The sequence below is a fragment of the Oncorhynchus mykiss genome, chromosome 7 (assembly GCF_057628025.1).
Source record: "Oncorhynchus mykiss isolate SJ-2025 chromosome 7, ASM5762802v1, whole genome shotgun sequence".
Taxonomy (NCBI): Eukaryota; Metazoa; Chordata; class Actinopteri; order Salmoniformes; family Salmonidae; genus Oncorhynchus; species Oncorhynchus mykiss.
Genome location: NC_143028.1, coordinates 51,618,297 through 51,690,385, shown reverse-complemented (window position 1 = coordinate 51,690,385; position 72,089 = coordinate 51,618,297). Strand labels below are relative to the sequence as shown.

The 72,089-nt window shown below is 45.6% G+C and overlaps 1 protein-coding gene across 1 annotated transcript; it reads right to left on the bottom strand.

The window, feature by feature from the left end:
* Nucleotides 1-12,819: 12,819 nt before the first annotated feature.
* Nucleotides 12,820-40,895, bottom strand: wnt4 (wingless-type MMTV integration site family, member 4). The gene is given in 6 exon segments (NM_001281410.1): nucleotides 12,820-13,580; nucleotides 13,678-13,820; nucleotides 13,998-14,129; nucleotides 14,258-14,411; nucleotides 17,518-17,599; nucleotides 40,164-40,895. Coding segments are annotated over 6 exon segments (1,059 nt in total). The 5' UTR covers nucleotides 40,241-40,895; the 3' UTR covers nucleotides 12,820-13,109.
* Nucleotides 40,896-72,089: the final 31,194 nt, after the last annotated feature.

The following is a 72,089-nucleotide window of genomic DNA, read 5'->3' as shown; positions in this document are numbered from 1 at the left end:
CCAAACAACTCAGATCCCAGGTTATTCACTAGACTGCCATGCTGGAGTGGGCCAAACAGCTCAGAGCCCAGGTTAGTCACTAGACTGCCATGCTGGAGTGGACCCAACAACTCAGATCCCAGGTTAGTCACTAGAGTGCCATGCTGGAGTGGGACAAACAGCTCAGAGCCCTGGTTAGTCACCAGACTGCCATGCTGGAGTGGACCAAACAGCTCAGATACCTGGTTAGTCACTAGACTGCCATGCTGGAGTGGACCAAACAACTCAGATCCCAGGTTAGTCACTAGACTGCCATGCTGGAGTGGGCCAAACAGCTCAGAGCCCTGGTTAGTCACTATACTGCCATGCTGGAGTCGACCAAACAGCTCAGATCCCTGGTTAGTCACTAGACTGCCATGCTGGAGTGGACCAAACAACTCAGATCCCAGGTTAGTCACTAGACTGCCATGCTGGAGTGGGCCAAACATCTCAGAGCCCAGGTTAGTCACTAGACTGCCATGCTGGAGTTGGCCAAACAGCTCAGATCCCAGGTTAGTCACTAGACTGCCATGCTGGAGTGGGCCAAACATCTCAGAGCCCAGGTTAGTCACTAGACTGCCATGCTGGAGTGGGCCAAACAGCTCAGAGCCCAGGTTAGTCATTAGACTGCCATGCTGGAGTGGACCAAACAACTCAGATCCCAGGTTAGTTACTAGACTGCCATGCTGGAGTGGGCCAAACAGCTCAGAGCCCAGGTTAGTCACTAGACTGCCATGCTGGAGTGGACCAAACAACTCAGATCCCAGGTTAGTCACTAGACTGCCATGCTGGAGTGGGCCAAACAGCTCAGAGCCCAGGTTAGTCACTAGACTGCCATGCTGGAGTGGGCCAAACAGCTCAGAGCCCAGGTTAGTCACTAGACTGCCATGCTGGAGTGGACCAAACAGCTCAGATCCCAGGTTAGTCACTAGACTGCCATGCTGGAGTGGACCAAACAGCTCAGATACCTGGTTAGTCACTAGACTGCCATGCTGGAGTGGACCAAACAACTTAGATCACAGGTTAGTCACCTGACTGCCATGCTGGAGTGGGCCAAACAGCTCAGAGCCCAGGTTAGTCACTAGACTGCCATGCTGGAGTGGACCAAACAACTCAGATCCCAGGTTAGTCACTAGACTGCCATGCTGGAGTGGGCCAAACCGCTCAGAGCCCTGGTTAGTCACTAGACTGCCATGCTGGAGTGGACCAAACAGCTCAGAGCCCAGGTTAGTCACTAGACTGCCATGCTGGAGTGGACCAAACAGCTCAGAGCCCAGGTTAGTCATTAGACTGCCATGCTGGAGTGGACCAAACAACTCAGATCCCAGGTTAGTTACTAGACTGCCATGCTGGAGTGGGCCAAACAGCTCAGAGCCCAGGTTAGTCACTAGACTGCCATGCTGGAGTGGACCAAACAACTCAGATCCCAGGTTAGTCACTAGACTGCCATGCTGGAGTGGGCCAAACAGCTCAGAGCCCAGGTTAGTCACTAGACTGCCATGCTGGAGTGGGCCAAACAGCTCAGAGCCCAGGTTAGTCACTAGACTGCCATGCTGGAGTGGACCAAACAGCTCAGATCCCAGGTTAGTCACTAGACTGCCATGCTGGAGTGGACCAAACAGCTCAGATACCTGGTTAGTCACTAGACTGCCATGCTGGAGTGGACCAAACAACTTAGATCACAGGTTAGTCACCTGACTGCCATGCTGGAGTGGGCCAAACAGCTCAGAGCCCAGGTTAGTCACTAGACTGCCATGCTGGAGTGGACCAAACAACTCAGATCCCAGGTTAGTCACTAGACTGCCATGCTGGAGTGGGCCAAACCGCTCAGAGCCCTGGTTAGTCACTAGACTGCCATGCTGGAGTGGACCAAACAACTCAGATCCCAGGTTAGTCACCAGACTGCCATGCTGGAGTGGACCAAACAGCTCAGATACCTGGTTAGTCACTAGACTGCCATGCTGGAGTGGACCAAACAACTCAGACCCCAGGTTATTCACTAGACTGCCATGCTGGAGTGGGCCAAACAGCTCAGAGCCCAGGTTAGTCACTAGACTGCCATGCTGGAGTGGACCAAACAACTCAGATCCCAGGTTAGTCACTAGACTGCCATGCTGGAGTGGACCAAACAACTCAGATCCCAGGTTAGTCACTAGACTGCCATGCTGGAGTGGGCCAAACAGCTCAGAGCCCAGGTTAGTGACTAGAGTGCCATGCTGGAGTGGGACAAACAGCTCAGAGCCCTGGTTAGTCACTATACTGCCATGCTGGAGTGGGCCAAACAGCTCAGAGCCTAGGTTAGTCACTAGACTGCCATGCTGGAGTGGACCAAACAGCTCAGATACCTGGTTAGTCACTAGACTGCCATGCTGGAGTGGACCAAACAACTTAGATCACAGGTTAGTCACCTGACTGCCATGCTGGAGTGGGCCAAACAGCTCAGAGCCCAGGTTAGTCACTAGACTGCCATGCTGGAGTGGACCAAACAACTCAGATCCCAGGTTAGTCACTAGACTGCCATGCTGGAGTGGGCCAAACCGCTCAGAGCCCTGGTTAGTCACTAGACTGCCATGCTGGAGTGGACCAAACAGCTCAGAGCCCAGGTTAGTCACTAGACTGCCATGCTGGAGTGGACCAAACAGCTCAGAGCCCAGGTTAGTCATTAGACTGCCATGCTGGAGTGGACCAAACAACTCAGATCCCAGGTTAGTTACTAGACTGCCATGCTGGAGTGGGCCAAACAGCTCAGAGCCCAGGTTAGTCACTAGACTGCCATGCTGGAGTGGACCAAACAACTCAGATCCCAGGTTAGTCACTAGACTGCCATGCTGGAGTGGGCCAAACAGCTCAGAGCCCAGGTTAGTCACTAGACTGCCATGCTGGAGTGGGCCAAACAGCTCAGAGCCCAGGTTAGTCACTAGACTGCCATGCTGGAGTGGACCAAACAGCTCAGATCCCAGGTTAGTCACTAGACTGCCATGCTGGAGTGGACCAAACAGCTCAGATACCTGGTTAGTCACTAGACTGCCATGCTGGAGTGGACCAAACAACTTAGATCACAGGTTAGTCACCTGACTGCCATGCTGGAGTGGGCCAAACAGCTCAGAGCCCAGGTTAGTCACTAGACTGCCATGCTGGAGTGGACCAAACAACTCAGATCCCAGGTTAGTCACTAGACTGCCATGCTGGAGTGGGCCAAACCGCTCAGAGCCCTGGTTAGTCACTAGACTGCCATGCTGGAGTGGACCAAACAACTCAGATCCCAGGTTAGTCACCAGACTGCCATGCTGGAGTGGACCAAACAGCTCAGATACCTGGTTAGTCACTAGACTGCCATGCTGGAGTGGACCAAACAACTCAGACCCCAGGTTATTCACTAGACTGCCATGCTGGAGTGGGCCAAACAGCTCAGAGCCCAGGTTAGTCACTAGACTGCCATGCTGGAGTGGACCAAACAACTCAGATCCCAGGTTAGTCACTAGACTGCCATGCTGGAGTGGACCAAACAACTCAGATCCCAGGTTAGTCACTAGACTGCCATGCTGGAGTGGGCCAAACAGCTCAGAGCCCAGGTTAGTCACTAGAGTGCCATGCTGGAGTGGGACAAACAGCTCAGAGCCCTGGTTAGTCACTATACTGCCATGCTGGAGTGGGCCAAACAGCTCAGAGCCTAGGTTAGTCACCAGACTGCCATGCTGGAGTGGACCAAACAGCTCAGAGCCCTGGTTAGTCACTATACTGCCATGCTGGAGTGGGCCAAACAGCTCAGAGCCCTGGTTAGTCACCAGACTGCCATGCTGGAGTGGACCAAACAGCTCAGATACCTGGTTAGTCACTAGACTGCCATGCTGGAGTGGACCAAACAGCTCAGATACCTGGTTAGTCACTAGACTGCCATGCTGGAGTGGACCAAACAACTCAGATCCCAGGTTATTCACTAGACTGCCATGCTGGAGTGGGCCAAACAGCTCAGAGCCCAGGTTAGTCACTAGACTGCCATGCTGGAGTGGACCCAACAACTCAGATCCCAGGTTAGTCACTAGAGTGCCATGCTGGAGTGGGACAAACAGCTCAGAGCCCTGGTTAGTCACCAGACTGCCATGCTGGAGTGGACCAAACAGCTCAGATACCTGGTTAGTCACTAGACTGCCATGCTGGAGTGGACCAAACAACTCAGATCCCAGGTTAGTCACTAGACTGCCATGCTGGAGTGGGCCAAACAGCTCAGAGCCCTGGTTAGTCACTATACTGCCATGCTGGAGTCGACCAAACAGCTCAGATCCCTGGTTAGTCACTAGACTGCCATGCTGGAGTGGACCAAACAACTCAGATCCCAGGTTAGTCACTAGACTGCCATGCTGGAGTGGGCCAAACATCTCAGAGCCCAGGTTAGTCACTAGACTGCCATGCTGGAGTTGGCCAAACAGCTCAGATCCCAGGTTAGTCACTAGACTGCCATGCTGGAGTGGGCCAAACATCTCAGAGCCCAGGTTAGTCACTAGACTGCCATGCTGGAGTGGGCCAAACAGCTCAGAGCCCAGGTTAGTCATTAGACTGCCATGCTGGAGTGGACCAAACAACTCAGATCCCAGGTTAGTTACTAGACTGCCATGCTGGAGTGGGCCAAACAGCTCAGAGCCCAGGTTAGTCACTAGACTGCCATGCTGGAGTGGACCAAACAACTCAGATCCCAGGTTAGTCACTAGACTGCCATGCTGGAGTGGGCCAAACAGCTCAGAGCCCAGGTTAGTCACTAGACTGCCATGCTGGAGTGGGCCAAACAGCTCAGAGCCCAGGTTAGTCACTAGACTGCCATGCTGGAGTGGACCAAACAGCTCAGATCCCAGGTTAGTCACTAGACTGCCATGCTGGAGTGGACCAAACAGCTCAGATACCTGGTTAGTCACTAGACTGCCATGCTGGAGTGGACCAAACAACTTAGATCACAGGTTAGTCACCTGACTGCCATGCTGGAGTGGGCCAAACAGCTCAGAGCCCAGGTTAGTCACTAGACTGCCATGCTGGAGTGGACCAAACAACTCAGATCCCAGGTTAGTCACTAGACTGCCATGCTGGAGTGGGCCAAACCGCTCAGAGCCCTGGTTAGTCACTAGACTGCCATGCTGGAGTGGACCAAACAGCTCAGAGCCCAGGTTAGTCACTAGACTGCCATGCTGGAGTGGACCAAACAGCTCAGAGCCCAGGTTAGTCATTAGACTGCCATGCTGGAGTGGACCAAACAACTCAGATCCCAGGTTAGTTACTAGACTGCCATGCTGGAGTGGGCCAAACAGCTCAGAGCCCAGGTTAGTCACTAGACTGCCATGCTGGAGTGGACCAAACAACTCAGATCCCAGGTTAGTCACTAGACTGCCATGCTGGAGTGGGCCAAACAGCTCAGAGCCCAGGTTAGTCACTAGACTGCCATGCTGGAGTGGGCCAAACAGCTCAGAGCCCAGGTTAGTCACTAGACTGCCATGCTGGAGTGGACCAAACAGCTCAGATCCCAGGTTAGTCACTAGACTGCCATGCTGGAGTGGACCAAACAGCTCAGATACCTGGTTAGTCACTAGACTGCCATGCTGGAGTGGACCAAACAACTTAGATCACAGGTTAGTCACCTGACTGCCATGCTGGAGTGGGCCAAACAGCTCAGAGCCCAGGTTAGTCACTAAACTGCCATGCTGGAGTGGACCAAACAACTCAGATCCCAGGTTAGTCACTAGACTGCCATGCTGGAGTGGGCCAAACCGCTCAGAGCCCTGGTTAGTCACTAGACTGCCATGCTGGAGTGGACCAAACAACTCAGATCCCAGGTTAGTCACCAGACTGCCATGCTGGAGTGGACCAAACAGCTCAGATACCTGGTTAGTCACTAGACTGCCATGCTGGAGTGGACCAAACAACTCAGACCCCAGGTTATTCACTAGACTTCCATGCTGGAGTGGGCCAAACAGCTCAGAGCCCAGGTTAGTCACTAGACTGCCATGCTGGAGTGGACCAAACAACTCAGATCCCAGGTTAGTCACTAGACTGCCATGCTGGAGTGGACCAAACAACTCAGATCCCAGGTTAGTCACTAGACTGCCATGCTGGAGTGGGCCAAACAGCTCAGAGCCCAGGTTAGTGACTAGAGTGCCATGCTGGAGTGGGACAAACAGCTCAGAGCCCTGGTTAGTCACTATACTGCCATGCTGGAGTGGGCCAAACAGCTCAGAGCCTAGGTTAGTCACTAGACTGCCATGCTGGAGTGGACCAAACAGCTCAGATACCTGGTTAGTCACTAGACTGCCATGCTGGAGTGGACCAAACAACTTAGATCACAGGTTAGTCACCTGACTGCCATGCTGGAGTGGGCCAAACAGCTCAGAGCCCAGGTTAGTCACTAGACTGCCATGCTGGAGTGGACCAAACAACTCAGATCCCAGGTTAGTCACTAGACTGCCATGCTGGAGTGGGCCAAACCGCTCAGAGCCCTGGTTAGTCACTAGACTGCCATGCTGGAGTGGACCAAACAGCTCAGAGCCCAGGTTAGTCACTAGACTGCCATGCTGGAGTGGACCAAACAGCTCAGAGCCCAGGTTAGTCATTAGACTGCCATGCTGGAGTGGACCAAACAACTCAGATCCCAGGTTAGTTACTAGACTGCCATGCTGGAGTGGGCCAAACAGCTCAGAGCCCAGGTTAGTCACTAGACTGCCATGCTGGAGTGGACCAAACAACTCAGATCCCAGGTTAGTCACTAGACTGCCATGCTGGAGTGGGCCAAACAGCTCAGAGCCCAGGTTAGTCACTAGACTGCCATGCTGGAGTGGGCCAAACAGCTCAGAGCCCAGGTTAGTCACTAGACTGCCATGCTGGAGTGGACCAAACAGCTCAGATCCCAGGTTAGTCACTAGACTGCCATGCTGGAGTGGACCAAACAGCTCAGATACCTGGTTAGTCACTAGACTGCCATGCTGGAGTGGACCAAACAACTTAGATCACAGGTTAGTCACCTGACTGCCATGCTGGAGTGGGCCAAACAGCTCAGAGCCCAGGTTAGTCACTAGACTGCCATGCTGGAGTGGACCAAACAACTCAGATCCCAGGTTAGTCACTAGACTGCCATGCTGGAGTGGGCCAAACCGCTCAGAGCCCTGGTTAGTCACTAGACTGCCATGCTGGAGTGGACCAAACAACTCAGATCCCAGGTTAGTCACCAGACTGCCATGCTGGAGTGGACCAAACAGCTCAGATACCTGGTTAGTCACTAGACTGCCATGCTGGAGTGGACCAAACAACTCAGACCCCAGGTTATTCACTAGACTGCCATGCTGGAGTGGGCCAAACAGCTCAGAGCCCAGGTTAGTCACTAGACTGCCATGCTGGAGTGGACCAAACAACTCAGATCCCAGGTTAGTCACTAGACTGCCATGCTGGAGTGGACCAAACAACTCAGATCCCAGGTTAGTCACTAGACTGCCATGCTGGAGTGGGCCAAACAGCTCAGAGCCCAGGTTAGTCACTAGAGTGCCATGCTGGAGTGGGACAAACAGCTCAGAGCCCTGGTTAGTCACTATACTGCCATGCTGGAGTGGGCCAAACAGCTCAGAGCCTAGGTTAGTCACCAGACTGCCATGCTGAAGTGGGCTAAACAGCTCAGAGCCCGGGTTAGTCACTAGACTGCCATGCTGGAGAGGACCAGGTGCCCAGGGCTTGCCGGCCGCCATATTAAGCCCAGCTGAAAGCCGGAACCTCCTACCTGTAAACTCAGAGCCCTCTCACTGGCATGGGGTCCATGTTTATGTTATTTCCCAGAGAAGCCTGTCAAAATGTGAAATTGCAGGCTAGTATTTTCATGAAATCTAATTTATTTGTCACATACACATGGTTAGCAGATGTTAATGCGAGTGTAGTGAAATGCTTGTGCTTCTAGTTCCGACAATGCAGTAATAACCAACGAGTAATCTAACCTAACAATTCCAAAACTACTACCTTATACACACAAGTGTAAAGGGATAAAGAATATGTACATAAAAATATATGAATGAGTGATGGTACAGAACGGCATAGGCAAGATGCAGTAGATGGTATCGAGTACAGTATATACATATGAGATGAGTAATGTAGGGTATGTAAACATTATATTAAGTAGCATTGTTTAAAGTGGCTAGTGATATATTTTACATCAATTTCCATCAATTCCCATTATTGGCTGGAGTTGAGTCAGTGTGTTGGCAGCAGCCACTCAATGTTAGTGGTGGCTGTTTAACAGTCTGATGCCCTTGAGATAGAAGCTGTTTTTCAGTCTCTCGATCCCTGCTTTGATGCACCTGTACTGACCTCACCTTCTGGATGATAGCGGGGTGAACAGGCAGTGGCTCAGGTGGTTGTTGTCCTTGATGATCTTTATGGCCTTCCTGTGACATTGGGTGGTGTAGGTGTCCTGGAGGGCAGGTAGTTTGCCCCCGGTGATGCGTTGTTCAGACCTCACTACCCTCTGGAGAGCCTTACGGTTGTGGGTGGAGCAGTTGCCGTACCAGGCGGTGATACAGCCCGACAGGATGCTCTCGATTGTGCATCTGTAGAAGTTTGTGAATGCTTTTGGTGACAAGCGGAATTTCTTCAGCCTCCTGAGGTTGAAGAGGCGCTGCTGCGCCTTCTTCACGACGCTGTCTGTGTGGGTGGACCAATTCAGTTTGTCTGTGATGTGTACGCCGAGGAACTTAAAACTTTGTCTGCAAACTGTCGTCTGCAAACTTGATGATTGAGTTGGAGGCGTGCATGGCCACGCAGTCGTGGGTGAACAGGGAGTACAGGAGAGGGCTCAGAATACACCCTTGTGGGGCCCCAGTGTTGAGGATCAGCGGGGTGGAGATGTTGTTACCTACGCTCACCACCTGGGGGCGGCCCGTCGGAAGTCCAGTACCCAGTTGCACAGGGTGGGGTCGAGACCCGGTCTCGAGCTTGATGACGTGTTTGGAGGGTACCATGGTGCTAAATGCTGAGCTGTAGTCGATGAACAGCATTCTCACATAGGTATTCCTCTTGTCCAGATGGGTTAGGGCAGTGTGCAGTGTGGTTGAGATTGTGTCGTCTGTGGACCTATTTGGGCGGTAAGCAAATTGGAGTGGGTCTATTGTGTCAGGTAGGGTGGAGGTGATATGGTCCCTGACTAGTCTCTCAAAGCACTTCATGATGACGGAAGTGAGTGCTACGGGGCGGTAGTCGTTTAGCTCAGTTACCTTAGCTTTCTTGGGAACAGGGACAATGGTGGGCCTCTTGAAGCATGTGGGAATAGCAGACTGGGATAAGGATTGATTGAATATGTCCGTAAACACACCAGCCAGCTGGTCTGAGCATGCTCTGAGGACGCGGCTGGGGATGCCGTCTGGGCCTGCAGCCTTGCGAGGGAAGCAACACTTTTAAATGTTTTACTCACGTCGGCTGCAGTGAAGGAGAGTCCGCAGGTTTGGGTTGCGGGCCGTGTCAGTGGCACTGTATTGTCCTCAAAGCGGGCAAAAAAGTAATTTAGTCTGCCTGGGAGCAAGACATCCTGGTCCGTGACGGGGCTGGTTTTCTTTTTGTAATCCGTGATTGACTGTAGACCCTGCCACATACCTGTTGTGTCTGAGCCGTTGAATTGTGACTCTACTTTGTCTCTATACTGACGCTTAGCTTGTTTGATTGCCTTGTGGAGGGAATAGCTACACTGTTTGTATTCGGTCATGTTTCCGGTCACCTTGCCCTGGTTAAAAGCAGTGGTTCGGGCTTTCAGTTTCACACGAATGCTGCCATCAATCCACGGTTTTTGGTTTGGGAATGTTTTAATCGTTGCTATGGGAACGACATTGTCAATGCACTTTCTAATGAACTCGCTCACCGAATCAGCATATTCGTCAATGTTGTTGTTGGAAACAATGCGGAACATATCCCAGTCCACGTGATCGAAGCAGTTTTGAAGCGTGTAATCAGATTGGTCGGACCAGCGTTGAACAGACCTGAGGGCGGGAGCTTCTTGTTTTAGTTTCTGTCTGTAGGCAGGGAGCAACAAAATGGAGTCGTGGTCAGCTTTTCCGAAAGGAGGGCAGGGGAGGGCCTTATATGCGTCGCGGAATTTAGAATAGCAATGATCCAAGGTTTTACCAGCCCTGGTTGGTAGGCGGTGACAGGGAAGCACAGGGAAACATTTGTCCCTAGAAACATTGTAGGAACGCTGTGGGAACACCAACCCACTCAACTTGCAACACCGGAATATTTTCACACCTCAGATGGTTCTCAGATGTGACCAGGGTGCCTCCTGAACCCTCACACAGAGTCACACAGGTATGCCGAGGAAGTACTACTAGAACCAGCCAAGTCCTAAACTGTTTCTCTCTTCACCATTGCTCTGCTCCTCCACACACAATACATACACGCACAAACGCCCTAGTGAACACAGCACTAAAGCTCTTAGGCCTCAATATCTCTGCCTCCGCAAACACAGGAAGGAGAGGTTTTACTGATACCCCTCTCCTCCCCTCTCTTCCCCCTTTTTTCCCTAGCTGACTGTGTACGGACAGGAGCCCTAAGAAATGCCCAGTTTCAATATGAGGAATATGATCAGCCAATCACTGTAGCGACCCACTCCCCTCTCTCCACATCATCTGGGACATCAGAGGGCCTTATTGGAGGCAGACAGAAGAAAGATATCAGTGATACCATGTGGTCTGCATCCCTGCTCCCTGGTATACTGGCCTTCTTACCGTCTGATTTGAGAAGAATCCCAAACCCACTGTGACTGCTCCCATGGCCAGGGGATATGTGTCCTGATATCTGGAGTGATAGATGTGTTGATCTATGGCACATACATGTGATTATATGTGTCAGTGGTGGAGGGAAGACCCTGGGGGTGTAATGTACCTAACACACACACACACGGACCGTTTCCATAGAAACGTGTGTCCTGTAGTGACGTGTGTGTATGTTGTATGTGGGTGGAGGGTGAGGGGTGTCAGACTGCAGGGAGGGTCCCGTTGTTAAGGCTTGTCTTTGGATTTCCAGTGACAGTAAAGACAAAAACTCATTGTATAGATTAGATTAGTACTAGCCTTCTCTTCTCTACACTTGTAGGTTTAATGTATCTGTTCTGTTCCATGTATACTATATCTCTGTATTTCTCACAAACCGATAAGGTAAAGTCTCCATATACATTTTACTTAGCGTTTACTCCATACCTGTACTTTCTTTCCTCTTTAGTACTGCTAGTCTATGTATTTGACAACGTGGAAATCAACACAGAGAAGCTCTCCCAGACTGTGGCAGGACTCTGTAGGCCTCCCTGGTGAACGAACCGTCTACACATGTGGGCAGCCAGCCCCTGGTCCCTGGTCCATGTCATTCGTCCTGCCTGCCTGCCACTACTAAACACATACCTGGAAGGAATCAGGCCTGGGTTTGGCTTCAGGGCACAACTAAATGGACTCAGGATAATGACAGGATATTGTTTTTTAATGATGTTGGTACCAAGTCAGGTGCAATGTTTGTTATTTTAATGAATGATATTAAGCCAACGAATACTCTCCGTCTCTTGCACCCCCCCCCCCCCCCCACACACACACACACCTCTTAACAGAGTTATTTTCTTTTGTCCAAAATAAATATGACAAACAAGAGTATAATCTTTGACACAGCATATATTTCATTTTAATATACATTCATACTCAGAATAGTCTTCTTCAGTGTATAAGTCTTTACAGATCTATGTTTCTATAATGAATAGCATGTTACTATAGAAAAGCTTGGGTTTATGTGGTTGTACATGATAGCCATACATAGGTCAGTCCCTGTGCCCTAGCAATAGCGTATGGTATGATGTGTGTGGAATATGGTGTTGTGTGTGTGTGGCTAGTGTGTGTTGTACGTTATCTATTTTGTGTGTGTTGGCGTCTTTATGTTTGGTAAGGTGTATTGTCGGTGATGTGTGTGGTAATTGCGTTTTGTGTAATAAGCTGTAGGGATCGTTGTGTGTGTAGACTTCGTTGTATGTGGTAAGCTGTAGGGACGGTGGTTTGTGGTGTGGTATGTGCGGTCGGAGAGAAAAGTGTCTGTCCGTCCGTCCGTTCAAACTCCCCCTTGGTCTGACACAGACTAATGATGGGATTCAATCCAATCTCTGATTGAGCCGACATATGCAGCGTTTACCATGAATTGGTTCTTTGTGAACATGGGAACATTGCCTTTAATAAAAGCCGCAATGCCTATGGAATCCCGTCCTGTGAGTGATTCTGTGAGACCTGAGTAATTATTTGACTCGGTGAGTAATCCTGTAAATCTGTGACTAATTTGATGAGTGGAGCAGTATCAGGGCTGTACAGGGACAAATGGCCACACAACTTTACCCCAACACAACACGGTCATGTACACCTGGACCGCAAATAATAATGTCTGTCTGTCGGTCAGCGTTCCTCCTCTGGGCGGTTCTCTCAGACCGACAGACAGGCGTGTCTCTCCCTTTACATCCAGCACTCTAGATGAGTCGCTAAAGCAGCAGCAAAGACAGAGGGCAAACTCAGCCCCCCCCCCCTCCTAAACTCCACCCCCCCCCCCCCCTTTCCCCACTACGCCATCCCACTTTCCCCGGGTCCAATATACCCCACCCTCAGTCCCCCTTTCCCATGCAGTCCACTCTCCCCTCACCGAATCCACCCCGAATCGCTCACAACAATGTCAAATAAGTTAAAAAAGAAAATGAAAAGAAAATGAATAAAAGATATAACAAAAGCAACCAAAACAATGTGAATCAACCGAGTGTGAGACAAGATGAAGAGAGGGAAAATACTCTGTTGGGATATATATATTTTTAGTTCTATACATCCCGTGCATGTGTATCATTTTCCTTTAACATTGTATGAACTGACTGGGAATGCCCATGTCCTCGTTCCACCTCTGTCTGTCTGTTCCCGGGGTCTATTGTAAAAGGAATAGGGATGGTTTTGAAATGGGGAAAAGGTAAACCACAAACACCATCCCCCTCTCCCTCCCTCCCATCCTTCTGTGCAGGTGAGAAAGGAGAGAGTGGGGTGTGATGGGGCATTTGTTTGGGTCTCCATTGGGGATTTCCATGGTGATCACCGGCAGGTGTGCATCTCCACCATCTTGCGGCACTGTTTGCACTTGACGTAGCAGCACCAGTGGAACTTACAGCTGCACCTGTCCACCACCTCCACCTCCTCTGTCTGGAAGCCCCGGCCGCAGCACATCAGCTCACAGCCGTCGATGGCCTTCGACGTCCGGTTACACTGCCGCCCCGCCGTACCCAGCATGCCTGGTGTGCGCGGGTCGTGGTCACAGAAGTCGGGGCTGGGCTCCAGGTAGACCAGGTCTTCGTCTGTGTGAGGTTTGAACTGGGAGTTCCGTGGCACCAGGACCTTGGTGGTGCCCACCTTGCGCTGCTCCACCTCTGTGGCGCCGTCAAATTTCTCCTTGATGGCGTTGCCCACCTTGCGGAATGGTGGCATGGCCTTCCAGCAGGTCTTCACCTCACAGGAACCTGACACGCCATGACACTTACACTCCACACGCATGTGGCTCAGAATGGCCTGCAGGGAGACAGAAATAATGCATGTTTTTATCTCCTGTCTATTTCTTTGCTGTTGACTTTGCTATGACAGAGTTGTTGGTTGTGGTATATCATACCTTCCTACCGGCCTCATTGTTGTGTAGGTTCATGAGTGCTCTGCTGGGGGACTGTCCTTTACTCCTCTCCCTCACATCAACAAAGGATTGAGAGAAGGCCACTCCATAAGCAATGTTATCACTACAGCCTGACCACTGGAACCCTGGGAGGGAGTGAGGGAGGATGAGAGAGAGAGAGAGAGAGTTAGCAGTCAAACAGTGTGTGTGTGTGTGTGTGTGTGTGTGTGTGTGTGTGTGTGTGTGTGTGTGTGTGTGTGTGTGTGTGTGTGTGTGTGTGTGTGTGTGTGTGTGTGTGTGTGTGTGTGTGTGTGTGTGTGTACCTTCTGGACTGACTCCGTGGACGTTGTGGTCGCAGCCACATTTCTCCAGCTCTCCGCTGCTGCAGGCCCGGGTCACAGCGAACGCCACACTGGCTGCTGAGATGGCATAAACAAAGGCTGCCTCCCGAGTGCCTGTCAAGAACACACGCACGCACAGGCCAGCGTTAAACACACACCTACAACTGAAATGCCAATGTTTTTATCCTGAGAAGTTCATAAGTATATTTATTGTAAGATAGGTTGTTGATACCGAGGCGTACCCTGTGTGACGACCTTGCCGAAGACGGGCATGGTGTCCAGTGTGGAACAGTTCCATCGGCGGTTCCGGAACTGAAACTGACACTCGTCTATGGCTAGCTGAGCCCCGTGCCGAACAGCATCCATCACCTCCACACTGCGCTTACAGATCTGCACCTAGTTAGAATAACGATCATTATTACAGATCTGTATCTGGTTAGAATAATGATCATAACATTACAGATCTGTATCTGGTTAGAATACTGATCATAACATTACAGATCTGTATCTGGTTAGAATACTGATCATAACATTACAGATCTGTATCTGGTTAGAATAATGATCATAACATTACAGATCTGTATCTGGTTAGAATACTGATCATAACATTACAGATCTGTATCTGGTTAGAATAATGATCATTATTACAGATCTGTATCTGGTTAGAATAATGATCAGTATTACAGATCTGCACCTGGTTAGAATACTGATCATAACATTACAGATCTGTCTCTGGTTAGAATAATGATCATTATTACAGATCTGCATCTGGTTAGAATAATGATCATTATTACAGATCTGCACCTGGTTAGAATAATGATCATTATTACATATCTTTATCTGGTTAGAATAATGATCATAACATTACAGAGCTGTATTTGGTTATAATAATGATCATAACATTACAGATCTGTATCTGGTTAGAATAATGATCATTATTACAGATCTGCATCTGGTTAGAATAATGATCATTATTACAGATCTGCACCTGGTTAGAATAATGCTCATTATTACAGATCTGTATTTGGTTATAATAATGATCATAACATTACAGATATGTATCTGGTTAGAATAATGATCGTAACATTACAGATCTGTATCTGGTTAGAATAATGATCATAACATTACAGATCTGTATCTGGTTAGAATAATGATCATGACATTACAGATCTGTATCTGGTTAGAATACTGATCATTATTACAGATCTGTATCTGGTTAGAATAATGATCATGACATTACAGATCTGTATCTGGTTAGAATAATGATCATTACATTACAAATCTGTATCTGGTTAGAATAATGATCATAACATTACAGATCTGTATCTGGTTAGAATAATGATCATGACATTACAGATCTGTATCTGGTTAGAATAATGATCATTACATTACAGATCTGTATCTGGTTAGAATAATGATCATTACATTACAGATCTGTATCTGGTTAGAATAATGATCATAACATTACAGATCTGTATCTGGTTAGAATAATGATCATGACATTACAGATCTGTATCTGGTTAGAATACTGATCATTATTACAGATCTGTATCTGGTTAGAATAATGATCCTAACATTACAGATCTGTATCTGGTTAGAAAAATGATCATTATTACAGATCTGTATCTGGTTAGAATAATGATCATGACATTACAGATCTGTATCTGGTTAGAATAATGATCATAACATTACAGATCTGCACCTGGTTAGAATAATGATCATAACATTACAGATCTGTATCTGGTTAGAAAAATGATCATTATCACAGATCTGTATCTGGTTAGAATAATGATCATGACATTACAGATCTGTATCTGGTTAGAATAATAATCATTATTACAGATCTGTATCTGGTTAGAATAATGATCATAACATTACAGATCTGTATCTGGTTAGAATAATGATCATTATTACAGATCTGTATCTGGTTGGAATAATGATCATAACATTACAGATCTGTATCTGGTTATAATAATGATCATAGATTACAGATCTGCACCTGGTTATAATAATGATCATAACATTACAGATCTGCACCTGGTTAGAATAATGATCATTATTACAGATCTGTATTTGGTTATAATAAAGATCATAACATTACAGATATTTATCTGGTTAGAATAATGATCATTTTTACAGATCTGTATCTGGTTGGAATAATGATCATAACATTACAGATCTGTATCTGGTTATAATAATGATCATAGATTACAGATCTGCACCTGGTTATAATAATGATCATAACATTACAGATCTGTATCTGGTTATAATAATGATCATAGATTACAGATCTGCACCTGGTTATAATAATGATCATTATCACAGATCTGTATATGGTTAGAATAATGATCATGACATTACAGATCTGTATCTGGTTAGAATAATAATCATAGATTACAGATCTGCACCTGGTTATAATAATGATCATAACATTACAGATAGTTATCTGGTTATAATAATGATCATAGATTACAGATCTGCACCTGGTTCAAATTCAATTACTATGGCTTGTATCTTGAATTTAAAGACTTGGACATACACTACCATTCAAAAGTTTGGGGTCACTTAGAAATGTCCTTGTTTTTGTCAATTAAACGTCAACGTCAAAAAGTCAAGTACATTAGAGTGTCTAGTTTAAGAAACAGACGCCTCACAAGTTCTCAACTGGCAGCTTCATTAAATAGTACCCGCAAAACACCAGTCTCAACGTCAACAGTGAAGAGGTGACTCAGGTATACTGGCCTTCTAGGCAGAGTTCCTCTGTCCAGTGTCTGTTATTTTGCCCATCTTAATATTTTATTTTTATTGGCCAGTCTGAGATATGGCTTTTTCTTTGCATCTCTGCCTAGAAGGCCAGCATCCCGGAGTCGCCTCTTCACTGTTGATGTTGAGACTGGTGTTTTGCGGGTACTATTTAATGAAGCTGCCAGTTGAGAACTTGTGAGGTGTCTGTTTCTTAAACTAGACACTCTAATGTACTTGTCCTCTTGCTCAGTTTTGCACCGGGGCCTCCCACTCCTCTTTCTATTCTGGTTAGAGACAGTTTGCGCTGTTCTATGAAGGGAGTAGTACACAGCGTTGTACGAGATCTTCAGTTTCTTGGCAATTTCTCGTATGGAATAGCCTTCATTTCTCAGAACAAGAATAGACTGACGAGTTTCAGGTCTTTGTTTCTGGACATTTTGAGCCTGTAATCGAACCCATAAATGATGAGGATCCAGATACTCAACTAGTCTAAAGAAGGCCAGTTTTATTGCTTCTTTAATCAGAACAACAGTTTTCAGCTGTTATAACATAATTGCAAAAGGGATTTCTAATGATCAATTAGTCTTTTAAAATGATAAACTTGGATGAGCTTTTCTTTCAAAAACAAGGACATTTCTAAGTGACTCCAAACTTTTGAACGGTAGTGTAACTTTTATAACATATGTACCATCCTGTCATACCCTGCCAACCTTGAAACCTGAAAATATTGCCACTGTTTGTCATGGTAGATGTGTACCTGTTTATGGATGAGTCCTCGCAGACGTTCACACGTCTCCTCATCATTGATACTGCCCACCGACGACAGTTTAGCCAGGTACCTGACAGAGACACAAAGAAGGGAGGGGGAATATTAAATATGCAACTAGACAAATAACAACACAATGACCCCTCCAATAACAATGATGAGACGAAAGTGACAGACACAGATGCCTCAGTATGAGCTCGGTGCAGATTTAGTTCTACATCATGTTGAGAAGAGGGAAATAGTTGTATCATCTAAACCACCTCCAGGGCACACAGGTCACTCCTCACCCCTTCAGTCCCATATCTCTTTGGCTAAAAGCACCTTACAGAAATAGACCCATCTCATACGCTCATCACAGACATACTCTACACCAGAACTTTCGACAGAGGGTCTGTCTGGGCCTTGTCTGTGGCCCTCCCTCACCTCTCTCTCCTTCCATCTATCCCTTCCTCTCTCTCTCTCTCTATCTGTCCCTCACCTCACTCTCCCCCCCCTCTCTCTCTCTCCCTCTGTCAGTCTCCCTGTACTTCTCTCTCTCCGATGTTGACAGGGTATCATTAGGTAAGGTTGATTGGGGTCTCTCCCAGGGCTGATAGTCCACACACCTCCTTCTAGCCTTCTGCCCTCACCACCTTTCCTCTATAGCCCAGATAATCTCTCTCTCTCTCTCTCTCTCTCTCTCACACAGTCACCTCCTCTTCTCCATGCAGATAACACCCTCTCTCCCTTTCTCTCTCAACACAGACACACACACATACACACACACACACACACACACACACACACACACACACACACACACTCACTCTCTCTCTCTCTCCCCATCTCCTTCTCTCTCATGGTCATCTCCTCTCCACTCAATAGTCAGATAACCTCGACCATGACCACTCGACCACATCCTCCCTCCGACAGTCTTGTCTATACAGCAGGGGACCTCACTATCAGAGCACTGCTGCCTTCCTCCCTCAGCCTGTCTGAATGCTTGTCTGACAACAACAATCAATAACTTTTTATGAATGAAATGGTACAGGCTCAGTTCATAACCAACTGTCTTCACCAACAGATAAAATGGTAAATACTGAACATATACTGTATAATCTGAACATATACTGTATAATCTAAACGTATACTGTATTATCTGAATATATACTGTATAATCTGAATATATACTGTATAATCTGAACATATACTGTATAATCTAAACGTATACTGTATTATCTGAATATATACTGTATAATCTAAACGTATACTGTATAATCTGAACATATACTGTATAATCTGAACATATACTGTATAATCTGAATATATACTGTATAATCTGAATATATACTATATAATCTAAACGTATACTGTATAATCTGAACATATACTGTATAATCTGAACATATACTGTATAATCTAAACATATACTGTATAATCTGAATATATACTGTATAATCTGAATATATACTGTATAATCTGAACATATACTATATAATCTAAACGTATACTGTATAATCTGAACATATACTGTATAATCTGAACATATACTGTATAATCTAAACGTATACTGTATTATCTGAACATATACTGTATAATCTAAACGTATACTGTATAATCTGAATATATACTGTATAATCTGAATATATACTGTATAATCTGAATATATACTGTATAATCTGAACATATACTATATAATCTAAACGTATACTGTATAATCTGAACATATACTGTATAATCTGAACATATACTGTATAATCTAAACGTATACTGTATTATCTGAACATATACTGTATAATCTAAACGTATACTGTATAATCTGAACAGATACTGTATTAACTTGTTTCTTTTTACTGTTTTTTCATGCACCTCAGAATCATGGATGCATTATTCTCTTCATTTTAAAGTTGATAGATTTGCAGTTAAATAATTATCCTTCCTCAATTTGTACATACGCATCTTCCCCTCAATAAAATACATTGAAGTTCAAGTACAGCTATACAAGAAAAAGACCTACGACCTCGAGATGTGTGTTCTGTCTGTTTGGGTACACAGTCTCCACACATCCAGCTATGATAGTGCGATGAAGTCACCTTGAGACCTCTGAACACTGGAGAACCACTGTCTGTCTGCACTGCAGCTGGTGAGGCTCAGCATCTCTCCTATCACATAAACCTGTCCCCCTCAGCATTCAGTACCCCCACACACGCACACGCACACACATGCGCACACGGACGCACACACTAACACACACACAGAGATGAAAGTACTCATAAAGCACCAGTTGCTGTTGCTGGCATGCCACTGGCCCAGCCCTGACCCTGGAAACATTTAATAAACATTGGATAAAGCACATGGGAAGGACAGATAAGCTCTCCGCAGGTGTAGTTATGTCTATGTGTTTGTGAAACCCTACTGCATGGGAAAAGACTAGCCCAGACATTTGGGGAGTGTGTGTATGTTGGTGTGTGTTAGTGTGTGTGTTTGTGTGTTCAGTGCTTCCATCTTTATCTCTTTATTGTACCCTCTGTTTCCACTCTTTCCCCTGCTCTCATTCTTCTTCCTTTCTCTCCCACTCACATCATCTCTCTCACTCTCTCTCTCTCTGGGAGGTATAGTCAGACGGTTCGTGGTCGCATTCCACCTGGAGTGTGGTTTGTTCGCCGGCTACTGTGTGTTTGTGTTGCATTACACAACGCAGCCCTGACAACACTGCTGGCTCCAACAAGCTTAGCCCAGCGCAATTTAGCACGCAACCACTCCACTACAGCCTTACTGCAGAAACAGAAACAGAGACAGACAGTTACCACTGCAGCTCTACATTGAGAGAGAGCGGGAGCGAGAGAGAGAGAGAGAGAGAGAGAGAGAGAGAGAGAGAGAAAGGGCATCTGGGCTGTAGAGGAAGGGTGGTGAGGGTGGAGTGGAGACTGAGAGAAAGGAGAAGAGATAGATAGGTGAGAGAAACCCCCCCTGGCTAAAACAAGTGTGTTGCTCTAAAGATGCCATGCTGTACACCATATCTGTGGTAGATAGGTCTGTATCTGAGCTCTGGCTATATCAACTACCCCTTCCTCTGAGGACAGATCAACCCCCAGATGAATCTCTACTAACACAGAGGATGTCACAGAGACCAGCCCTCACAAACTCTTCCAGACACCTCTCTCTGTCTCTGTCTCTCCCAGGGTATTTATATCAGTTGATTAAACTAGCACTGCTTACCTTTCCTCTGCTGAGTACACAGGAGAGGTAAACAGGTGGAGGTATATATAGGTTTAGGAAGCTCCTCACAGCAAACAATACACAGTAATAGATACTGTTTATCTGTGTTCACTGCAATATTCAGCTGTAGTTTTATCCTATAGTAAGTTATCATTGCTTCACTGTGCATGAAATGTAAGTAAAAATGTTGTTGTTTTTTGACCACACAGCTAGTGGAGGACAAAGTTTAGCCAGCCAACAGGACAACCACAGACATTCTGGAAGCATGATTGGGAAAGTAAGTGGAAAGGTTTGTGGCAAGGCACACGCGCAGATACTCAAACACACACAAATAGCAGTGAGGGGTCTGTAGAGATTACCCGTTCTAAATTGCAATCTTTGGATTCCTGCATACTGTGGTATGCCCCAGCACATTGACGAACCCCTCACCTAGATATATGGGCACATAAAATATAGCAAATCGTTGTACCTACGGTACTGCACCGCGGCTGACACTGGCTGGCTACCAACCTCTCTCTCTGTGTTTGTGTGTGTGCGTGCGTGTGTGTGCGTGCGTGTGTGCGCGTGCGTGTGTGTGTTTCTCATGGGGTTGGGTTAAAAGCAAAATATGCATTTCCAAGAAAACTAACCATTCATGATTATTCTTAGAGAAACTCCAGGCCCATGTATATACCAGCAGCATGGATGACTCTGTACCACCACTTTCTGAGCTAGTGTGATATGATGACCTGGGATAACCTCTGCTGGACTGGAGTCAGATCAGCAGACACACTTGCAGAACCCAGTCTGGCCTGCAGAGGGCAGCCTGATCTCAGTCTCCTCTCAGGAGTCTCCCCTGAGGCACAGAGGCAGCACAGCCCAAGGCCCAGACCATCAACAGCCAGACAGAAAAAGTTTATCCTTCAGGTTTCAACCAAGAAGCTTAGGCTGCTCTGAGACGTAGACAACATAACATCATTTCTTGGCATCCATATTAGTGCCTTTCAGGCAATGTTCATAAAGGACTGACTCTGACAAAAACAAACTCATGGTCTGCACCCGACAGCAAATGTGTTTCATCAGAAAACTATGTTAACATTTTACGGAAAGTGGCAAGGATACATTTGATAAGCAATTATTTTGAGCCTGATTGTCAGTAGAGAAAATGGGTGCATCTCAATAATGTAGTGGTTTTCTCTCCTCGTCTTCTTTCTTCAGTTTGCAGTGAAATTAAAGAACTGGTTCAGGTTGGCTTCTTTCATGACGGCTTAACTTTTCTTATGTTATCAGACTATTGTGACTATTGAGATGTACTCCATAGGAGTCTATGGGAATCTGTGCAGCTGTTGTGGCTACAGTATATTACAGTACTGTACAAATGAAATATACAGCAAGGACATATTTCAATAGTAATTGAAATGACCATCATAACAATCTCAGCAATATGATGCAGATGAGGAGGAAAAGGTCAAGGAAAGGAAAGAAAAGAGGAGGAGGAGGAGATAGGAGTGTGACACTGTTTACTGTTTTCTGTTTTGCAGTTATATATTCATTTTGAAGGGGGATTGCCCATTCTTGCTTTGAGATTGACTATTTGTCTTGAACTGTTCTTGGATTGGATTTTGACTTCCTTATTAACATTGGACATTGAGACTTTGGTTAGGATTATATATGAACTTCATTTTGGGACTATCATTGAAAGAAGGTGAATTGTTTATTTTGATTTAAATATAATTGGTTACAATTTACTCATCTTTGCTCACGTCATATCAATGTGTCTGCTATGCTTTGGTTGCTCTCATATTGACACAGTATTTATTTGAACTTTCAGATGGTATCTTAGTTTGTGATCCAAGCTGATTGTTGCAGGAGGATGCATAAAGAAGAGCTGGTTGTTACAGGAGGAGGGCATAAAGAAGAGCTGGTTGTTGCAGGAGGAATGTATAAAGAAGAGCTGGTTGTTGCAGGAGGAAGGTATAAAGAAGAGCTGGTTGTTGCATGAGGAGGGCATAAAGAAGAGCTGGTTGTTGCATGAGGAGGGCATAAATAAGAGCTGGTTGTTGCAGGAGGAGGGCATAAAGAAGAGCTGGTTGTTGCAGGAGGAGGGCATAAAGAAGAGCTGGTTGTTGTTGCAGGACGAGGGCTTAAAGAAGAGCTGGTTGTTGCAAGATGGGGGCATAAAGAAGAGCTGGTTGTTGCATGAGGAAGGCAATAAAGAAGAGCTGGTTGTTGCATGAGGAGGGCATAAAGAAGAGCTGGTTGTTGCAGGAGGAGGGCATAAAGAAGAGCTGGTTGTTGCATGAGGAGGGCATAAAGAAGAGCTGGTTGTTGCAGGAGGAGGGCATAAAGAAGGGCTGGTTGTTGCAGGAGGAGGGCATAAAGAAGCGCTGGTTGTTGCAGGAGGAGGGCATAAAGAAGAGCTGGTTGTTGCAGGGGGAAGGTATAAAGAAGAGCTGGTTGTTGCAGGGGAAGGTATAAAGAAGAGCTGGTTGTTGCAGAAGGAGGGCATAAAGAAGATCTGGTTGTTGCAGGAGGAAAGTATAAAGAAGAGCTGGTTGTTGCATGAAGAGGGCATAAAGAAGAGCTGGTTGTTGCATGAGGAGGGCATAAAGAAGAGCTGGTTGTTGCATGAGGAGGGCATAAAGAAGAGCTGGTTGTTGCAGGAGGAGGGCATAAAGAAGAGCTGGTTGTTGCAGGATGGGGGCATAAAGAAGATATGGTTGTTGCAGGGGGAAGGTATAAGGAAGAGCTGGTTGTTGCAGGAGGAGGGTATAAAGAAGAGCTGGTTGTTGCAGGAGGAGGGCATAAAGAAGAGCTGGTTGTTGCAGGAGGAAGGTATAAAGAAGAGCTGGTTGTTGCAGGAGGAGGGCATAAAGAAGAGCTGGTTGTTGCAGGAGGAGGGTATAAAGAAGAGCTGGTTGTTGCAGGAGGAGGGCATAAAGAAGAGCTGGTTGTTGCAGGAGGAGGGTATAAAGAAGAGCTGGTTGTTGCAGGAGGAAAGTATAAAGAAGAGCTGGTTGTTGCAGGAGGAGGGCATAAAGAAGAGCTGGTTGTTGCAGGAGGAAGGTATAAAGAAGAGCTGGTTGTTGCAGGAGGGGGGCATAAAGAAGAGCTGGTTGTTGCAGGAGGAGGGCATAAAGAAGAGCTGGTTGTTGCAGAAGGAAGGTATAAAGAAGAGCTGGTTGTTGCAGGAGGAGGGCATAAAGAAGAGCTGGTTGTTGCAGGAGGAAGGTATAAAGAAGGGCTGGTTGTTGCAGGAGGAGGGCATAAAGAAGAGCTGGTTGTTGCAGGAGGAAGGTATAAAGAAGAGCTGGTTGTTGCAGGAGGAGGGCATAAAGAAGAGCTGGTTGTTGCAGGAGGAAGGTATAAATAAGAGCTGGTTGTTGCAGGAGGAGGGCATAAAGAAGAGCTGGTTGTTGCAGGCGGAAGGTATAAAGAAGAGCTGGTTGTTGCAGGTGGAGGGCATAAAGAAGAGCTGGTTGTTGCAGGAGGAGAGCATAAAGAAGGGCTGGTTGTTGTTGCAGGAGGAGGGTATAAAACAGAGATGGTTGTTGTAGGGGGAAGGTATAAAGAAGCGCTGGTTGTTGCATGGGGAAGGTATAAAGAAGATCTGGTTGTTGCAGGGGGAAGGTATAAAGAAGATCTGGTTGTTGCATGGGGAAGGTATAAAGAAGAGCTGGTTGTTGCAGGGGGATGGTATAAAGAAGATCTGGTTGTTGCAGGGGGAAGGTATAAAGAAGAGCTGGTTGTTGCAGGGGGAGGGTATAAAGAAGAGCTGGTTGTTGCAGGGGGAGGGTATAAAGAAGAGCTGGTTGTTGCAGGAGGAGGGCAGAAAGAAGAGCTGGTTGTTGCAGGGGGAGGGTATAAAGAAGAGCTGGTTGTTGCAGGGGGAGGGCATAAAGAAGATCTGGTTGTTGTTGCAGGGGGATGGTATAAAGAAGTGCTGGCTGCTGCAGGAGGGGGGCATAAAGAAGAGCTGGTTGTTGCAGGAGGAGGGCATAAAGAAGAGCTGGTTGTTGCAGGGGGAGAGCATAAATAAGACCTGGTTGTTGTTGCAGGAGGAGGGTATAAAGAAGAGCTGGTTGTTGTAGGGGGAAGGTATAAAGAAGAGCTGGTTGTTGCAGGAGGAGGGCATAAAGAAAAGCTGGTTGTTGCAGGGGGAGGGTATAAAGAAGAGCTGGTTGTTGCAGGAGGAGGGCATAAAGAAAAGCTGGTTGTTGCAGGGGGAGGGTATAAAGAAGAGCTGGTTGTTGCAGGAGGAGGGCATAAAGAAAAGCTGGTTGTTGCAGGGGGAGGGTATAAAGAAGAGCTGGTTGTTGCAGGAGGGGGGCATAAAGAAGATCTGGTTGTTGCAGGGGGAAGGTATAAAGAAGAGCTGGTTGATGCAGGGGGAAGGTATAAAGAAGAGCTGGTTGTTGCAGGAGGAGGGCATAAAGAAAAGCTGGTTGTTGCAGGGGGAAGGTATAAAGAAGATCTGGTTGTTGCAGGGGAAGGGTATAAAGAAGATCTGGTTGTTGCAGGGGGAGGGTATAAAGAAGAGCTGGTTCTTCTTTAGGAGGGTATAAAGAATATGGAAAAGGAAGAGGAAGAGGGAGACAAGGTGGATGAGGAGATTATTAGAGGGAGGAAAGTAAAAGGAGGAGGGATGGAAAAGAGGAAGGAATCGAGGGAGAGGAGATAGTTGGATAGATGCAGAAGAGATGGGCTAAGCTGAGGAGAGGAGATAAGGAAGAGGAAAAAAGAGAGGTGAGAGGAGGTGGGGGAATGAGGAGTGAAACAGAGGAGGAGAGAGAGGAAAGAGGAAGTTCTTCCAGTCAGAACATAAACTCTCTCAGCCTAGTAGTCGGGTCAAACCAACAAACAACAGCAACACTCACTCAGACTGACCCTACAAGTGAACTCTAACCTTAACACATGAACCCCGGCCTTCACTCTCAGCTGCTGACAGTCTGACTTAAGCTAAACCCAGAACCCATTATGACTCCTGTTAAGCAGGGAAATTTTGGACAGTGGGGTCCGGAATTATTGACACCCTTGATAAAGATGAGCAAAAATGACTGAATGACTGTATAAAATAAATAATTCAAATGCTGAGGTATATTATATATAAAAAAAATTGGGGAATTATAGTATTTTCTACTACTACAATTGCTCAGAGAATTATATTTTGTTTAAACACATACTTTTTTTTCATCAAATTATTGACGTTTCTTTCCAATACCTTTTAATACCTAATCCTGTGACTAAAACGACACTGAGCCATTTCTAAAATGTTTTACGAATTGGGGAACACATTGGGAGGGATCTTAGACCATTCCTCCCTACAGAATCCTTGATATATTTAATGGGTTTCAAGTCTGGAGACTGAGACGGTCATTGCAAAATGTTGATTTTGTGGCCAATGAACCATTTCTTTGTGGATTTTGACATGTGTTTGGGTTATTGTCTTGTGGCCAAGTTTCAGCGTCCTGGCACAGGCATGTACTGACCAGAGAACACGTGTCTTTACTAACATTTTCAACCTCTCCCTGACCCAGTCTGAATTACCTGCACGTTTCAAGCAAACCAGCATAGTCCCTGTGTCCAAGAACACCAAGGGAACCTGTCTAAATGGTTACCGCCCAGTAGCACTTATATCTCTAGCAATGAAGTGCTTTTGAAAGACTGGTAATGGCTGACATCAACACCATCATCACAGAAACCCTGGATCAACCCAAATTTGCATACCGCCCCAAAAGATCCACAGATGATGCAATCTCTATTGCACTCCATACTGCCCTTTCCCTCCTGGACAAAAGGAACACCTACGTGAGGATGCTGTTCATTGACTACTGCTCAGCATTCAACACCATAGCGCCCTCCAAGCTCACCACTAAGCTAAGAACCCTGGGACTGAACACCTCCCTCAGCAACTGGATCCTGGACTTGAAGGGCCCCTCAGGGGTGCATGCTCAGTCGTGCATGCTCAGTCGTGCATGCTCAGTCGTGCATGCTCAGTCGTGCGTGGCCGCACACGACTCCAACACCATCATTAAGTTTGCCGACGACACGATGGTGGTAGGCCTGAACACCAACGATGATGAAACAGCCTATAGGGAGAAGGTCAGAGACCTGGCAGTGTGGTGCCAGGACGACAACCTCGCCTTCAACGTCAACAAAACGAAGGAGCTGATCGTGGACTACAGGAAACGGAGGGCCGAACATTCATGGTCCAAACACACCAAGACAGTCGAGAAGAGGGCACGAGCACGTCTCTTCCCCCTCAGGGGGCTGAAAAGATTTGGCATGGGCCCTCAGATCCTCAAAAGGTTCTACAGCTGCACCATTGAGAGCATCTTGACTGGCTGCATCACTGCTTGGTACTGTACGGCTACTGCTCGTCACCCGACCGCAAGGTGCTACAGAGGGTAGTCCGTACGGCCCAGTACATCACTGGGGTGGAACTCCCTGCTATCCAGGACCTCTATACCAGGAGGTGTCAGAGGAAGCGCTAAAAATTGTCAAGGACTCCAGCCACTCAAGTCATAGACTGTTCTCTCTGCTATCGCAACTACCTCAACTACCTTGTAACCCTGTGCCTCGTTATAGTTATTTTATTGTTTTACTATTTCCTTTTTCATTCAGCAAATATTTTTCTTACATTTTAAAGTGGCATTACAGTGCCTTTGTAAAGCATTCAGACCACTTGACTTTTTCCACATGCTATTACGTTACAGCCTTATTCAAAAATGTATTAAATTGAAAGGGTAAACAGTTTTTTATTTACATAAGTATTCAGACTCTTTGCGTTGAAACTCAATATTGAGCTCAGGTGCATCCTTTTTCCATTGATCTTCTTTGAGGTGTTTCTACAACTTGATTGGAGTCCTCCTGTGCTAAATTCAATTGATTGGACATGATTTGGAAAGGCACACACGTGTCTATACAAAGTTCCACAGTTGACAGTGCATGTCAGAGCAAAAACCAAGACATGAGGTCGAAGGAATTGTCCGTAGAGCTCCGAGACAGGATTGTGTCGAGGCACAGATCTGGGGAAGGGTACAAAAAACATTTCTGCAGCATTGAAAGTCCCCAAGAACACAGTGGCCTCCATTATTCTTAAATGGAAGAAGTTTGCAACCACCAAGGCTCTTCCTAGAGCTGGCTGCCCGGCCAAACTGAGCAATCGGGGGAGAAGGGCCTTGGTCAGGGAGGTGACCAAGAACCCAATAGTCACTCTGACCGAGCTTAAGAGTTCCTCTGTGGAGATGGGAGCAACTTCCAGAAGGACAACCATCTCTGCAGCACTCCAACAAGTGGCCAGATGGAAGCCACTAAAGGCACATGACAGTCTGCTTGGAGTTTGCCAAAAGGCACCTGGTGCCTTTGGTGGTGGATCTTTGGGAATCATCCCAATGTGTTCTCCAATTCATAAAATATTTTAGAAAAGGGCTCAGTGCCTGTTAGCCTCGCAAGGTGGAGCATTCAATATAGCTCAGTATTTTGAATTATTTATTTTATATAGTCCTTTTTGCTCATCTTTATCAAGGGTGTCAATCATTTTGGACCCCACTGTACATGCACAGAGACACTGGATTGGATCTAAAGGAAATGCTTTTGCAACATGACAGAGGGTGCCTGTACACCATTTAAATAAATGCATAATGTGATGCCAGAACATGAGTTTAGTCTGTCCAGATATAACTTACTGGTCTGTTTGCAAAAACAAGTCCATCCTGTTTCAAACATCATCTGAAATATGGTCAACATACAGTACATTCAGAAAGTATTCATACCCCTTGACTTATTCCACATTTTGTTGTGTTACAGCCTGAAAGCAAAATGGATTAAATATGTATTTTTTCTCACCCATCCACAAACAATACCCCATAATGATGAAGTGAAAACATGTTTTAGAAATGTTTGCAAATTTATTGAAAATGAAATTCAGAAATATCTCATTTCCAAAAGTATTCACACCTCTGAGTCAATAATTTGTAGATGCACCTTTGGCAGCGATTACAGCTGTGAGTCTTTCTGCGCAAGTTTCTAAGAGTTTTCCACACCATTATTATTTTCAAAACTCTTCAAGCTATGTCAAATTGGTTGTTGAACATTGCTAGACATCCATTTTCGGGTCTTGACAAAGATTTTCAAGTAGATTTAAGTCAAAACTGTAACTCGGCCACTCAGGAACATTCACTGTCTTCTTGGTTACCAACTCCAGTGTATATTTGGCCTTGTGTTTTAGGTTATTGTCCTGTTAAAAGGGGAATTAATCTCCCAATGTCTGTTGGAAAGCAGACTGAACCAGGTTTTCCTCTATAATTTTTGACTATACTTAGCTCCATTCCGTTTCTTTTTAACCTGAAAAAATCCACAGTCCTTAATGATGACAAGCACACCCATAACATGATATAATGGATTTGTCCCAAGCATAACACTTTGTATTCAGGACAAAAAGTGAATTGCTATGCCACATTTTTTGCAGTATTACTTTAGTGCCATGTTGCAAACAGGATGCATGTTTTGGAATATTTTGTATTATGTACAGGCTTCCTTCTTTTCACTCTGTCAATTAGGTTAGTATTGTGGAGTTACTGCAATGTTGATGTTGATCCATCCTCAGTTTTCACCTATCACAGCTATTAAACTCTGAGTTAAGAAGGAAGCCTGTATTTTTGTAGTGACTGGGTGTATTGATACACCATCCAAAGTGTAATTAATAACTTCCCCATGCTCAAAGAGATATTCAATGTCTGCTTTTCATTTTGTTTTACCTATCTATCAATAGGTGCCCTTTTTTTGCGAAGGATTGGAAAACATCCCTGGTCTTTGTGGTTGAATCTGTGTTTGAAATTCACTGCTCGACTGAGGGACCTTACAGACAACTGTATGTGTGGGGTACAGAGATGAGGTAGTGAAGTTATTTATAATAAGGGTTACATGGAGAAAATCGGACCTCTCTGAAATGAAAATGGATGGCCCTCCCTTCAGCAAAATAAATTTGACCTAAATTCTCCCTGAATGCTTAAAAAAGTGACCCTTCCCTATACCTAAAATAATAGACCAGAGCCTTAGATATGCAGTTTAGTTATAGTTATTTGTCCTGTAAGCATTACATGTCAACACGGGAATTTTGATAGTGCACAGGGCTGTGGGCCAGAAGGCTGTGGGTTCGCAGACCACCATGGACAAGAGTAGGCTTGGCAAGATCGCTTTTATAGTAAAATCATTGCATGAATCTAGTATCATATTTGCAGGTCCGAGAAAAAATTGCCTGAATATTTTTTTTAATACCACACAAATTACCGAAATTACAGACTAAGAATGGACAGAGAGATAGGCCTGTGTTCATGTTATCATATTTTTCCAATGGCAAGTCAGTGTGTCTTGTTTGCAATGAAACTGTCCCAAATAATTTAATTTGAGATGCCATTAGGAATCTGAGCATGGTATTTTCAAAAGTTAGGCCTACCTTTCCACTCCAGACAGAGTAGGCTTACCTTTCCACTCCAGACAGAGTAGGCTTACCTTTCCACTCCAGACAGAGTAGGCTTACCTTTCCACTCCAGACAGAGTAGGCTTACCTTTCCACTCCAGACAGAGTAGGCATACCTTTCCACTCCAGACAGAGTAGGCCTACCTTTCCACTCCAGACAGAGTAGGCTTACCTTTCCACTCCAGACAGAGTAGGCTTACCTTTCCACTCCAGACAGAGTAGGCTTACCTTTCCACTCCAGACAGAGTAGGCATACCTTTCCACTCCAGACAGAGTAGGCCTACCTTTCCACTCCAGACAGAGTAGGCTTACCTTTCCACTCCAGACAGAGTAGGCATACCTTTCTACTCCAGACAGAGTAGGCATACCTTTCCACTCCAGACAGAGTAGGCCTACCTTTCCACTCCAGACAGAGTAGGCATACCTTTCCACTCCAGACAGAGTAGGCATACCTTTCCACTCCAGACAGAGTAGGCATACCTTTCCACTCCAGACAGAGTAGGCTTACCTTTCCACTCCAGACAGAGTAGGCCTACCTTTCCACTCCAGAGTAGGCCTACCTTTCCACACCAGACAGAGTAGTAGGCCACTCCATAGTAGGCCTACCTTTCCACTCAAGACAGAGTAGGCCTACCTTTCCACTCCAGAGTGGTCACGGACCAAAGCGCTGTTTTGGGCTAGACCACTTTACATAATGGGATCCGTTTTATTTTCATCAAAATCTTAAGATAATATGGGGTAGGTCTGTATTTTTTTGCCATTTTCCCTAATTAAAGTTAGGCCTATGGTATACCCTCTCATACCCCCTCAATTTGAGTCTTGGTTTTAAAGGAAAACTCCACCCGTAAACTATCTTTTGGTGTTTGTTTCATTAGTCCATTGTTGACCTAGTCCCAAAATGTTTTGCAAGTTATCAATCAAGGTTTCAAGATATGCAACTTTCCAAAAACAGAAATTTGGCCCATATGATGCATTTTACATCATATGATATTGTGTTTTGCATCATAAAATACGGGCCAGATTTCCTGAAAACTTAAATGCTGACATGTAGGCTATTTAAATAATGCATGGTGGCTGCAGGAATCTATGGACATAGCATCCTATAGCCTAATTTCCAGGTAAGCCTACCTCTGGCTTCTTAAATAGGAAGAAACCTTTGATTCTCCTCCTGAAATGCCACTGTAGCTCTACACAGCACAACCATTGGTTAAGCAGCACACAAAAACGGTTTTGATCAGTAAGAGCAGAGCAGGCCGAGGCTCCGGGTTGGAATATCAATTGCAGTGTGTAATGTAATCTAGTTGTATTTACACCATCCTAGCAGCTATCTTAGAAATATAACTTTTCTCTGTGCTTCTCTGAGCATGCACTTTGTAGCCTATCACCTATATATCTGTGATGCATGATATCACCTTTAGGCTATGGATAAAATAGTTTGAGACCACACTAAGTAGACTATAGGCGCAATTAATATTGAGCGCCCAGCGGAGTATCAGAGATGAGGGATGGCATCAGGCACACATCGATATATAGCCTAATAAGTAACGAATACTAAAACAATGAGAAATATTGAAATTTAATCAATTACAAATTACACGACCCTCCCTTGGACTACATAAAAAAATACTAAACCCTCCCCTTGATTGAAATTGAAAAAGCTCCTCCAGGTAACGATTCTGTACATTTTTATCCGGCCCTAATTACTGCATTATTTGACGTTTGTCCAAATTGGGTTTTATCTTTGACAGAATCGTTGATTTATGACTAAGGAGTCATTTGTTCTATTCTATTCTTCTCCCTGGCAGGAACAGAACTCTATTCTAGTGCAGCATTGGATGAATGGTGAGATCCATGATCCTCTTACTGAAACCATACAGAGCGAGCAGGAGGGAGGCGACAGTCTATTGTTTAAGTCCCTATCTAAATTTGTGACGAATAACGCTCAAAATAGCTCTCATGCCTTTAACCACACACACCACGTTCCAAGCTAGCCCCTTATTGCAAAACTCTATGATGCCGACAAGCACACACACACACACACACACACACACACACACACACACACACACACACACACACACACACACACACACACACACACACACACACACACAGAGAGACAAAGAAAGAAAGCATGCTAAAGAGGGTAGGAATGACCCTAATTGCTAATGAGGGCTGGGGTTCGGTGGTCTAATGTGCAGCCAGGTCACCCATGATACAAGTCCGTATTCGACAATAATCAATGTCTGAGCACGTTGTGAGATGACATGGAAACTGGCCACTAGGGGCAACAGTGAGTGCTGTTACCTTCAAGTAGGTTTCGGTTCTGCTAGGGCATTGTGGATGGAAATGGCCGAGGGGCGTAAGTATCTGCCTCTGATTCCAAAGGTTACAAGTCCAAATCCAGTGATAGTTTTAAGCTTATCCCAAACCTTAACGCTTACCTTAACTATTCGGGGGTCAATGCCTAACCATAACAATCTGGAGTTAATGCCTAAACTAATGCCTAAACTTAAAACACTTTTAAATTTGAAATTTGGAAAAACTTCCCAATTTTATGTTTGAGAAACATGGATCAAGGTCTAATTCTGACATGAGACTGTGAGAGCTAGTTTCTAATGTATGCGCATTATGCCTGTGCTTGTGTGTGTGTGTGTGTGTGTGTGTGTGTGTGTGTGTGTGTGTGTGTGTGTGTGTGTGTGTGTGTGTGTGTGTGTGTGTGCGTGCGTGTTAGCGATGGGGTCATGGTGTTAGGGTGAAATGTGCTCTAATGGAGACAGCAGCAGAGTAGGCACCAGATAACACAAAAATACACTCACAAACTCAATACACTCACAAACACGCATATTGACACAAACACACTTAGAGAGAGAGAGAGAGAGAGAGAGAGAGAGAGAGAGAGAGAGAGCGAGAGAGAGAGAGAGAGAGAGAGAGAGAGAGAGAGAGAGAGAGAGAGAGAGAGAGAGAGAGAGAGGCAATACAAGCCACCTCCAACCTGGTGTGTTAATCCTCTGGCATCAACAGGTCAAGACCACTTTGTGTGTGTGTGTATGTGTGTGTGTGTGTGTGTGTGTGTGTGTGTGTGTGTGTGTGTGTGTGTGTGTGTGTGTGTGTGTGTGTGTGTGTGTGTGTGTGTGTGTGTGTGTGTGTGTGTGTATGTGTTTCATCAGACATCCACCTTCTGCCATTTCCCTTTCTATTCTTTTCTCTCCTCATCTCGCTCACAAATGTTCTCCTCTCTCTCTCTCACTCTCCTTCTCCTCCCTCCTCCCTCCTTTGTTTTTTAGTCAATGCAGTTGTGCTTTTCCTCTGGTATCTATGTTGGCCTGTGTTAGCCGTAGTGTATTAGTGTGAGCAGGAGGGGGTCTGGGGACAGGACGCTGACAGGAGAACATGAATGTGACAACCTACAGCTTCATCACCACTTCGTCACTGCTGGTATTTGTGTTTGCAGTGTGTGTGTGGTGTGTGTATGTGTGTGTTTGCAGTGTGTGTGTGTTTGCAGTGCAAGGCGCCACAGTGTAGCGCAACGCCAAGGTCCCTGCTTTCTCTGGTTACTCATCAGCTGCCATCTCTTTATCGCCTGCCTGACACACTGACCATGCCTATAGTCTATTTAATACACACACACCACTGCTGCTCCAAGCTTCGAAACCCTCGGCAGACATGCTAGAGCATCCTGAACAGTTTTATCATTTTACAGAGTGAATATTGGTGGTGCAAAGTAAAATATATATTGTTTTTATCATAACAGACGAAGTTCAATATTTATTTGTCTTTGAATGTATAAGTGCGTATCAATATATTAGCTTTAACAGACAGTATATTCTCATTTGTTTTTATGACAGCACATAACTTCAAATACATTTGTAAAAATTAGCAGGTTCATGGTCCACATGGTTCAATAATCACTGACATTTTCAGACAAGATAGAACGGCCAAAAGGGGCGGTGATGCAATCTACTGCAGAGATGACCTGCAGAGTGCTGTCCTACTATCCAGGTCTATACCCAAACAATTTGAACTTCTGCTTTTAAAAATCCACCTCTCTAAAAACAAGTCTCTCACTGTTGCCGCCTGCTATAGACCACCCTCTGCCCCCAGCTGTGCTCTGGACACCATATGTGAACTGATTACCCCCCATCTATCTTCAGAGCTCGTGCTGCTAGGCGACCTAAACTGGAACATGCTTAACACCTCAGCCATCCTACAATGTAAGCTTGATCACCATCTTAAATAAGTATCTTAAATAAGCATGTCCCATTCAAGAAATGTAGAACCAGGAACAGATATAGCCCTTGGTTCTCTCCAGGTCTAACTGCCCTTAACCAACACAAAAACATCCTATGGCATTCTGCATTAGCATCGAACAGCCCCTGTGATATGCAACTTTTTAGGGAAGCTAGAAACCAATATACACAGGCAGTTAGAAAAGCCAAGGCTATCTTTTTCAAGCAGAAATTTGCTTCCTGCAACACAAAAAGTTCTGGGACACTGTAAAGTCCATGGAGAATAAGAACACCTCCTCCCACACTGTCACCACCAATAAATCCACTATAATTGAGAATTTCAATAAGCATTTTTCTACGGCTGGCCATGCTTTCCACCTGGCTACCCCTACCCCGGTCAACAGCACTGCACCCCCCACAGCAACTCACCCAAGCCTTCCCCATTTCTCCTTCTCCCAAATCCAGTCAGCTGATGTTCTGAAAGAGCTGCAGAATTTGGACCCCTACAAATCAGCCGGGCTAGACAATCTGGACCCTTTCTTTCTAAAATTATCTTCCGAAATGGTTGCCACCCCTATTACTAGCCTGTTCAACCTCTCTTTCGTGTCGTCTGAGATTCCCAAAGATTGGAAAGCAGCTGCGGTCATCCCCATCTTCAAAGGGGGGGACAGTCTTGACCCAAACTGCTACAGACCTATATCTATCCTACCCTGCCTTTCTAAGGTCTTTGAAAGCCAAGTCAACAAACAAATTACCGACCATTTCGAATCCCACCATACCTTCTCCGCTATGCAATCTGGTCATGGGTGCACCTCAGCCACGTGCAAGGTCCTAACCAATATCTTAACCGCCATCGATAAGAAAAAATACTGTGCAGCCGTATTCATCAACTCTGTCAATCACCACATCCTCATCGGCAGACTTGATAGCCTTGGTTTCTCAAATGATTGCCTCGCCTGGTTCACCAACTACTTCTCTGATAGAGTTCAGTGTGTCAAATCGGAGGGCCTGTTGTCCGGGCCTCTGGCAGTCTCTATGGGGGTGCCACAGGGTTCAATTCTTGGACTGACTCTCTTCTCTGTATACATCAATGATGTCGCTCTTGCGGCTGGTGAGTCTCTGATCCACCTCTACGCAGACGACACCATTCTGTATACTTCTGGCCCTTCTTTGGACACTGTGTTAACAACCCTCCAGGCGAGCTTCAATGCCATACAACTCTCCTTCCGTGTCCTCCAATTGCTCATAAATACAAGTAAAACTAAATGCATGCTCTTCAACCGATCGTTGCCTGCACCTGCCCGCCTGTCCAACATCACTACTCTGGACGGTTCTGACTTAGAATATGTGGACAACTACCAATACCTAGGTGTCTGGTTAGACTGTAAACTCTCCTTCCAGACTCACATCAAACATCTCCAATCCAAAGTTAAATCTAGAATTGACTTCCTATTTCAAAACAAAGCATCCTTTACTCATGCTGCCAAACATACCCTTGTAAAACTGACCATCCTACCGATCCTCGCCTTTGGCGATGTCATTTACAAAATAGCCTCCAATACCCTACTCAATAAATTGGATGCAGTCTATCACAGTGCCATCCGTTTTGTCACCAAAGCCCCATATACTACCCATCACTGCGACCTGTACGCTCTCGTTGGCTGGCCCTCGCTTCATACTCGTCGCCAAACCCACTGGCTCCAGGTCATCTACAAGACCCTGCTAGGTAAAGTTCCCCCTTATCTCAGCTCGCTGGTCACCATAGCAGCACCCACCTGTAGCACGCGCTCCAGCAGGTATATCTCTCTGACCACCCCCAAAAACAATTCTTCCTTTGGCCGCCTCTCCTTCCAGTTCTCTGCTGCCAATGACTGGAACTAACTACAAAAATCTCTGAAACTGGAAACACTTATCTCCCTCACTAGCTTTAAGCACCAGCTGTCAGAGCAGCTCACAGATCACTACACCTGTACATAGCCCATCTATAATTTAGCCCAAACAACTACCTCTCCCCCTACTGTATTTATTTATTTGGATCATTTGCACCCCATTATTTATATCTCTACCTTGCACATTCTTCCACTGCAAATCTACCATTCCAGTGTTTTACTTGCTATATTGTATTTACTTCGCCACCATGGCCTTTTTTTTGCCTTTACCTCCCTAATCTCACCTCATTTGCTCACATTGTATATAGACTTATTTTTCTACTGTATTATAGGCTGTATGTTTGTTTTAGTCCATGTGTAACTCTGTGTGGTTGTATGTGTTGAACTGCTTTGCTTTATCTTGGCCAGGTGGCAATTGTAAATGAGAACTTGTTCTCAACTTGCCTACCTGGTTAAATAAAGCTGAAAAGAAATAAATCATGTTTTTTTTAAACATTGGTCCTCAAAGGCTAATGCGCTTTACTCAGTTAATGTGTAGCTAGGCCTATTCCTTAAAAGTATGGGATCCTGTCAAGCAATTGTCTATGAAAACACTGTATGGGTGTTAAAAAAAACAATCATAAAATGGTGCTCTCATTAGGTTGGTAAGCAGTTTATAATAGCAATAAGGCACCTCCGGGGTTTGTGGTATATGGGGTTTGTGGTATATGGCCAGTATACCACGGCTAAGGGCTGTATCCTTGCATTGCGTTGTGCATAAGAACAGCCTTTAGCCGTTGAATATAGGCCATATACCACACATCCTCCTGCCTTATTGCTTAATTATTAAACGGGCTTGACGTTTCAAATTCAATGAGCAATCTAAAACAAATAGGCGAGGATTATGATATTCTCCCCAGGGCCAATTCACGGGGGTTTATGTTGAGTAAATAAATTAAACTGAAGCAACAAACATGTAGGCCGAACCCCTGCATTCCCTTTGACAAACGCCACAATTGTGTCAATTAGGCTATATGATGACGCCCCCCTTCACGCAGGTGCAACAGGGAAATCGCTCGCGCCATAGGATAGGAGAAAGTGAACGAGACGAGGGCGAAAAGGAGGCGTTGACCGACAAAATAATGAACAGTAGTGGTCTACTGCAGGCCCGTCAGCCCCGATTCTAGAGACATTAGGAGTATGACTCAGCGCTCAGTAGCCGATGAGTGGTTTAGAGAGGGAGATTGACATTCACACGGGATATTAGGCAATAAGAAAATTAGTCAGGGTACAAACAAATAGTTCACTCAACAGTGTTCCCGTCGAACTAGGAATTGCATCATCGCTTATCCAAAATTATATCGCTCATTTTAAACATTCATGAGATTTGGCAGGCGTATTATAGCCTAAACAAATTGTATACTAAATTGTAATTAGCCCCCCATTTTTTTCATGGTGTAATGTTGTTTTAAAGAACCAAAAAGGAAAAAGCATGCAATAAGGGTATAGGCTACCTATTCAAAAATAGTGTTCATTAGATGTTCAATAGAATGACAATGTTAGAATAGCCTATATTGCAAATAATTGGCTGACAGATGTCAGCATAGCTAAACACAGAAACACTTTGATATATCTGGAAATCATGATGACATCAGACCATTAGGCATTTTGCCGTAGCACTACACAGCTGATTCCAAAAATAAACTAATCATCGAGTTTTGATCATTTGAATCAGCTGTGTAGTGTTAGGGCAAAAATCAAAACGTGCACCCCTTGGGGTCCCGAGGACCGAGTTTAGTAAACGCTGCATTAGACCATTCTATGATCTATCGCCTGTAATTGACTACAGGCCTTTTCGATTTCAGCAAAGAACAAGACGAGTATGTAAAAGATCATTCAAATCACCATGAGAAAAATGCTCTGCGTTAGCAGACACAATTTGGAGATAAATAGGCCTATGCGGTGAGCCATAACAAGTTGAACATGTTTCAGAAAAAAAACTAAATGAAACTGGAAGTCTACTACAAAATTTGGTAACATAATCTAAATCGACCATTTTATCGAAAACATCTGTTTTTCGTTAAATAATGGCTAAATACGATGTTCTTATTCAACGAACCTGCATGCAGACATTGATACGAATATAACTTATTGGAAAATAATGATTCCAGCATTATGCTCAGTTGCTCAATATAATCTATAGATCATATTCGATTCATTCATTAGATGTGACTAGTTTTGTGTGAATACAGATCCATAAAATTATATTCCCATCATATTGATGCCATTGATGACTATTACCTTCGAATTGAAAAACTCTAATAAAATATATAGATTAATGAACATATACTTTCAAAATCTACTTGACCTATCAAATATTTGCAATATAGGCTAGGCCTATAAACTTGCTTTTTAAAAACATTTATCTTCAGTGAATTTTTACATGATCTGACCTACAGAGAATTTTCCTCTGCAGTATTTGTTCTGAGCCCTGTTTCCCCTCTCCTTTACTTGTGCTGCTCCCAGCTGACAGGTCTCCTACACCGGTGCCGGGAGAATGGAGAGGGGGGTTGAGGCTGCTTGGTTCAGGGCTGAGGGGGAGAAGTGCACATCCCCCTGGTCGATCCCGCAGACAGAATAATCATATTTAGCAGACTAGCAGAGAGGGTTTTCACTGCGCGTGGAACATGTCTGCACACGCCCGTTCTGCTCTCTCGCCACACCTTGAGTCCAAAAAACGAGCTGCCATCAAACCCTATAGCACAATTAATAATCAACTATCTATGTTTAACATAATAATATAGGTTCAATGTATGTATAATTTGATGACATTGTAATGCATGTGGCTACTAAATGCACTCATCAATGTATTAGCAATTTATCAATGCATAATGCAAGATTGAATGGTGGCTTATGCTATATAAACTCTAATAATCATAATTATTTGATAAGGCTATCCTCATGCCCACAGAGCCCATTTCTGTCAACATATACGATATTATATTCACCAGTTATGCGATACAAACACTAATCATTGAAATAAAAATGCTAGTCAGAAGTATCATAAAAAGAAGGACAGTAAAACCCAGAGCTGTTGCTTAGCTCTCTCTCTCTCTCTCTCTCTCTCTCTCTCCGTCTCCCCTGAGGTATGCAGACCCACCTAACCACCTCCCACCTCTGAGAGCAAGCACGCACTTGTGACCGAACAGCGAGGCTCGTGCAGCGGGGAGAAATGGGCAATAATGTGCAATGTGCTCATAGTGTAGTTAGTCTGGCCCTAGTCACTTACTCAGTGTAGGCTACCCTGCACATTGCAGGTCCCAGGGGACAACGGAGACTGACAACTAATGGTGTTTTACCTTGACAAATAGTCTATAACGGAATTGGGCCTTGCACACTCAGATGCACTGACACTGGCAGCTTCATCGAGGTAACAGGCAAGGTGAGATATTATTCTTATTTGACTGACAGGTGCAGAATACCTATTATAAAATTGTTAGCCTATAGCCTAACAGTCGAGTGGATGAGTGGAGTGGTTGGGTTAACAACGACAGGGCACTGAGCTGTGACACTACGGACACACAGAGATCACAGAGACAGGGACAGGCAGAGAAAGGGACAGACACAGGGACAGCGTCAGACACAGGGACAGCGTCGTGATAATGACAGGAACAGGGGAAATGTGAGGTTTGGGATGGTTTGAAGAGAGACGGAGGAAGATATTTTGGGAAGAGTGGAGAGAGTAGTGAAAGTGCAGACTGGCCAGGTTTCGGGATGGGGTGTGGAGGCGAGGGAGAGTAGGTGGGCAGAGAGTGGAGGGAGGCAGAGAGGGGAAGATGCAGAGAGGTGAGAGAGGAGTTTTAGTCCGTAAACTTCACTTACAGCCAGTTACTGGCGTTGGCCGAGAGCAGCGCGAGGAAGAGCATCAGCAGGGACCGTAAAACATATTCCGCGGTCATCGCGAGTGCTACCAGGAGAGAAAAATCCCAAAGAGAGTTTAAGTAATCCACAGAAAGTATGGCAGGGATCTCTGCCACGCGCTCCCAGGGGGAGGGACGAGAGCTGGCGGCGGTGGTCTAGTGAAGTACCGGAGATACTTGGGACCCCGTTAAATACAGTTAATCCATCATCACACATCCACATAGATCACCCGGAGAGGCGTGAGACTCGCAGCTGTGTCACCCGGTCCGTTCGTCTCCTGCTCTCTCTCCACACAGAGAGAGAGAAAAAGATGGGAGGATAGGGAAAAGAGAGGATGCTAAAAATACACAGAAATGATTTTTTTCTGTGTCACTGCGCCAAACTCGGGAAGGCTGGGACTGAATTGGAACCTTCTTATTTCACGTGTTTACTCTCGTTCCTGTTTTCGCGTTAACACCACCGGGCGCGCAATGAGAGGGGCAGTAAAAACCTTAACGACTTCTTCTCGAGTTGGAGTTGTAATCCCTCAGGTGCTCTCGAGACGCTCCTCGATTGCGGTGTTATTGCTACTGTGGTCCATTCCAACTGATGGGCTTTGGTTCTCTTTACGTTGTCACACACACATTCACGAAACACACTCTTCACACAATCTTTCACAGCCTACCACTGTGCGTTTGCTCTGTGGATGGCACTGAGAGGGGAGAGAGGGTGAAAGCTGACTTTAGTGGAGGGGCGGCGCGAGGCTGAGGGGAGGTATGGGAGTGAGTTTGGAGATGAAGGCGGGTTCAGTGCGTTATGAAGGTATAGTGTATGTCTCTCTCTCTCTCTCTCTCTCTCTCTCTCTCTCTGTGTGTGTATTCTGCGCCGTTTTAGAGCTCTCCTGGGAGGATGCAATAGCGCAGCCATTCACCGCGCTCCACACACACACACACACACACACACACACACACACACACACACACACACACACACACACACACACACACACACACACTTCTTGGCAAAGTCTTGCTCAACCCTGTCCCATGCCAAATATTCTGTGGTCAGAAGGCTATTTAAAGCCTCACTGAAAATCACTGTATTTTAGACTGCCTTAATAATGGTGATAATGGTACAAATAGTAAGCCTGAAAGGTATAATATTACTATGACTACTACTACTACTAGGCCTACCGCTACTACTATTACTAATAATATTAACACAAATATGAATAATACAAATAGTAATACCAATAGTCTGGAGTGTCTTTGTGGGATATGTCAGTCAAGTCCCGACCAATTATCGCAGCAGAAATGTCCATGTAAAAAGCAGAACATTCATTTGCAGACATTAGTCTTAAAGGAAAATTCCACAAAAAAAGTTTTTGTATTTGTTTCATTAGTCCACTGCTGATTTATTCCCCAAATGTTAACATGTCAGCAATCAAGTTTTCAAGATACAGTGGCTTGCAAAATTGAAATAATTCACCCCCCTTGGCATTTTTCCTATTTTGTTGTATCATTCGATTTACACAAAATGCCACCACTTTGAAGATGCAAAATATTTTTTATTGTGAAGCAAACAAGAAATAAGACAAAACAACTGAAAACTTGAGCATGCATGTATTCACCCCTCCAAAGTCAATACTTTGTAGAGCCACCTTTGCAGCAATTACAGTCTCTTGGGGTATATCTCTATAAGCTTGGTACATCTAGCCATTGGGATTTTTGCCCATTCTTCAAGGCTAAACTGCTCCAGCTCCTTCAAGTTGGATGGGTTCCGCTGGTGTACAGCAATCTTCAAGTCATACCACAGATTCTCAATTGGATTGAGGCCTGGGCTTTGACTAGGCCATTCCAAGACATTTACATGTTTCCCCTTAAACCACTCAAGTGTTGCTTTAGCAGTATGCTTAGGATCATTGTCCTGCTGGACCTCCGTCCCTGTCTCAAATTGCTGGAAGACTGAAACAGGTTTCCCACAAGAATTTCCCTGTATTTATTTTCATCCATCATTCCTTCAATTCTGACCAGTTTCTCAGTCCCTGCCGATGAAAAACATCCCCACAGCATGATGCTGCCACCACCATGCTTCACTTTGGGGATGGTGTTCTCGGAGTGATGAGAGGTGTTGGGTTTGCACCAGACTTAGCGTTTTCCTTGATGGCCAAACATCTCAATTTTAGTCTCATCTGACCAGAGTAGCTTCTTCCATATGTTTCGGGAGTCTCCCACGTGTCTTTTGGCGAACACCAAACGTGTTTGCTTATTATTTTCTTTAAGCAATGGAAACTTTTTTGGCCACTCTTCCGCAAAGCTCAGCTCTGTGGAGTGTACAGCTTAAAGTGGTCCTATGGACAGATACTCCAATCTCCTCTGCAGCTCCTTCAGGGTTATCTTTGGTCTCTTTGTTGCCTCTCTGATTAATGCCCTCCTTGCCTGGTCCGTGAGTTTTGGTGTGCGGCCCTCTCTTGGCAGGTTTGTTGTGGTGCCATATTCTTTCAATTTTTTAAATAATGGATTTAACGGTGCTCCGTGGGATGTTCAAAGTTTCTGATATGTTTTTATAACCCAACCCTGATCTGTACTTCTCCACAACTTTGTCCCTGACCTGTTTGGAGAGCTCCTTGGTCTTCATGGTGTCGCTTGCTTGGTGGTGCTCCTTGCTTAGTGTTGTTGTAGACTCTGGGGCCTTTCAGAACAGGTGTGTATATACTGAGATCATGTGACAGATCATGTCACAGATTGCACACAGGCAGACTTTATTTAACTAATTATGTGACTTCTGAAGGTAATTGGTTGCTTCCAGATCATATTTAGGGGCTTCATAGCAAAGGGGGTGAATACATATGCACACACCACTTTTCCATTTTTTTTTTTTTTAAACAAGTCATTTTTTTCATTTCACTTCACCAGTTTGGACTATTTTGTGTATGTCAATTTCATGAAATCCAAATAAAAATCATTTAAAATTACTAGTTGTAATGCAACAAAATAGGAGAAGCACCAAAGGGGATGAATACTTTTTCCATGCACTGTACATAACTTTCAAAATATAGAAAATGTCACAGTATGATACTTGATTACTAACTTGTAAAGCATTTTGGGACTGTATCAAGACTGGACTAATGAGGCCTCCTGAGTGGTGCAGTGGTCTTAGGCAGTGCTCAGGTGTCACTACAAACTCGGGTTTGATCCCGGCACCATGTCTAGGTCCAAGAGGCTTCTAAACAGCTACTACCTCCAAGACATAAGACTCCTGAACATCTAATCAAATGGCTACCCAGACTATTTGCATTGCCCCCCCCCCCCTTTACACCGCTGCTACTCTCTGTTGTTATCATCTATGCATAATCACTTTAATAACTCTACCTACATGTACATATTACCTCAACTAACATTGACTCTGTACCAGTACCCCCTGTATATAGTATCGCTCTTGTTATTTTACCTTTGCTCTTTAATTACTTGATACTTTTATTTGTTATTCTTGTCTGTATTTTTTGAAACTGCGTTGTTGGTTAGGGGATTGTAAGTAAGCATTTCACTGTAACACCTGTTGTAGTCGGCGCATGTGACTAATAACATTTAATTTGATTTGAGGCTGTGTCACAGCCAGCCATGTTTGGGAAACCCATGAGGTGGCGTACAATTGGCCCAGTGTCGTCCGGGTTAGGGGAGGATTTAGGCTACAACAAGCATCATGTCGGCGGCCTGCTATGGGTACTTACCACCAGAATTACCATCGGCTATACACTGAGTGTACAAAACATTACGAACAACCTGCTCTTTCTATGACATAGACTGACCATGTGAAAGCTATGATCCCTTATTGATGGCACCTGTTAAATCCACTTCAATTAGTGTAGATGAAGGGGAGGAGACGGGTTAAAGAAGCCAGCATCCCTGTGGAACGCTTTTGACACCTTGTAGAGTTCATGCCCCCACAAATTGAGGTTGTTCTGAGGGCAAAAAAGTGTGCAAGTCAATATTAGGAAAGTGTGCTTAATGTTTTTGTACACTCAGTGTGCATTCCATAGGGTTCAGGGGTTTTTCCTGATCAGGTTACATTGTTCGAAAAACTTAAACCCATGTGCAGCACCTGGGATGTGAGAAGGTGCAGTAAATGAGTCAGACTGAAAGATCATCGTTGAGCTTCTGAACAGACTGGCCAACAGAGGGGGACAGTGAGTAATGTTGAGAGGTTGCTTGAAGATCAGGATTGGAACTGGGCCTGGAGCGCACACACTCAGCTACCCAGAGTTCTATTGCGCTGAACTGATTTACTGGTCTTTGGCCATGGGACAATACCACAATCCCACAAGAACAATACACATGTGATTGGTTTTCCTGCAGACACCAGGGACGAGGTGTGTTTGTGAAAGTGTCTGTGTGTGTGTTATTTATCCCCTCTTCTAGTAGGCTATCAACCAGAGTCAAAACGTACAACTATCCTCTATGGTACATTCTTATTGCTATTCTTACGAGGACATAACTGTCTTGGAACATTGGTGCCAACATGGCTTCCATGAAAACTGTAAAACCCAAACAGTACAGTACCATTAGGCCTAGGGATACTCTACCCAAGATAACTCAAGTGTGTGTGTGTGTCCTTGTGTCCCTCTGATGCCCCCTGGGGTGTTTCCAGACAGCCCATTACCCTTAAATCACCTCCCCTCCAGTACTGTGTGTGATTGTGTCTATGTACAGTACATGGGTAAATATGTTGTAGGTGGCTGCCAGTCTCCTGCTGTGTGTTTAAGTGAAAATAAACCATTTTCCTCTAAGGACCCTCACTATACCCAGCATGCTGCCAGCCCACACACGTCTCTCTGTGTGCGTGTGTGTATGAGAGAAAGAGACAGAGCGAGCAGAGAGAGAGAGAGATAACAACGGAGTGAAAGAGAAGAGAGAAAGATACAGGAAGCGAGAGACTCGGAGACAAAGATAATGTGTGTGTGATGAAGCTAAGTGATGGGGTCCTGGGAGAAAGTTCTGCAGCATTTCTCCACCGCAACATGAGCTGGCTCATCCGTCCGTCACAAAGGTATTCTGGGGGCACAGGTTTTATATGGTCTCGGCCCACACACCTGGCCCGTTACCCTGGAAACAACAATGCCACAGGACCCCCTTACCCCTGGGCGTCACACACACAGCTGATGAGTAACCAGAGAAAGCAGGGACTTTGGAGTTGTGCTACACGGTGGCGCCTTGCACTGCAAACACACACACACACACACACACGAACACACACACATACATAACACACCAAACACACTGCAAACACACACATTTTAAATACTTTATTTGAATCCACCAATCACATTTACAAACAAGGATCCAAACATTTCAAATGTCCCTGGATGCATGGCACTCAAGGGTACATAATCAACACCTTCTCCAAACAACTAGGCTGCCTGTGACAGCTGAAACAGAGCAGTACTAAAGCCAATTACTTTGCCCTAGTTTTTGTCAGGCCCGGAATCTGGAGACCACGCACTGCAAGCCTGTGTACATGTCTCAGACTGCCGAATATCAGTACCACCATCTTGCACCTCCACCCGAGGATGTCCCAGCGTGCCACAAGGGACTGGTACTTAAGCAGCTTCTAGGCAAAGGCCTGCACCATGTAGCCGTCCAATGAGCAGCCCACTTACAAAATCAGCTCCTCCCCCTGGCCTCCCTCCACAACAACAATATCTGGTGTATTTGACACACAGGAAAACACATAATCATCAACATGGTTTGCAAGGTAGCAGAGTGCTAGATTATATGTTGTTGGTCGAACTTGCAGCTGTGCCTTCACAGTAAAGGTGAGAATGTCCTCGCCAATGGCAGAATTCTGGTACATGGAATGGGAGACTGGTCAGCACAGTTCAGAGCAGTGAGTTTCCCCTGCAGTCTCAGGCCATTCCAGTGTTGCAGTGGCTGCATGTGTCTGATACCAAGGAGTGTTGTCCTGGATGTAGGATGAGATGTTCCATCATGGGTGACACAAGCCTCAAGGCAGTCACTGGCTCAGTTTGCATGTCAGTCAGTGTCTACCTGAGCTCTGCTCCAGTCCAGTTGCACAGGTCGTTGAGGTCCGGCCAGTCTGACCAGAGACCAAAGCCTTCCTCCTGGAGGAAGCCAAGGAAGTTGTCCTCAGTGACCCTGGCCACTGGAACCTTCACAAACACACACACACACACACACACACACACACACACACACACACACACACACACACACACACACACACACACACACACACACACACACACACACACACACTACAATGGTCTGGATATCCAGCACCATTAACTTCACCCTGTCTGAGTTATAATTATAGAAGCCTCAGTTTCTCATACACTTTCTTTTCTTTCTTTCTTTCTTTCTTTCTTTCTTTCTTTCTTTCTTTCTTTCTTATTCTCGCTCTCTCTTCTTTCTCTCTTTTTTTCTGTCTCATAGCCTCACACAACACCTGCTGCCTGAAGAAAGCGAGAAAGGAGGATGAGAAGGGTAGGGCAAGAGACAGGTGAGGAGGAGAGAACAGGTATTTATTGATTATTTATCTGGAATCGGTCCCTGTTTCTTTTCCAGCCTTTGTAAGGGGTGTGCTGTTTTCCGGTTGATTCACTTTGAGCTAGACACAAACACAGGCCCCCACAGACACACATCCCTAAACACACACAGGACCACGAGGGAAAGTGTCTTTCTCTTATCTAAGATCGCATCAGGTTAAGTGGGCATTCTCCCCTCCACACACACACACACACACACACACACACACACACACACACACACACACACACACACACACACACACACACACACACACACACACACACACACACACACACACACACACACACACACACACACACACACACACACACACACACACTCGCACACACACACACACACTCGCACACACTTGCAAATATTGACTGTGTTAGACTGTGTTCAGTGGTGGAAAAAGGACCCAATTGTCATACTTGCGAGAAGTAAAGACATCTTAATAGAAAATGACTCAAGTAAGGTGAAAGTCACCCAGTAAAATACTTCTTTAGTAAAAGTCTAAAAGTATTTGGTTGAAATATACTTAAGTATCAAAAGTAAATGAATTTGCTAAAATATACTTAAGCATAAATCATTTCAAATTCCTTATAGTAAGCAAACCAGACGGCACCATTTTCTAGTTTTGTGTATTTACGGATAGCCAGGAGTACACTCCAACACTCCAACACTGAGACATAATTTACAAACGAAGCATGTGTGTTTAGTGAGTCTGTCGGAGCAGAGGCAGTAAGAATTACCAGGGATGTTCTCTTGATAAGTGCTTGAATTGGACCATTTTCCTGTCCTGCTAAGCATTCAAAATGTAACAAGTACTTTTGGTTGTCAGGGGAAATGTATGGAGTAAAAAGTACATTGTTTCTTTAGGAATGTAGTGAAGTAAAAATTAAAGCTGTCAAAAATTTAAATAGTAAAGTAGAGTACATATACCCCAAAAAACTACTTAAATAGTACTTTAAATTATTTTGACTTAAGTACTTTACAACTGGCTAGATTTGTGGATGTTTCTCTCTCTCAGGGCAGTGTGTGTGGTGTAGTAGTTGTTTGGGTGTCAGGTTGCAACTTGCATGGTTCAGGACTGGATGCTATATCTTGACATGACCGTCACAACCACATGACCATGACCTAGCTCAACTGTGCCTCCACCGCATCAGCAGATCTCTTCACATACTATGTGAGCAGAATTCCCTCTCTCTCTCTCTCTCTCTCTCTCTCTCTCTCTCACTTTCTCTCGCTTTCGCTCTCTCTCGTTCTCTCTCTCTCTCTCTCTCTCTCTCTCTCTCTCTCTCTCTCTCTCTCTCTCTCTCTCTCTCTTAATTCAATTCAAAGGGCTTTATTGGCATGGGAAACGTGTCAACATTGCCAAAGCAAGTGAGGTAGATCATTTTCAAAAGTGAAATAAACAATAAAAATTAACAGTAAACATTACACATACAGAAGTTTCAAAACAAAACAACCTCCCCTCTCTCTCTCTCTCTCTCTCTCTCTCTCTGTTCACTGCCTGTTGAAGGTGGTTGGTTACTCAGTAACAGCGGTTTCTGTCTCCCCCTGACCCCTCTGTGCCCCAGCCAAGAGGTCAACCCCCCTCCCCCTCTCCCTCTCTCTGACCGTATCCCTGTACTCATCCCTCCTTCTCTTCTCTGTGTGGGGGCAGCTCGGCCACTTCCTATGTTCTGTCCAGAGATCAGACTAACAACAACGTCCTGATCTGTGGTGGAAAACATCATCACTGGAGCTGGGTAAAAAGTTGGTATGGCTCTGTATCAGGAGGCGTATATTTACAGAAGAGGAATCAGGTATTGGGATGAAGTGATGATGGTGTCCATGAGTTTAGTGGGGTGAGCTGGATGGAGCAAGTGGAGAGGGTGAAGGAGCATAGAGGGGTGTCAGGGGTTAGGCCCGTAAATGAACAGCTGAGTGCTGTGATTTAGTCGGTATAAAAGCGGCCCAACTGTCATAACAAAGGGCCCTGACAGAGAGGAGGGGCCCGCAGACAAAGGGGAGTCAGTCAGTGGACCCCCAGAGGCCCATAGAGACACACACACATACATACACACACACGCACAGTGCCCTGATGGCAGACAAAGGGGAGTCAGTACCTGACTGGGCTCTGAGGGCTGTCCCTCTGTAACCTTTCCAGAATCTTCTGAGTCCTCTTCCCCCGTCTGTCCGTCAGTCCTCCTCCTAAAGCCCTCTGAAGCCTTTCATAAGGGCTGAGTGTGGCCTCTACATCCTATTGGTCTCAGATTAATCACTCTTTTCTTCAGGGCCGGGGGGGCGTGATGATGGGACTACACTGAGCCCCCTGACCCAGTCTCATCTCCCTGCTGGTTCATTGTGAAGGGGATTGGAGCAGCTTTGGCTTATTTCAGCCAGCCAACACTCTTATCCATCCAACCATCCGCTATGTGCCAACATCACTAATAGAATCACAGACACACACCCTTTAAAAACCAACAAGATCTCACAGTCTCGTAAACATCTATGGATGAAGTGAAAGTAGGTAAGGGTTAAGGTTGTTAAAACAGGAATAACTTGAAGGTTAAGCATAAAACACTCTATGCTTGAGTTTAGGCATTAATTACGACTGGTTAAGGTAAGGGTTAAGAAGTGGGATAAACATACAACATAAAAATTACTGAACCCACGAGATTGAACCCACGATCCTCCGAGCCGAAGCGAGCGGTTCATGGTAATACGTCCTCACCTTTCCCCTATTGGACAGTGTTGAATGCATCTTCTGAAGTCTTGGGGACCTGGATAAACGTTGAAAACTGAAGTCTATCTGGTGTGATCTAGCAGCTAAAAACACTCACAAAGAGTTACTAAAAATTTGTCCACAGATGCACTAAATGCATTTCACAGAGTTTCAGGAAAAGTTTTCCTTGAAGGCTATTGTGCATGATCTGCGCTCAACCCCCTCATACAACCCCCCCCCCCCATTCACTGCCTCCCCTCCTCTTTTGCCCAGGTCCAGGTCTAATAGGGTGTAATAGGATTGTGTGTAGCTCTGACCCTGCTCTTTGTGCTGCTGTCTCTCTCTGCTCTGTCAGTGTGCTTGATCCTGATCCCCAGACCCTCACAACACACAGGTGCTTTCACCAGGGTTTCCCAACCTTTAAGAACTGGTGTAAGGGACTGGTCAGCAACTGGATAGCAGAATATAGGTATAAAACATGAGTACATAACTTGGATGATAGGGATGGTCCCACAGTCACTGTGGAGGTGGGGTTTCAATCTCTTTCACACAGTTTCACACAAACATTCATTCATTATTAAATGGAGGTCACCACCCCATTCCACACACACACACACACACACACACACACACACACACACACACACACACACACACACACACACACACACACACACACACACACACACACACACACACACACACACACACACACACACACACACACCTCCTCCCCAGCCGCTGCTTTAGGTCTCTGACACAGAGGGGGGTTCCAGTGACCCCCAGAGAAGCCTTTCACTTCCTGGGTCACTCTCCCTGGTGACCCCACTCTCCAAAGGTAAAATCTGGTTATTTAACAACAAGATGAAGGGAAGGTGGAGCAAGGAAAAAGTGTATAGTGGAAAATGAAGGTTGGATAAAAGGTATTAAACAACCCTTTTTTCAACAAGAACTCTCAGGCTCTGCGTTTTCTCTCTCTCTCTCTCTCTCTCTCTCTCTCTCTCTCTCTCTCTCGCTCTCTCTCTCGCTTCTCTCTCTCTCTCTCTCTTGCTTCTCTCTCTCTCTCTCTCTCTCTCTCGCTCTCTCTCTCTCTCTCTCTCGCTTCTCTCTCTCTCTCTCTCTCTCGCGCTTCTCTCTCTCTCTCTCTCTCTCTCGCTCTCCCTCTCTCTCTCTCCTTCCCCCTCTCTCTCCACTTTTACTGGCCATGACTCTGTTACAGTAATGACATAGGCCACAGGTATGTGTTTAGATTATAGCTGTAGATATACAGTACCAGTATTTTCTACATTCTACATTCTACAATAGTGAAAACATCAAAACTATTAAATAACAGGTATGGAATCATGTACCAACCAAAAAAGTGTTAAACAAATCGAAACATATTATAGATTTGAGATTCTTCAAAGTAGCCACCTTTTGCCTTGATGACAGTTTTGCATTCTCTCAAACAGCTTCACCTGGAATGCTTTTCCAACAATCTTGAAGGAGTTTCCACATATGCTGAGCACTTGTTGGCTGATTTTCCTTCACTCTGCAGTCCAACTCATCCCAATTCATCTCAATTGGGTTGAGGTGGGGTGATTGTGGAGGCCAGGTCATCTGATGCAGCACTCCATCACTCACCTTCTTGGTCAAATAGCCCTTACACAGCCTGGATGTGTGTTTTGGGTCATTGTCCTGTTGAAAAACAAATTATTGTCTCACTAAGCGCAAACCAGATGGGATGGCGTATTACTGCAGAATGCTGTGGTAGCCATGCTGGTTAAGTGTGCCTTGCATTCTAAATAAATCAGACGGTGTCACCAGCAAAGCACCCCATACCATCACACCTCCTCCTCACCAAAAATCTCAAATTTTGTCTCATCAGACCAAAGGACAGATTTCCACCGGTCTAATGTCCATTGCTTGTGTTTCTTGGCCCAAGCAAGTCTCTTCTTCTTATTGGTGTCCTTTAGTAGTGGTTTCTTTGCAGCAATTCGAACATGAAGGCCGGATTCACGCAGTCTCCTCTGAACAGTTGATGTTGAGACCTGTCTGTTACTTGAAATCTGTGTGGTGCAATTTGAGGTGCAGTTAATTGCTGATTTCTGAGGCTTATAACTCTAATGAACTCATCCTCTGCAGCAGAGGTAACTCTGTGTCTTCCTTTCCTGTGGCGGTCCTCATGAGAGCCAGTTTCATCATAGCGCTTGATGGTTTTTGCGATTGCACTTGAAGAAACTTTCAAAGTTCTTTACATTTTCCGGATTGACTGACCTTCATGTCTTAAAGTAATGATGGACTGTCATTTCTCTTTGCTTATTTGAGCCATTCTAGCCATGATATGGACTTGGTCTTTTACCAAATGGGGCTATTGTCTGTATACCTTGTCACAACACAAGTGATTGGCTCAAACGCGTTAATAAGGAAAGAAATTCCATTGCATGAGTAGGTGTGTCCAAACTTTGACTGGAACTGTACGGAGTTCAACAAGTTCAGCAAACACAGTGTTTAACATAAAACATTTCAATGAGAGCCATGTTGGCACCAAATGTTCAATGGAAAAGTTCCAGTGGGATGCAAATGAGAACATTATAGTCATGTCTCATCTGGTGCCAACATGGAGGATAAATACTGTAGTATCTATGATTGGCATCATCCCAAAAACAATAGTCCGTATACTATATAGTGTTGACTCCTCCTGACTATACAGAACAGCCACCTATCAGAAGCTTATCTCATGGAGAGGAAATCACAAAGTCTCCAGCTGTGAAGGTTAGCACAAGTATTCTCGGCATGAACCACAGTCAGCGTAAAAACAACAACACAAGCCGAGCTCCCGCCAGCCTGGCCTCCCTCGCTGTGTTTCTCTGGTCTAAGCCAGCATCACTGGGCCTGTTTGGAGAGCTATCTGCTACACACACACAAACAGACGCAGAAGCACAAACACGAACACACACAGGCAAACACATGCAAAAATGTACACACACACACACACACACACACACACACACACACACACACACACACACACACAGCTGGATTCAATTTGGTTTATTCCCCTGTTTTCTGGGGGCACTGAACCGCGTCACCCCTCACTGTCACTGCAGCTCAATCAGACGGATTTACGGCGGACATCTCCCTGGCCGCACGCACACACAAACACACGCTCACGCACGTACATACATACACAAACACACACACTCTCTCTCTCATACACACACACACGCACGCACACACCCAGGGCCGGACATTAGGGACTTGCATGAGTGGCAGTGTGAGTGGAGAGTAGGAATGAGTGGAGAGCAGGAATGAGAGAGGATGTCTTTAAGAGTCCTGTGGTGAGGCTTTTCCCTCTCCAGCCTCCCAGCCTGATAGCCTCCCAGCCGCACTAGAACAACAAGGTCGCACAGTTTTACCAATTTGACTTCAGATTCTGACGTTTATCCACATTTATCCAAACGTCAAATTTCGAAGTTAAGGGTTAAGTTTGTGGATAGGGTTAAAACATTATGTTTAGGCATCCATTCCGAATGGTTAAGTTAAGGGTTAATGAGTGTCTACCACTGTTACTGAACACATGACCTTCGGATACGCCTATTTGCCAACCCCGTCCACAGCGCCCTAGCAAAACCCAAGCCTACTTGATGGTAGTAGCGTTTACTGTTGCCCCTAGTGGCTGGTTTTAAAGGCATTTCCCGACATCCTCAGGACATGGACAGATGTTCAATTTCGAAGTCAATCTTGAGCGATCTGCCTGTTCTAGAATGTTTTATATTTACCCCCTGCCCTAATTAATGTGGAGTGTGTTTGTGTTTGTAGTCACCTGACAGAGAAAAAGTGAAAACGAGAGAGATTATAGACACAGCACAAGTGAGATTTAGAATGAGAGGAGTGACTAAGTGAAAGTTCTCCCTTTCTCTGGTGTGACACATTTTCTCTCTCTCTTTCTCGCTGTCTCCCCACTCTCTTATTTATTTTTGGTCACATGTCAGACATAGGGGATAGAGAGGGATATCTGCAGTGTGAGGCCACAGCTCTGGTATTCCCATTGGACTAGGACTTTTAGGAAAAACCACAGTGCTCCGATCCAGCCAGCCATCCCTAATTACCAGCAGCACCCTGGGACTGAGGGCCTGTCTTTCTCCAGCCTAGCAGACAACAGGGAGAGAGACCTCACACATACACATCATCCTATATCCTCTCCACTGCAGGACTGAAAGAGGTGTATGACGCTTGGTCAGTATCACCTAGGGAGAGGAGTGGGTGAGGGAGGGGGAGAACAGTAGAAGTGTGAGAGTAGAGAAAGGATGAAGTGAGGATGAGAGAGGGTGAGGAAGTGGAAGAGGAATGGATGAGTAGGAGGGAGGCTGGTCATGGGGTCAACATAAAAATGTTAGTGTAATATAAAACTGCTGTCTCCAGGTAACGATGAAGAGAATACAGAAAGGCCCACCCACCCAGGGCTAGGGTCAGAGACCAGGGTAGTGGTGACTGGTAGGGTTACAAAGGGGGGAATATTACTGGAAAATGTATACATTTACCTGTAAACTACCAGAATAGTGTTGTCTTTCAAGGATTTTAAAGACGTCTAGCGGCCCTTTTGGGTAGATCAGATTATCACAGTTGTCTGTCATTATCTCAAGGCCCTATAACATGTAAAATAAACAGTGTATTATTATGTTGTATTAATGTCTCCTTCACTTCTCCTTGACCTGCTTGTTGGAGCTCGGAGCATGAGAATTTCACTGTACCCTGTGATTACATCTGCGATCCTGTGCATGTGACTAATAAACATATCCATCTAGCATCAATCTATCACATGCAAAACGCAGCACACATGCATGCACGTACACACACACACACACACGCACGCACGCACGCACACACACACACACACACACACACACACACACACACACACACACACACACACACACACACACACACACACACACACACACACACACACACACACACACACACACACACACACACACCTTCTGTCTGTATTGGGTCTGAAGTTCAAATGTATGCAGATGATACAGTGATATATGTGCATGCAAAGAGCAAACAAAAAGCTGCACAAGAACTCACTACTGTAATGACTCAGGTTACAAAGTGGCTCAGTGACTCGTGTTTGCATCTCAATGTGAAAAAAACACAAAGAGGGCAACTGATGCTACTGAGCCAGATGTCTATATGTCAGGGGAGAAGCTCCAGGTGGTATCTGATTTGAAGTACCTTGGCATCATACTTGATTCCAACCTCTCTTTTAAAAAGCATGTGAAAAAGGTCATTCAAATAACCAAATTCAACCTAGCTAATTTCCGATTTATACGAAATTCTTTGACTACAGAGGTAGCAAAACTGTACTTCAAATCTATGATACTCCCCCACTTACTGTAATAACCTGCCCAGGGACTGCTGTTGAAAATTAGCCGGCTGGCTAAAACCGGCACTTTTACTGAAATGTTGATTAATGTGCACTGTCCCTGTAAAAATAAAATAAACTCAAGCGCAAACCAGATGGGATTGCGTATCGCTGTAGAATGCTGTGGTAGCCACGCTGGTTAAGTGTGCTTTGAATTTTAAATAAATCACTGACAGTGTCAACAGCAAAGCACCCCCACACCATAACACCTCCTCTTCAATCCTTCATGGAGGGAACCACACATGTGGAGATCATCCGTTCACCTACTCTGCATCTCACAAAGACATGGAGGTTGGAACCAAAAATTTTAAATTTGGACTCATCAGACCAAAGGACAGATTTTCACCGGTCTAATGGGGCGGCAGGTAGCCTAGTGGGGCAGCAGGTAGCCTAGTGGGGCAGCAGGTAGCCTAGTGGTTAGAGCATTGCACCAGTAATCGAAAGGTTGCTAGATCCTTTAGCTGACAAGGTAAAAATCTGTCGTTCTGAACAAGGCAGTTAACCCACTGTTCCCCAGAAGGCCGTCATTGTAAATCCCCAGAAGGCCGTCATTGTAAATCCCCGGTACACCGTCATTGCCTTACCTCCCTTCTCCTACCTCTTTTGCACACACTGTATATAGACTTTTTTTTTACTGTATTATTGACTGTATGTTTGTTTATTCCATGTGTAACTCTGTGTTGTTGTATGTGTCGAACTGCTTTGCTTTATCTTGGCCAGGTCACAATTGTAAATGAGAACTTGTTCTCAACTAGCCTACTTGGTTAAATAAAGGTAAAATAAATAAAAGTTAAAAAAATTAAAAATAAGAATTTGTTCTTAACTTGACTAGTTAAATAAAGGTTACATGTAAAAAAATAAATACAAATAAACTGTCCTTTGCTCATGTTTGTAGGCCTCAGCAAGTCTCTTCTTATTGGTGTCCTTTAATAGTTGGTTCTTTGCAGCAATTCGACCATGAAGGCCTGATTCACACAGTCTCCTCTGAATAGTTGATGTTGAGATGTGTCTGTTACTTGAACTCTGTGAAGCATTTATTTGGGCTGCAATTTCTGAGGCTGGTAACTCTAATGAACTTATCCTCTGCAGCAGAGGTGACTCTAAAATATATTTTATATCTGTTTAACACTTTTTTGGTTAATACATGATTCCATGTGTTATTTCATAGTTTTGATATATTCACTATTATTCTACAATGTAGAAAATAGTACAAATAAAGAAAAACCCTAAAATGAGTATATGTGTCCAAACTTTTAGCTGGTACTGTACGCTCACACAGCTTGTAAAAGCACTGGGCTCCAGGGATAAAAACTTTGTCATGCTCTGGTGGGGTCCTGCTTCTAATCCACATGGCTTTAGGGGCCGCAGACAGTGGATAGACACACAGATAAACACACACCATGGAAATACACACACAGATTGTAGACACACACACACACACACACACACACACACACACGCGCGCGCGCGCGCACACACGGTGGTCACCCACAGACAGTGCTTGGGTGTTAAGTATGCTGCAGAGCTACGGGCGACAGGTTTCTAGAGGGGAGATGGCTCACTAAGCCTAATCACACAGGGGAATGCAGTCTGGGGCACCTGATCCCCAAACCCCTGTGTGTGTGTGGGTGTGGGTGTGTGTATGTGTGTCCGTGCGTGTTTGCACGTGTGTAGGTGCGGGTGTAAGCGTGTTTTTGCGTGTCTGTTTGTGTCATAATTGGGGCTTGAAGAGAGGTGCCAGGGCAGGATTCAGGACATCTGACATGTCAGAGGGGGGATAGAGTGTGTGTGTGTGTTGAGAGGGGTTGGTGGGCAGAGAGGCATGAGTCATCGCCATGCTTATAGACAGAGACATATGCTGCTGACGCACACTGATCAAAGATCAAACCCTCACACATACACTCACAGTAAATGATCTGTTTCCTCCTTCCATGATCTCAAATACTAGATACTACTGAAAGGGTGCTTCAGCTGTCCCAAAAAGTGAACCCTTTGAAGAACCCTTTTTGGTTCCAGGTAGAACCCTTTTGGGTTCCATGTACTGTAGAACCCTCTGTGAAAAGGGTTCTACATGGAACCCAAAACGGTTCTACCTGGAACCAGAAGGGCTCTACCTAAATCCAAAAAAGGTTATTTAAACGATTATTCTATGGAAGAACCCATTTAGGTTCTAGACAGCACCTTTTTTCCAAGAGTGAAGATGAATACCGTAAACAGGTAGGTTAGAACCTGTTTAAGGTATTAACGTTAATGCCTCCATGCAGTCATTGTAATCATATTTTTAAATAATCACTGTATGTCTAATAAATCACTGTGTGTGTTTATTTAATGAAAATATCTCCAAAATATATATTTTTTACATTTATTTCCGTGAGCGTCCTTTGGCCCTTGAGATGCTCAGTCTGATATTTATATACACAGCCCTAATTGGCAAGAGCCCACCCCCTTACCCAGATGAACCGTCATTGGTCTATTATAATCAGATCACATTGTGACATCATGATGTGGGCCAAGAGTTCCAGTCCACCTGAACAGGCATTTTTTTCAAACAGCTCTTACACAAAAAGGGCATTATAATAATTTTCACAATTTAATAGTGTTATTTCAACCTCATGAACTAGGTTTCAATCCAATTAGCGACAGATTTACATGCAAATATTCAAAAAAACGTATTAAAAAAATATGCAGATTTTCCCTCAAGTGATGTTTCCACCAAACTGACTTGATGTGGATAAAACTCAGTCCGTGATGACGTAGTGCACACAAAATGTAAAATGTAGACTGTGAGGGTATAGTCTACATGGTGAGGTTATTATGGAGCACACATATACAGTGCAGGTAGGCTGTGAGGGTATAGTCTACATGGTGAGGTTATTATGGAGCTCACTGATACAGTGCAGGTAGACTGAGGGTATAGTCTACATGGTGAGGTTATTATGGAGCACACATATACAGTGCAGGTAGACTGAGGGTATAGTCTACATGGTGAGGTTATTATGGAGCTCACAGATACAGTGCAGGTAGGCTGTGAGGGTATAGTCTACATGGTGAGGTTATTATGGAGCACACATATACAGTGCAGGTAGGCTGTGAGGGTATAGTCTACATGATGAGGTTATTATGGAGCACACATATACAGTGCAGGTAGACTGAGGGTATAGTCTACATGGTGAGGTTATTATGGAGCTCACAGATACAGTGCAGGTAGGGTGTGAGGGTATAGTCTACATGGTGAGGTTATTATGGAGCTCACAGATACAGTGCAGGTAGACTGAGGGTATAGTCTACATGGTGAGGTTATTATGGAGCTCACAGATACAGTGCAGGTAGACTGAGGGTATAGTCTACATGGTGAGGTTATTATGGAGCTCACAGATACAGTGCAGGTAGGCTGTGAGGGTATAGTCTACATGGTGAGGTTATTATGGAGCACACATATACAGTGAAGGTAGGCTGTGAGGGTATAGTCTACATGGTGAGGTTATTATGGAGCTCACAGATACAGTGCAGGTAGGCTGTGAGGGTATAGTCTACATGGTGAGGTTGTTATGGAGCTCACAGATACAGTGCAGGTAGGCTGTGAGGGTATAGTCTACATGGTGAGGTTATTCTGGAGCACACATATACAGTGAAGGTAGGCTGTGAGGGTATAGTCTACATGGTGAGGTTATTATGGAGCTCACAGATACAGTGCAGGTAGGCTGTGAGGGTATAGTCTACATGATGAGGTTATTATGGATAAGAACAATAATATTTGTATTTGTAAAATGGCAGTCAAGCATGGATCATCATGTCCACAGAATAAGAGCATCAAGCTCATGGCACTTTCACCACCCTGTGAAGTTCTAATAAACTGTATGCTTTCCATCATCGTGGAGGACCACACATCATAGCATTGCGTGCTTCCAGCTTTACTTCGATATGATGGCTATTATATAAATATTGTTGCGTTTCCACTGCAATTTTACAGACACAAAAAATATCCTACCTGTCCCACCTTGATCTGGTTCACCTGTCCTTGTGATTGTCTCCACCCCCCTTCAGGTGTCACTTATTATCTCCGGTGTATATATCCCTGTGTTTCCTGTCTCTCTGTGCCAGCTCGTCTTGTTTGCCAAGTCAACCAGCGTTTTTCCTTGCTCCTATTTTTCCCAGTCTCTGTTTGTTTCTAGTCCTCCTGGTTTCGACCCTTGCCTGTCCTGACTCCGAACCCGCCTGCCTGACCACTCTGCCTGTTCTGACTACCATCCTGCCTATCCCCTTGTACTGTATTGAACTCGGATCTAGTTTCTGACCCCTGCCTGGCCTGACCTCGAGACTGCCTAGCATCTGGTACTGTTTGGACTCTGACCTGGTTTATGAACTCTCGCCTGTCCCTGACCTGCCTTTGCCTACCCCTTTTGTTATAATAAATATCGGAGCTCTACCATCTGCCTCCTGTGTCTGCATTTGGGTCTCCCCTTGTGCCCTTATAGTACGAACTGGCCATGATAGACCCAACAGACTTGGACCAGCTCCGTCACATTGTCTCCCTGCAGGGAGCCACCATTGGGAGGCATGAAGAGCTACTTTGGGACCTTTAGGAAGTGCTTCGTTCCCTGATGGAACGCCACAACCAAGGATTCAAGGCGATAATGGAGCAAATCAGTGAATTAGTTCATAGGCAGTACGCCACATGTGAGACCTCCAACCACCCAGTAACCTACCCCGAGAGCCCCGCATACCACCTCCGGAACGTGATGCAGGCGATTCTGGTACCTGCCGGGCGTTCCTTTCCCAGTGCTATTTCATCTTCGAACTCCAGCCCTCTTCATTCCCGTCGGACTGATCGAGGATAGCGTATTTAATCACGCTAAAGTCTGGAAGAGCGCTCTCCTGGGCAACAGCTGTGTGAGAGCAGCAATCTGCTGTGTGCAAGAGGAATTCAGAAGTGAGGAAGGTTTTCGATTATCCGGTGCCCGGGAGGGAGGAGGCTCAAACTACTGCAGGTACATCAGAACTCCCGTAGCATGGCAGATTACGCAATAGATTTTCAAACATTGGCCGTCGAGAGTTCCTGGAATCCGGAGGCTCTGTTTGACACCTTCCTCCACGGACTGTCAGAGAGGATAAAGGACGAGCTCGCAGCTCGGGAAATACCACTGGACCTTGATTCCCTTATCGCCCTTTTGATTAGGATTGATGGCCGGCTACGAGAACGCTGGTGTGAGAGGAGGTTGTGCCTCGGGAACACTCGTTCTTCTGATGATGGTCACTTGTCCTAAGGAATCCAGAAATCCCAAAAGGTGTATTTCGGAGGAGAACCGAAAACACACGAGGTTCCCCGAGAATCATCAATGAGGAGTGAGTTGGATACTCCTGAGCCTAAGCAACTGTGAAGAGCTAGGTTATCAGTTGGGGAACGCTCACGTAGGCAAGTTCAAACTGTTGTCTGTACTTTGGAGTGGCAGGACATTATATAGCTACCTGCCCTGTTAGGAAACCCTTGTCTCTAGAGGGTACAAGTACTCTGGGGAGCCAGACTGGGAGTTCCCTAATTCCCATCACCCGTACTCCTTTTTTTGTGCTTTTGCTGACTAATCTGAGTGCTCATTGACTATGGTTTCTGAACTTGGTATTCACACTCAACCTCTATCTGTCCCCATGGACGCAAGGGCACTGGACGGCCGCTCAATTGGAAGAGTCATAGTACAGTGCCCGTTCATATACGGGTTTCAGGAAACCACAGTGAGACCACACAGTTCCTCCTCATTGCGTCTTCCCATGTTCCTGTTGTCTTGGGATTTTCCTGGCTCCAATATCACAACCCTGTTATTGACTGGACCATGAGCTCCATCCTTGGTTGGAGCCTATTTTGCCATTCCCACTGTCTCAAAGCAGCACAACCGTCCCCGAGACGTCCTCCTTAGGGCATTAGTAAGGCTTTGGATGTCTCTGCCATTCCCACTGAATACCATGATCTCCTGGAAATTTTCAGTAAGGCACTTGCTACTTTTCTTCCAACGCACCGTACTTATGATTGTGCCATTGATCTCCTCCCAGGCACCACACCACCTCGTGGTCATCTATATTCTCTATCCGGGCCGGACACCAAGGCCATGGAAGAGTATAGAGAGGAGTCGCTGGCTATAGGGTTTTTCTTTGTGGAGAAGAAGGACAAGACCCTGCGTCCATGCATTGACTACCGGGGTCTGAATGACATTACAATTAAGAATCGTTATCCCCTAACCACTCCTCTCCTCGGCTTTCTAACCTCTCCAGGGAAACACCATTTTTTCCAAGCTGGACCTTTGGAATGCCTACCACCTGGTTCGGAGACATGAGGAAGATGAGTGGAAGACAGCTGTCAACACAGCCAGCGGACATTAGGAGTACCTGGTCATTCCGTTCGGACTCACCAACGCCGCCGCTGTCATCCAGGCTCTGGTAAACGATGTGCTCCGGGACATGCTAAACCGTTTTGTGTTTGTCTAACTTGACAGCATCCTGTTTTTTTCCTGGTCTGCCAAGAACATGTTCTTTATGTCAGACAGGTCCTTTAGCACCTCCTAGAGAACCAATTGTTCGTGAAAGGTGAGGAGTGAGTTCCACCGCTCGACAATCTCCTTTTTGGGATATGACATCGCTGAGGGAAATGTCAAAATGGATCCTGGAAAAGTGAAAGCAGTGGTAGATTGGCCTCAACCTAGGTCCAGGGTGCAGTTACAACGTTTCCTGGGTTTTGCTAACTTCTACCGCCGTTTCATTCGGGGCTACAATACCCTGGCGACCCCCCTCTCTGCACTCACCTCTCCCAAGGTATCGTTCACATGGTCTCCAGCTGTCGACCGAGCTTTACTGGACCTGAAGCATCGGTTCACCACAGCACCCATCCTTGTCCATCTGGACCTGTCCCGTCAATTTGTGGTAGAGGTTGATGCTTCTAACGTTGGAGTGGGAGTCATCCTGTCCCAGCAATCTACCCAGGACCAAAAGCTTCATCCCTGTGCCTTCCTGCTCCATTTCCTCAATGCTGCAGAGAGGAACTACGGCGTAGGCAACCAAGAACTCCTGGCGGTCAAGATGGCATTGAAAGAGTGGAGGAGCTGGCTGGAAGGAGCAGAATAGTCTGGACCGACCATAAAAATTTGGATTATCTCCGTACAGCCAAGCGCCTTAACTCCAGGCAGGCCCGGTGGGCTCTTGTTTACAAGATTCAACTTCACCATTTCTTACCACCCAGGGTCCTAAAATGTGAAGCCTGATGCCCTCTCCCACCTCTACAGTTCCTCTGCCACAACCTCTGTCTCTGAAACTATTCTCCCTATGTCATGCCTTGCAGCCTCAGCGGGTTGGGGGATTGAGACCCTGGTTTGCAAGGTACAATGTTCCCAGCTTGGACCTGAAGGGGGCCCGGTTAACCAGCTGTTTGTCCCCAACTCAGTCCGGTCCTGGAATGGGCTCATTCCTCCAGGCTGACCTGTTATCCAGGTTCCCGCCGTACCCTAGCATTCTTCCGATGACGTTTCTGGTGGCCCACATTGGTTCCTGACGTCTCTGCCTTCGTCGTCGCATGCACGGTGTGTGCTCAGAACAAGACCACGGCAAGCTCCTTCTGCCCTTCTTCAGCCACTACCGGTCCCTCATCGTCCCTGGTCTCATATCTCTCTGGACTTTGTCACTGGGCTTCCCCAGTCTGATGGCAGCACTGTCATTCTGATGGTGGTGGATTGGTTCTCAATCATTTCATCCCTCTCCCCAAACTTTCCTCTACCAAGGAAACAGCCCAGCTCATGGTGCAGCACCTCTTCCGGATCCATGGACTCCCGGTGGATATGGTTTCTGACCGGGGTACTCGTCTGAGTTCTGGAAGGCTTTCTGCACCCTTATTGGTGTCGTCAGCCAGCCTATCCTCCGGATTCCATCCCCAATCTAACGGCCAGTCGGAGCGAGATAACCAGGACCTGGAGACCACCCTAATATGCCTGGTCTCAACCAACCCCACTACTTGCAGCTGACAACTGGTCTGGGTGGAATATGCCCAGAACACCCTTCCCTGTTCAGCCATGGGTCTCTCCTCTTTTGAGTGCTCCATGGGGTACCAGCCTCCACTCTTCCCAGAACAAGAACCGGAAGTCAACGTACCCTTGTCCCAGATGTTCATCTGCCGCTGTCAACGTACCTGGAGAAGAGCTCGGGTAGCACTTCTCAAGACCAACTCCAGGTATCGTCAACAAGCGGACCGCCGCTGGACTCCAGCTCCCCGCTACCACATTGGGCAGAGGGCATGGCTATCCACACGGGACCTGCCCCTTCGGGTAGAGTCCCACAAACTGTCCCCGCATTTCATTGTTCCTTTATCCATCTCTAGAGTCCTTAGTTCCACTGCTGTCCATCTCTTGTTACCCCATACCCTCCTTATTCACCCTACTTTCCATGTGTCTAGGATTAAGCTTGTGTCTCACAGTCTTCTGTCCCCAGGCCCACGCCCCCTCCAAGTGTCATTGATGGCCATCCGGCATACACGGTAAAACGCCTCCTGGGTGTTCAACCACAGGGCAGGGGTTTCCAGTACCTGGTTGACTGGGACATCCTGGATCCAGACCTCATTGCCGACTTCCACCGCCGACACCCCAGTCAACCAGGTATGCGCCCAGAAAAGACGCCAGGTGGCGCCCCTAGAGAGGGGGGGTACTGTCACACCCTGATCTGGTTCACCTGTCCTTGTGATTGTCTCCACCCCCTCCAGGTGTCACTTATTATCCCCGGTGTGTGTATATATCCCTGTCTTTCCTGTCTTTCTGTGCCAGTTTGTCTTGTTTGCCAAGTCAACCAGCGTTTTTCCTTGCTCCTATTTTTCCCAGTCTCTGTTTGTTTCTTGTCCTCCTGGTTTTGACCCTTGCCTGTCCTGACTCTGAACCCACCTGCCTGACCACTCTGCCTGTTTTGACTACCATCCTGCCTATCCCTTTGTACTTTCTGACCCCCACCTGGCCTGACCTCGAGACTGTCTATCATCTGTTACAGTTTGGACTCTGCCCTGGTTTATGAATTCTCGGCTGTCCCCGACCTGCCTTTGCCTACTCCCTTTGTTATAATAAATATTGGAGCTCTACCATCTGCCTCCTGTGTCTGCATTTGGGTCTTGCCTTGTGCCCTTATACCACCAAGTCGAATGAACAAATTATCTGTCTGCATTTATAAAATTGTACCGAAACTGCATGTTTCCATCACAGCTGTCATAATTTTTTTTTTATACGGTATGACTTTACTCGCATAATAACTTTGGATGGAAATGTGGTTATTGGGTAAATCACGTTTTTAACTGCACTGCCCCTTTAAGACAAACTGATGTTAAAGACATAGTGCTTATGGCAGAGGAACTGATAGATGCCGAGGTATGTAAAGGGACGATAGTCTATCTACCTGTGTGTACAGGACAATCCAAATGGGAGGCTTGTCTGTCTGTGTTTGTGTATTGATGTGTTGTCTGATGTAGAGGTCATTAATTAACTAACCATTAACACATCAGAAGCTGTTCAAGTCATATCAGTCTTCCAGAGGTGAGCACATTGAAAATGGTGTTCTTTTTAAAAATGTGTTTTCTCTGCTAAAGCTGTATGGGAGGCGCCAACCGTATTATGGCCGCATTGGATACTGACACAAAGCCACTCCTGTCCCATTCTGCGTCTGAATCTCAACCGTGAAGACGTGTATTTTGGGAATTTGTTGCACTTGGAACCTTGTTGGCGGTCGTTGAGAAAAGCGATGGCTTCTAGCCTGGTCCCTGTTTGTGCTGACAGTAGGAGTTGGCAAGACAGCACAAAAAGACCTGGGACCAGGCTAACCAACTCCACAGGTACCTTTGAGAGGAAGTATGTGGCTACAGTATGTTGACTCAGGAATGATGATGTGCTGAGATCCCCACCAATCCCAGCTATGCAGTGGAACTTACTGTTAACTCACTGAGCTGTTTTCTATGTGTGGCCTCACTGTCCAGCTGGAGAGAGCCAGCTGCTGGGTCTGGATCTGGGCTCTGGTGAGCATTGTGTGAACTGAATTCTTTGAACTGAATTCCAAATCTACCCATAGCCGCTAACCCTCTAACCCTCTGATACACCAGCATACACTAGGTGAAAGTTTTGCCATATTGGATAAACCAATCCCTTCAGATATAGGATTTAGGAAGTGCTAAAGGGTATAAGGTCAAGGGGTTGATTTGGAATTGAGGTTCAGGAGTGGTGTGGTCTGGGTGGAGACAGTCACCCTGGCGGTGCTGAACACTTGGACATCATTAGACTGTCCTCATCTCGGTCTCACATTACATCGAGCTACAGAGAGACAACATAGACAAATAGATAGAGATTCCAAATTTAAAAATAATAAATTTTACTATATACTACTACAGTACTAGAATTCTGTAGTAAAATACATTACACACTGTAGTATTCTTCAATCATGTGTAGTACTTACTATATAATGTTGTAGAATACTATAGTAAATACTACAGTAATGTCCGCAAAAACACTACACTTTTTTAACTATAGTAAATACTACAGTATTTAATTTGCATATACCCTGCCCACTATCGCCACCCATAAGTGAGAAACATACATGCCAAGTATAGACCACATATTGTGTTCCCTACGGGTTCTAGAAAAGAGCTGAAGCGCTGAACTGATGAGAGAGAAAGGGAGAAAGGGAGGACAGAGGTTAGAGGACAGCAATGTGTGATGGAGAGGTGATGCATTATAGCATCTAGAGGCGTCACTACAGACCCTGGTTGATCCCGGGCTGTATCACAACCGGCCGTGACTGGCCCAGCGTCGTCCGGGTTAGGGAAGGGTTTGGCCGGTGTGGGCCGTCATTGTAAACAAGAATTTGTTCTTACCTGACGTGCCTAGTTAAATGAAGGTTAAATCAAATAAATAAAAGTCCCTACATCACACCACTGTCTCCAAACATCATCCTTTGTTTCTTCTGCCCCATGCCTCCCAACAGCTTAGCATCGTGGTGGTGTGATAGTGCGGCATGTGTATGTGTGAGGGGGGTATGTGTGTGTGTGTGTGAGCATTTTTTGTGAGGGTGTACAAGTGTGGATTATTTGTGTGTATGTGTGTGTCTGTGTGAGTGGAAAAAGTCGACTCTCATTGCCAGTAAAGCATCATTAATCACCCAGCCAGTGGATGGACCTGAGACTGTAACTTTAAACTACAATCACTTATTGCTTATCCTCTATATCCATCTATCACCCATCTGGATCCCATTGTCCCTCTCCCAGTGTGTGTCTCTTGCCCGTACATCAGGCACTCATTTGGACCCCTGGGGGGAGAGCGGGAAAAGTTAAGAGCAAAAAAAGAGGAGAGAGGTAAGAGAGAGAGACAAAGATTTAAAAAAGAGAGAAAAGTGGGAGAAATTGACATTCCCCTTTCCGCTAATTGCAAAATAAAGGTGTGTTAAAACTCAAACTCCCATACATCTCATTTAGTGGAAAAAGTTGACCAGAACCATCAGACAACGCTATGGCAACATTTCGCAAATGTTGTTTGGCTGCTCCAGTGCAACCCAGAAGGGTCATATGCTGAGCAGATGTGGTGTGGATTCATTCCTTGGGGAGGATAAGCAGGATCTGATGCTGGCTGGCTGTGCTTATTGCCCTCTATACCCTTATGTCAGATTAATGGATGTATTCCTCTCTGTTGTTTTGAGGTTGGCCTTGACCAAACCACTCTGAGGCCACCTACAGCTAAGATATCTGACCACTCAACCCCCAAACCCCACCCTCTATCTGGGGTTCTGACTCTCTTTCCTTGCTTCTGTATTTTCTCTCTCTTCCCCCTTCTCTCTCCATTTCTCCCCTTGCTCTCTCTTTCTCGCCCATTCTCATTCCCCCTCCCACCCTCATTCCCTCTAGTGTAATTGAGCTCCCATATTGTTCTCTGTTAACTGTGATTGGTTCTGACAGGCGTACAGGAGCTCTGGCTGTGTTAATTGTTCAGCTTATTTTGTTCTTCTACCATTTTCATTTCAGCATTCCACGCCAAGCTAAACTAACTCCAACGCTCCCTGTATGGGGCTTAACACACACACACACACACACACACACACACACGCACGCGCGCACGCTCACACTCTCTGCATGGGGCTTACTTAACACATCATCTGAAGAGTGAGAGTCAGGGATTAAAACAACCATCACTTAAAACAACAAGGAGCCAATAAAATCATACCAGCCAAGAGTCTGACTGACAGAAGAGTTTAATGGTAAAACCTCAGTAGCCCTCTCACTCACCAGCCACACCCACACCCACACTCACACATCACACACAGGCAGACAAACAGGCATGCAGGCACACACACACACACACGCACACACACACACACACACACACACACACACACACACACACACACACACACACACACACACACACACACACACACACACACACACACACACACACACATAGAAGTTGCAGATACTGTATCTAGGATCAGCGTACACTCGCTTTGACAATCAGGGTGAAATCAACAAACTGACCATAGATCAGTATCAAGGGGAAACGTCATCCTTCTCTGCAGTGTGAGAGTAAACGTGGAGGTGGAGGTGGGCCAGAGTGTGACATCCAGGCAGATCTCTCAAGATTGACTTCAAAATGTATGATGTTTGATAAAATGTCAAAACCAGCCACTAGGGGCAACAGTGAGCGATATTAACATCAAGTAAACTTGGGTTTTGCTAGGGTGTTGTGGACTGGGATAGGCTTAATCCCCTGTCTCTGGGTCAGTAGTTTGTGTGGTCAATCCCAGTGGTAGACACACATGTTTCTGTTTTTGTTTTTAACCCTATCCAAAACCTTAACCCTTAACTTAACCATTTGGAATGAATACCTAAACTGAATGTTTGAACCCTATTCAAAACCTTAACTTTGAAACGAAATTATGCTAAGCAGGAGGACTTAACCCAAGCTGTCAAAAATACTGGCATTTTATGTTTGAAGCAATTTCGAAATTTGACGTTTGGAGAAAGAGGGATAAATGTCAGAATCTGAAGTCAAATTGGTAACACCATGAGATCTTGATGGTGACATCTAATCCAATAATCAGTTTCTAATTTGTATAAAATGTTTTCTGGCCCCTCTTCTCTGCCAGCTCTCTGCTCCTTTCAGTCTAAACAGTGGTGATGAGAACCGTTAACAATCCCAGACATGCTCTGAGTCAGCACATTCATCTGAATGAAAAACACTTCAGCATGATAACCTACAGTAACATTATCTTTGCAGTTCTAGTCTATGCTAGCCAATTGTGCAGTGATGTCGATGGTTTATGGTAACGTCCTTAGAATCTTTGAAGGTGTTATACCACTTGTGTGTGTTCGTTTTCGTGGTGTGTCTCTTCTCTAAAGGGTAGGATGGAGAGTGAATGTGTGTGTGTGTTTTGGGTCCTCTGCAGCCTGAGGCAGGGGTCTGTGTTTTGGGGTCACTATGACGGTCCAGGATGGAATTACCTGTCTGCCCCCTCTCAGACCCCCCTGATAGACCCTCAGGCACTGTCTCACTCAGACACCATTTCTCCCCAACCCCTCCATCTACAGCTTCTACAACCTGCAGACCTGTTGACTGGAATGCTGAATAATATCGACCAACCTTATGGTAGTGTCTTCATATTCTCAGAAAAGGGCACAACAATGTTCTTAAAAATGGGAAAATAAAGCTCTGTCTCCGCCAAAGACTTGAACTGGATCGCACATTAGTTAGGTCTGCGCTCTCCATTCTCCTTAGTGTGTGTGTTTGTGTGTGTGTGTGTGTGTGTGGTCCAACAAGGTCCAGGGAATCCCCCTAAAATGTGTGTCCATCATTGCTTCATCTTGCTTTCTTTTCTAGTGTTAACCAATCCAGTTTTTTCTTGGTTGGTTAAGGTATTGACGTGTGTGTGTGTTTTTTTGGGGCTGGGGGCAGATTTAGGGATGACTGATGTGTTGTGAGTGTTGCTGAGGGACACCTGAGACTGGTTTAGGATCAGATAGATATCACTCCATCAGACTAGAGTTACAGAGAGAGGGAGGGAGAGGCAGTAGAGAGGGGAGACAGCAATGTGTGTGTGTGTGTGTGTGTGTGTGTGTGTGTGTGTGTGTGTGTGTGTGTGTGTGTATGTGTGTGTGTCAGGTAAGAATGTAAGTGTCTGCAGGTGAAAAATGAGGGAGCTGTTTTGTAGACAGCACTAGTGTAATTAGTAACACACCACACAGAGAGAGGGGTTGGGATGGAGGGTGGGGTAAGGTTTCTTGCTGGGAATTAGGTGAGTGTGATCTTTCGAGTTGGTCTTTCTCTAACCTTTAGTATACAAGACCCAGCACAGTCTCCAAGCCCATGTACCAAATACTCATTACGGCTTCAGAGGAACAGCTCCTTCCAGACCCTTGTCCTCCTCCATCTCGTCCCCCTCTCCCCTCTCCCTTTTCCCCTCCTCCCCTTGCGTTTGCGGTGTGTGTGTTATGACTTGTTTGGGTCTCTGGTATTATGACAACACGCCAAAGGCACATTACTGTCAGCCTGGAATCACACTTAGAGACCCACAGGGAGGGAGAGGAGAGAGGGATGGAGGGAGGGAGGGAGGGGGAAGGAAAGGAGGAAAACAAATTCAATACTAATTGTCTCTTGCTCTGTTTTGAGATGCCTGTGAGGAAGGACAGACCAGAGAGAGGGAGAGAGAAAAGAGAGAGAGAGAAAGAGTGAGCAAAAGAAAGAGTGAGAGAATGACAGACAGACACACACACACACACACACACACACACACACACACACACACACACACACACACACACACACACACACACACACACACAAACACAAACAAGAAATATAGAAAGACACAAAGATCTAAAGAGACAAGAAGCATTATGAAAGCTCTGAAAGCCACCAACACACTCCCTCTCAACCCTATCTCCCAATCGCTTTCTTTCTCCCTGTCTCTCTCCAACTTTCTCCTCTCTCCCTCTTTCTCTGGTAGTCGAGTGTGTGGGTGTGTGTGTGTGTGTGTGTGTGTGTGTGTGCGCGTGTGTGTGTGTGTGTGTGTGTGTGTGTGTGCGTGTGTGTGTGTGCGTGTGTTTGTGTGTGTGTGTGTATGTGTGTGCTGTGATACTCAGAGTGACACAGGCCCATTCAGACACACAGACACCTGAGCTTGAGCTCTGAGGAGACGGATTAAGACCAACATTCCCCCTGCCTGCTTCCTACCAATTTACACCCACCTCCCTCCTTCATCCCTTTCTCCCTCCTGTCTGACCCCTCCCTCCCTCTCTCCCCCTTACCCCTCCATTCCTCCCTCCTTTCTTCCCAGGTAAAGTCCTCACAGTACCTCCTTCCCCAGCTAACAATTCTAGGGAGAGAATTGTTCTTGCAACATTCCCATGAAACAAGTCAAGAACAATATCTGATATTCTGAAACATGCAACCATGTTCTGTGTACGTTTGGTAGAACGTTGATGGAATATTCTCCTAACCCTCCCCAATGAAATGTGTCTAGAACATGAATATGTTCCAATCTGAGAACATGGCAACCACACGTTGGGTTTCATAACCCCCCATCGCACTGACCCAGGCCTTATTAACCATAGCACCCCCACAGGACTTGCACGCACGCACACACACACACACACACACACACACACACACACACACACACACACACACACACACACACACACACACACACGCACACACACGCACGCACGCACACACACACACACATACACAGATACACACAGACACACATGACTGCTGCTATGGGTCCTTTAAGAGAGGGAATTGTGCAGCTCCATTGTAAAACCCTTTCTTTTAGCATTCCCCTGTGAATATATCCCACATTCATTACCCCCACTCAAAAATCACTATCCCCATTCTCACATTCTCACATCCGCTATTCCCATTTCCATGGTGATGGCTGGGCTCCATCTGGGGGTTCCTGAGGAATATGGATCCTAGGAAAGATTGAGTTCCCCAACATTCCGAAGGGGGGGGGCGAACAGGGAAGGAGAGTGTGATGGAGAGAAGCATTAGAGCATAGTTACAGCACCTCCACTCTCTGGTGTCACCTTTCACTCACATACAAGTAACTGAAGCAATACAAACTTATATACTTGTTAAGGTTGACTCTTTATGAGTGGTGAAGTTTGGGGAGCAGGGGTTGCAGAGGTTTTCAGTGCTGCCTCAGCCATAGGGCCAGTAGCCCCACAGCACCACAGGTTTCAGGTGTTCTGGTACCATATCCTGTGTCCTCAACAAAACTGTGTCAATAACCACACCACTATCAGGGTGCAACAACTGTCCGTCTGTCTCTCTCCTCTTTTCTCTCTCCCCTTCATTGTCTTCGCTCTCTCGCTCCCCCCTCTCTCTGTCTCTCTGTCTCTCTCCCACCTCTCTCTCTCTCTCTCTCTCTCGCTCTCAGGCCTCATCTCCTCCTGAGTGTCTGTCAGCACCTCAGCCGTCCGCACTGATCTTATCGCTCAATTACTGCACCCTGTGCATTCCTTCTAACCACACACACACACACAAACACGTGCACGTTTGAACACACACATGCACTCACCGCACGTATATGCAAACACGTGCGCGCACATAAACACACAAACACACACATGCACCCCCCCACTGGGCACACACGTTGTTTCCATGTCATTTCAATGAAATAATGTTGACTCAACATGAAATAGACGTTGCATTGGCATCTGTGCCCAATGGGTCACACCTGCGTAATGCTAAATGCTTTATATTGCTGAGGTGGTAACTAGATCCCATGTCTTAGTTGTCACTGCTTTTCAGACATTGAATTAAGTCACACATAGTTTTAGCTAAAACAGCATAATCTGGTCAAATGACCAGATTAATTCTGTGCTGTAATGTAAAGTCCTACCATTTTGTTTATTCACAGTGCAGTACACACAGACACAGACACAGGCACGCACACAGAGACACACACACACACAAGCACACGCACACATACAAACACAAACACACAGACGTGCTGACCGTGGCATCATGGGAAATTACAAAGTGGGGGGACACCTGGAGCATGCTGGGAGAGAGGGACGAATGGGACCAAGGGCACAGGAGTGTAAACAACCCCATCCACCCCTTCAACACCACGTATACACACGCATACACACTGTAATATTCACCTCCCCACCCACACAGTACACACATACACTCACACTCTGACACACTGTAATATTCACCTCCCCACCCACACAGTACACACATACA